The 72,089-nt window shown below is 42.0% G+C and overlaps 1 protein-coding gene and 1 long non-coding RNA gene across 2 annotated transcripts; both read left to right on the top strand.

Moving 5' to 3' along the window:
• Positions 1–10,618: 10,618 nt before the first annotated feature.
• Positions 10,619–13,449, top strand: LOC109759771 (uncharacterized). The gene is made up of 3 exons (XM_020318608.2): positions 10,619–10,649; positions 11,131–11,301; positions 11,909–13,449. The coding sequence occupies exons 1-3, from the start codon at positions 10,619–10,621 to the stop codon at positions 13,447–13,449; spliced, it is 1,743 nt and encodes a 580-aa protein (XP_020174197.2).
• Positions 13,450–31,287: 17,838 nt separating this feature from the next.
• LOC120964498 (uncharacterized) lies at positions 31,288–36,158 on the top strand. The gene is made up of 2 exons (XR_005756888.3): positions 31,288–31,815; positions 35,931–36,158. It is a non-coding gene; the product is annotated as an uncharacterized lncRNA (long non-coding RNA).
• The last annotated feature ends 35,931 nt before the right edge of the window (positions 36,159–72,089 follow it).

The raw sequence follows: 72,089 nt of genomic DNA, 5'->3' as shown, positions 1-72,089 counted from the left end.
AATAAGGGAGCAGGTATAGTTACTTCATCAAGTTCTACTTGCCTCCCACTCACTTCTTTTGAGAGAAACTCCTTCTCTAGAAAGGATCCATTTTCAGCAACGAATATCTTGCCTTCGCATCTGTGATAGAAGGTGTACCCAACATTTTCTTTTGGGTATCCTATGAAGACGCATTTCTCCGATTTGGGTTTGAGCTTATCAGGTTGAAACTTTTTCACATAAGCATTGCAACCTCAAACTTTAAGAAACGACAGCTTAGGTTTCTTGCAAAACCATAGTTCATACGGTGTCGTCTCAACGGATTTAGATGGTGCCCTATTTAACGTGAATGTAGCTGTCTCTAATGCATAACCCTAAAACGATAGTGGTAGATCGGTAAGATACATCATAGATCACACCATATCTAATAAAGTATGGTTACGACGTTCGGACACACCATTACACTGTGGTGTTCCAGGTGGCGTGAGTACTGAAACTATTTCACATTGTTTTAACTGAAGGCCAAACTCGTAACTCAAATATTTTACCTCTGCGATCATATCGTAGAAACTTTTATTTTTGTTACGATGATTCTCCACTTCACTCTGAAATTCTTTGAACTTTACAAATGTTTCAGGCTTGTGTTTGATCAAGTAGATATACCCATATCTGCTCAAATCATGTGTGAATGTCAGAAAATAATGATACCCGCCGCAAGCCTTAATATTCATCGGACCACATACATCAGTATGTATGATTTCCAACAAATCTGTTGCTTACTCCATTGTTCCGGAGAACGGCGTTTTAGTCATCTTGCCCAAGTGGCATGGTTCGCAAGCATCAAGTGATTCATAATCAAGTGATTCCGAAATCCCATCAGCATGGAGTTTCTTCATGCGCTTTACACCAATATGACCTAAACGGCAGTGCCACAAATAAGTTGCACTATCATTATTAACTTTGCATCTTTTGGCTTCATTATTATGAATATGTGTATCACTAGGATCGAGATCCAACAAACCATTTTATTGGGTGTATGACCATAGAAGGTTTTATTCATGTAAACAGAACAACAATTATTCTCTAATTTAAATGAATAACCGTATTGTAACAAACATGATCAAATCATATTCATGCTCAACGCAAACACCAAATAACACTTATTTAGTTTCAACACTAATACCGAAAGTATAGGGAGTGTGCGATGATGATCATATCAATCTTGGAACTACTTCCATCACACATCGTCACCTCGCCTTTTACTAGTTTCTGTTTATTCTGCAACTCCCGTTTCGAGTTACTACTCTTAGCAACTGAACCAGTATCAAATGCCGAGGGGTTGCTATAAACACTAGTAAAGTACACATCAATAACATGTATATCCAATATACCTTTGTTCACTTTGCCATCCTTCTTATCCACTAAATACTTGGGGTAGTTCCGCTTCCAGTGACCAGTCCCTATGCAGTAGAAGCACTTAGTCTCAGGCTTAGGACAAGACTTGGGCTTCTTCACTTGAGCAGCAACTTTCTTGCCGTTCTTCTTGAAGTTCCCCTTCTTCCCTTTGCCCTTTTCTTGAAACTAGTGGTCTCGTCAACCATCAACACTTGATGTTTTTCTTGATTTCTACCTTCGTCGATTTCAGCATCACGAAGAGCTTGGGAATTGTTTCTGTTATCCCTTGCATATTATAGGTCATCACAAAGTTCTACTAACTTGGTGATTGTGACTAGAGAATTCTGTCAATCACTATCTTATCTGGAAGATTAACTCCCACTTTATTCAAGCGATTCTAGTACCCGGACAATCTGAGCACATGGTCACTGCTTGAGCTATTCTCCTCCATCTTTTAGCTGTAGAACTTGTTGGAGACTTCATATCTCTCAACTCGGGTATTTGCTTGAAATATTAACTTCAACTCCTGGAACATCTCATATGGTTCATGACGTTCAAAACGTCTTTGAAGTCCCGATTCTAAGCCGTTAAGCATGGTGCACTAAACTATCAAGTAGTCATCATATTGAGCTAGCCAAACGTTCATAACGTCTTCATCTGCTCCTGCAATAGGTCTGTCACCTAGCGGTGCATCAAGGACATAATTCTTCTGTGCAGCAATGAGAATAAACCTCAGATCACGGACCCAGTCCGCATCATTGCTACTATCATCTTTCAACTTAGTTTTCTCTAGGAACATATATAAAACATAGGGAAGCAACAACGCGAGCTATTGATCTACAACATAGATATGCTAATACTACCAGGACTAAGTTCATGATAAATTAAAGTTCAATTAATCATATTACTTAAGAACTCCCACTTAGATAGACATCCCTCTAATCTTCTAAGTGATCACGTGATCCATATCAACTAAACCATGTCCGATCATCACGTGAGATGGAGTAGTTTCAATGGTGAACATCACTATGTTGATCATATCTACTATATGATTCACGCTCGACCTTTCGGTCTCAGTGTTCCGAGGCCATATCTGTTATATGCTAGGCTCGTCAAGCTTAACCTCAGTATTCCGCGTGTGCAACTGTTTTGCACCCGCTGTATTTGAACGTAGAGCCTATGACACCCGATCATCACGTGGTGTCTCAGCACGAAGAACTTTCGCAACGGTGCATACTCAGGGAGAACACTTACACTTTGATAATTTAGTGAGGGATCATCTTATAATGCTACCGTCAATCAAAGCAAGATAAGATGCATAAAAGATAAACATCACATGCAATCAATATAAGTGATATGATATGGCCATCATCATCTTGTGCTTGTGATCTCCATCTCCAAAGCACCGTCATGATCAGCATCGTCACCGGCGCGACACCTTGATCTTCATCGTAGCATCATTGTCGTCTCGCCAATCTTATGCTTCTACGACTATCGCTACCGCTTAGTGATAAAGTAAAGCATTACAGGGCGATTGCATTGCATACAATAAAGCGACAACCATATGGCTCCTGCCAGTTGCTGATAACTCGGTTAGAAAACATGATCATCTCATACAATAAAATTTAGCATCATGTCTTTGACCATATCACATCACAACATGCCCTACAAAAACAAGTTAGACGTCCTCTACTTTGTTGTTGGAAATTTTACGTGGCTGCTACAGGCTTAGCAAGAACCGTTCTTACCTACGCATCAAAACCACAACGATAGTTTGTCAAGTTGGTGTTGTTTTAACCTTCGCAAGGACCAGGCGTAGCCACACTCGGTTCAACTAAAGTTGGACAAACTGACACCCGCCAGCCACCTTTGTGCAAAGCACGTCGGTAGAACCAGTCTCGCGTAAGCGTAGGCGTAATGTCGGTCCGGGCCGCTTCATCCAACAATACCGCGAACCAAAGTATGACATGCTGGTAAGCAGTATGAGTTATATCGCCCACAACTCACTTGTGTTCTACTCGTGCATATAACATCAACGCATAAAACCAGGCTCGGATGCCACTGTTAGGGAACGTAGTAATTTCAAAACTTTCCTACGCACATGCAAGATCATGGTGATGCATAGCAACGAGAGGGGAGAGTGTTGTCCACGTACCCTCGTAGACCAAAAGCAGAAGCATTAGCACAACGCGGTTGATGTAGTCGTACGTCTTCACGATCCGACCAATCAAGTACCGAACGCACGGCACCTCCGAGTTCAGCACACGTTCAGCCCGATGACGTCCCTCGAACTCCGATCCAGCCGAGTGTTGAGGGAGAGTTTCGTCAGCACGACGGCGTGGTGATGATGATAATGTTCTACCGACGCAGGGCTTCGCCTAAGCACCGCTACAGTATTATCGAGGTGGACTATGGTGGAGGGGGGTACCGCACACGGCTAAAAAATCAAGCGATCAATTGTTGTCTCTATGGGGTGCCCCCCTGCCCCCGTATATAAAGGAGCAAGGGAGAGGCCGGCCGTAGAGGGGGCGCGCCAAGTGTGGGGAGTCCTACAAGGACTCCCAAGTCCTAGTAGGACTCCCCTTTCCTTTCCGGAGTAGGAGAGAAGGAAGAGGAGGAGAGGGAGAAGGAAAAGGGGGCTGCACCCCTTGTCCAATTTGGACCAGAGGGGGGCGCGCGCCTCCTTCCTTTTGGCCTCTCTCCTCTATTCCCGTATGGCCCAATAAGGCCCAATACTTCTCCCGGTGAATTCCCGTAACTCGCCGGTACTCCGAAAATACCCGAATCACTCGGAACCTTTCCGATGTCCGAATATAGGTCCAATATATCGATCTTTACGTCTCGACCATTTCGAGACTCCTCGTCAAGTCCCCGATCTCATCCGGGACTCCGAACTACCTTCGGTACATCAAAACATATAAACTCGTAATATAACAGTCATCGAAACGTTAAGCGTGCAGACCCTACGGGTTCGAGAACTATGTAGACATGACCGAGACACGTCTCCGGTCAATAACCAATAGCGGAACCTGGATGCTCATATTGGCTCCCACATATTCTACGAAGATCTTTATCGGTCAGACCGCAGAACAACATACGTTGTTCCCTTTGTCATCGGTATGTTACTTGCCCGAGATTCGATCGTCGGTATCTCAATACCTAGTTCAATCTCGTTACCAGCAAGTCTCTTTACTCGTTCCGTAATACATCATCCCGCAACTAACTCATTAGTTGCAATGCTTGCAAGGCTTAAGTGATGTGCATTACCGAGTGGGCCCAGAGATACCTCTCCGACAATCGGAGTGACAAATCCTAATATCGAAATACGCCAACCCAACAAGTACCTTCGGAGACACCTGTAGACCACCTTTATAATCACCCAGTTACGTTGTGACGTTTGGTAGCACACAAAGTGTTCCTCCGGTAAACGGGAGTTGCATAATCTCATAGTCATAGGAACATGTATAAGTCAAGAAGAAAGCAGTAGCAGAATACTAAACGATCAAGTGCTAAGCTAATGGAATGGGTCAAGTCAATCACATCATTCTCCTAATGATGTGATCCCGTTAATCACATGACAACTCATGTCTATGGCTAGGAAACATAACCATCTTTGATCAACGAGCTAGTCAAGTAGAGGCATACTAGTGACACTCTGTTTGTCTATGTATTCACACATGTATCATGTTTCCGGTTAATACAATTCTAGCATGAATAATAAAAATTTATCATCATATAAGGAAATAAATAATAACTTTATTATTGCCTCTAGGGCATATTTCCTTCAGCGCGCACGTAGCATGTACACGTACGTACATCGGCCAGGGTGCAAGAAAGAAAATACGGCCACGTACGTACATACGGGCAGGGTCTCAAATGCCTACTCGCGCATACATACGGCGAGGGCTCGTGTACATGGCTGGGTCGGAACGGAGAAACAGCGTCATTGTCGTGTTCATGGGGAGGCAACGGAATGCATCGTGTTCATGGGGAGGCAACGGAATGCGTCGTGTTCATGGGGAGGGGTGTGGCGTACCGCAAAACGGAGGAAACGGACCTCCTACGGTCGAACGGGGGTCCTGTTGATCGGGAGGAGTGTGGCATACCGCAAAATGGAGGAAACGTACCTCCTACGGACGAAACGGGGGTCCTGTTGATCGGGAGGGGTGTGGCGTACCGCAAAAAGGAGGAAACGGACCTCCTACGTTCGGAACGGGGGTCCTGTTGATCGGGAGGGGTGTGGCGTACCGCAAAACGGACGAAACGGACCTCCTACGGTCGAAACAGGGGTCCTGTTGATCGGGAGGGGTGTGGCATACCGCAAAATAGACAAAACGGACCTCCTACGGTCGAAACGGGGGTCCTGTTCATCGGGAGGGGTGTGGCGTACCGCAAAACGGGACTCTACGGGATACTGTTCATCTCCATCGTCGACCTCCTCCAGCCTCCACGGGCTCCTGTTCATCCAGCCTCCACCGCGCGCTACTCCACTGGCTACTGTTCAACCACCCCTCCACGGGCACCCCTCCACCGTCTACTGTTCATCCAGGCCTCCACACCACGGGGTCCTGTTCAACCACCCCTCCACGGGCACCCCTCCACCGTCTAGTGTTCATCCAGCCCTCCACCACACCACGGGGTCCTGTTCATCCAGAGGCAACGCCGCCACTCACTGTTCATCCAACCCCCCCCCCCCCCGCAACGCTCACTGTTCATCCAATCGATCGGCTTCTGTTAGCAGAAGTAGCGAAGGAATCACTGGATCGGGTTCAGTTAACAGCCATCGATCGATCGCTCGGGTTCAGTAACGCGTAGCCTGCAGTGCAATCGCTCGGGTTCAGTTAGAGCCCAACGCCTCGCTCGGGTTCAGTTAGAGCCAACGCCTCGCACACACGCGCGTACGTGTACGAGAGAAACGCGCATCGCTCGGCCCCCGACCTCCCACCGTAACCGGGAACTCCCTGAAATTTTCCTCCCCCTCGCTTCTACCATGGGTTTTTCCGTCATGGACGGCCCAAAGAATGTCATGCAGCTGCGTCTCCGGCCCGCCCAGGACGAAAAGCCCATTTTCTGTCATGATTTTTTGTCATAGAAGTAGGAGCCCACCACATCTATGATGATACCGGGTTTTGTCACAATTATCGTCATAGAAGTGTCATATGTATGACAGAAAAAAAAATCGTTCAGCCCAAAATGTCACGGATGTGTCCTTTTTTTGTAGTGTTAGCCGCATTAATGTGAGACTTTCTCCTTTTTTGTCTTCTCCACATAACCCCCATCATTATATTCTATTCCACCCATAGTGCTATATCCATGGCTCACGCTCATGTATTGCGTGAAGGTTGAAAGAGTTTGAGATAACTAAATTATGAAACAATTGCTTGGCTTGTCATCGGGGTTGTGCATGATGAGAGCATTCTTGTGTGACGAAAAGGGAGCATGACTAAATTATATGATTTTGTAGGGATGAACTTCCTTTGGCCATGTTATTTTGAGAGGACATAATTGCTTAGTTAGTATGCTTGAAGTATTATTACTTTTATGTCAATATAAACTTTTATCTTGAATCTTTCAGATCTGAATATTCATACCACAATTAAGAAGAATTACATTGAAATTATGCCAAGTAGCATTCCACCTCAAAATTTTTGTTTTTATCATTTACCTGATGCTTGATACGTCTCCAACGTATCTATAATTGTTGATTGTTCCATGCTATACTATATTCTGTTTTGGACATTAATGGGCTTTATTATACACTTTTATATTATTTTTGGGACTAACCTATTAACCGGAGGCCGAGCCCAGAATTGCTGTTTTTTGCCTATTTCAGAGTTTCGCAGAAAAAGAATATCAAACGGATTCCAAACGGAATGAAACCTTCGAGAACGTGATTTTCAGAACGAACGTGATCCAGAGGACTTGGACCCTACGTCAAGACATCAACCAGGAAGGCACGAGGTAGGGGGCGCGCATACCCCCCTAGGGCACGCCCTCCACCCTCGTGGGCCCCATGTTGCTCCACCGACGTACTTCTTCCTCCTATATATACCTACGTACCCCCAAACTACCAAATACGGAGCAAAAAACCTAATTCCACCACCGCAACCTTCTGTACCCGTGAGATCCCATCTTGGGGCCTTTTCCGGAGCTCCGCCGGAGGGGGCATCGATCACGGAGGGCTTCTACATCAACACCATAGCCTCTCTGATGATGTGTGAGTAGTTTACCTCAGACCTTCGGGTCCATAGTTATCAGCTAGATGGCTTCTTCTCTCTTTTTGGATCTCAATACAATGTTCTCCCCCTCTCTTGTGGAGATCTATTCGATATAATCTTCTTTTGTGGTGTGTTTGTTGAGACCGATGAATTTTGGGTTTATGATCAAGTTTATCTTGAACAATATTTGAATCTTCTGTGAATTCTTTTATGTATGATTGGTTATCTTTGCAAGTCTCTTCGAATTATCAGTTTGGTTTGGCGTACTAGATTGATCTTTCTTGCAATGAGAGAAGTGCTTAGCTTTGGGTTCAATCTTGCAGTGTCCTTTCCTAGTGACAGTAGGGGCAGCAAGGCATGTATTGTATTGTTGCCATCGAGGATAACAAGATGGGGTTTATATCATATTGCATGAGTTTATCCCTCTACATCATGTCATCTTGCTTAAAGCGTTACTCTGTTCTTATGAACTTAATACTCTAGATGCATGCTGGATAGGGGTCGATGTGTGGAGTAATAGTAGTAGATGCAGGCAGGAGTTGGTCTACTTGTCTCGGACGTGATGCCTATATACATGATCATACCTAGATATTCTCATAACTATGCTCAATTCTGTCAATTGCTCAACAGTAATTTGTTCACCCACCGTAATACTTATGCTCATGAGAGAAGCCACTAGTGAAACCTATGGCCCCCGGGTCTATCTTCCATCATATTAATCTTCCAACACTTAGCTATTTTTATTGCCTTTTATTTTACTTTGCATCCTTATCATAAAAATACCAAAAATATTATCTTATCATATCTATCAGATCTCACTCCCGTAAGTGACCGTGAAGGGATTGACAACCCCTTTATTGTGTTGGTTGCGAGGAATTATTTGTTTGTGTAGGTGCGAGGGACTTGTGCGTGGCGTCCTACTGGATTGATACCTTGGTTCTCAAAAACTGAGGGAAATACTTACGCTACTTTGCTGCATCACCCTTTCCTCTTCAAGGGAAAACCAACGCAGTGCTCAAGAGGTAGCAATCGACGCCACCACCGGGAGACCGTCGGGAGCCCCATCCACCACCGCCACACCCGCAGCGAGGACGACCATGACAGCAGCCCGCAGGCTCATGTTGCCCAGATCTGGCACGCTAGCCCTAGCCGACACCGCCTCCTCCCCACAGCATGCCTGGGCATCCACACCGCCGCCGAGCCCCGCCCGCCACCGTTCCCCGCCGCCAGGCCTCGCGCCGCCACGCCCCAACGAGGAGGGGAAGAGAAGGTGGAGGTTCCCAAGGAGATGCCCCGACGCCGCCCTCACTGCTGCACGCCCGGGCTTTGCTGGCGGCGGCAAGACGGGAAGGGGGAGGGAGGAGACCCGGCAGCGGCGCTCGAGAGATCGCCCCCCGTGTCGCCAGAGGAGGGTGACGCGGGGGCACGGGAGAATTCTGATCTTTCACTGAACAGAATGCCGGCAGCCGGCTAGCCTAGGTAAGAGCATCTCCATCCGTTGCCCCCCAGGAGGCACTAAAAATCGCCTCCTGGGGGCGTACCGGCGCTAAACCGAGTGCCAGCGACATGATGCTCCCAAGTCGTCGCGCCCACTTTTTTTGAAAAACAAAATCCGGCCCCACCTTCGCACAAACAAGGCGCAAATTCAACCAAACTTCGGCGAGTTCATAACATAAGACAAATATTTTACAAAAGAAGAAAAAACACTACTAGACCCGTCGTCGCCCTCGCCGTTCCTCGCCGCCCGCCGCCCTTGAAGGTCTACATGCCGAGGAGCATGTAGAACTGCGTGTAGTCGCCGCCGTCGTCGTCGTCGTCGCCGTTGCCTCCTCCGCGGTCGCCGTCCCTACTGCACCCTCCCCAGGTTAGCACGGCGGGTTGGACGGTCTGGGGGCGTCCTCGTCCTCGTGGCTGTCGAGGATCACCACGCCGTTCTCGTCCTCGCGCCCACGCTGGCGGGCGGCTATCTCCTGCAGGGCACGGCACTGCCGGACCATCTCGTCACGGAGGTAGTCGTCCCGCACCCACTTTAGGGCGGCCTCGTCGGAGAAGCCGCGCCGGACTATGGCCTCGTACTCCATTGGGAGGCCGGGCTCCACCTTCGTTCTGACGAGCCGGGAAGAGGTGGGGGAGGACTCATCGATGCGGACGCCGGAGCTGCGGGCGCGCTGGCTGATCGGCGCGTCCTGGGGCTCCGGCTTGATGGGGAGGAGGGAGGGAGAGCCGGACGAGCGGCCGGACGAGGAGGAGGACGCCGGGTCCATGCGTCTCGGCGTCCACGAGCTCCCACGCCGGCAGGAGAATGAGGGGGGAGTGGGGTACTCCAGCCTAGGCGTGTTGCCGCCCTCGATGTACTAGAGGACGGCCTCCAGGGTGCGGCCGGGCACGCCCCGCCATCGGCGGCGCCCGTCGGACTTGAGCCTTCCGGACGGCACGACGCCATTGGTGGCCTCGAGCTGCTCGGCGTGGCAGCGACAGAAGTATTGCTCCCACAACGGGCTGTCGGGGATGTACCTCGGCCCTTCCCTCGCCGCCTGCGGCAGAGAGGACCAGATACGGGCGATCTCTGCACGACGCGCCGCCCCGGTGGGTAGCCGTGGCACCGGGACCCCGCCGACGCTGATCCTCCACGCCCCGGGCACCCACATGTCCGGCGGGACCGGGTACTCGGTCTCATAGAAAAGCCGAGCTTCGTCCTCGTGAAGGTGGCGGCGGCCGAAGCCGTTCGCCGCCGTCGCCTAGAAAGCGCTCGGCCATTGAGTGAACTGGAAACGGCGAGAAGAGATGATGGAACGGGGGTGTCGAGGAACGGGGCGTCGACAGTGGAGAGTCTGTGCGTCATCGGTGCGGGAGGGGTCGGCTTATATAGGCGGCGCTCGCGTGGCCGCCGTGTGTACGCGTGGCCGGCGAGGGACGCGCGTCGTCCCGTCTTCACTGCGCCGCCCGTGAGGCATCAATGGAGGAGGCTGACCGGCACGACAGCGCGCGGCAGCTCTGGCATTGATTCCGCCGCGGGAACCGAGGCGATGAGGACGATGAAGCGACGAGAAGAGACGAGTCACTGCCAAGGAGGGCCCGCCGATTTTCGCGCCAAAAACGATTCAGCCGGCGCCCCAAGCACCCCCTGCACGCCGGGTTCGGCCTGGGTCTGCCGGCGCCAATTTTGGCCCTCGCCGGCGAAAAAAGGGCCTTCGGAGGCGCGGCTGGAGATGCTCTAAGCATCGGCGCATCAGGCCGTGGCCCAGCCAGAATTTTTGGGAAGATAATAATTACTATATCAATACTAGGTCAACCTTGTCTCAAAAAAAAATCAATACTAGGTCAACCAAGACTATTTTTTTTTCTACTCGAGGATGGATCTCTCGTACTATGGCCACGTAACCACCGATGTGCTAATTTTTGTGCTAAATCCTAATACGCCTAAGATATCGGGAATGAGGGTGTACAAATCTGTTTCCAGAGTTAGCCCACTCGATATATACTTTCTCCTACACGAGGGACGAGTGCCTCAGATCACGATCCCGAACTTGGCCTCCAGGCTCCAGCGGTCGTTGGCGCCGCCCGCACGCCCGCACCGCGCCGGCCCCTCGCAGCCTCACCTCCTCCACCTCCAAACCCCCCGGCCTGCCTCCCCTCGCCGGCAGGTTGCCCGTCGCAGCTTGGTCCCGCGGCCGCGCCACCAGAGACAGCAAGCAGCCTAAAGGAGTTGGTAAGCCCGCTTCCGCATCTTCATATTATCGACTGCCTGATGCCCTGCTGTATTGCTGTGAACGGCTGCCCACCACCATTAACTCTAAATCCCCAATGCCGAAGCCCAAGTGTTACGTTACTTGTTTTAATTATTGTTATTGTGTGTTGCAGATATTTTCGGAATCCCAAACTTATTTCTGATATTTTTTCTTGTGTTTGTTGTAGTTGTAGAATCACGCAGATTCGAAACTTACGATTGAACTACAATGTTGTGAATCAATTGTCTGTTCATATGTGCGATATTTTTCTTTTTGACAAGTACGTCCACCATTCGATTTCTTTCTGGTATGCCAATGCATCGAGCAGTTTTATCACCTCCACTCTTCTGTTTTGTGTCAATTCACTAGTTTCTTATGCTAGTTTGGTGTTATTTATGTTGTACAATTGTCAAAAATAAAGAGACTATTTTGTTTACCTAAGACAGTTGTTTCTTCCCAACTACTTGTATTTGCTAACTCTAAACATATTATTTGGTGAGCTATAATATTTATTGTAAAACCTATTTATGTTCTTCTTTTCGGTAAGACTGTACTATGTTTGATGCTGATTTTTTTTATATGGCACAGGAACTCTGAAATTTTCTGCTCTGCCATTGCCACCGAAAGCCATGCCGATGTTGCATCGAGTGCGGCCTCGCACGTCTCGCGGCGAGGACCGCCTTAGCATGCTCCATGACGATCTGATCCTCCTCATAGTAAGCAGGCTGGACACCCGAACAGTGCTCTCCATGGCCGTCCTCGCCAGGCGATGGGTTCGCATCCCCCGCGAGCTGTCGGTGCTCGACTTCAGGGTGAGCGACATACTCCCGCCGGAGTATGAACGGACCGTCGCCCTTCGCCGGCGCAACTTGACGCGTGACGCCACTTTGGCCGGGACACTCGACGGTCTCAAGGCGCGATGCGAGATCGACACAATCAGGTCATTCACCAACGGAATCACGAGCTTCTTGGAAGCAGAAGGTGGCCATGACCGGCGCGTGAAGACCCTCCGTCTTGAGTTTTTCCGGACATACAATAGCATTTGTGTGGACCGCCTGATCAATGTTGCGGTCGGCGCATGGGGGGTGGAAGATCTGGAGGTTGTCGTCAGGCAATCGTCCGGCTATGATCAGACGCGGACATACAGCTTCCCCCACAACTGCCTCAACCTCCGGTCTTGCCTGCGCAGCTTGACGTTGGGCAAGTATTGTGCACTGCCACCGCTGCATAGCTACAACACGCTCACCAAGCTCATCCTGCGTGACATGTCAGCTTCCACGCCCGTTGCCATGTATGAGAGGGTGTTCAAAGACTGCACCGGGCTGCAAGTGCTTCACCTCATGTTCTGCTGCTGTGCACATACCACTCTAGTGGTGGACGCGTCGTGTTCACATATCAGGGAACTCGTCCTTGAAGAGTGCTCGTTCTTTGTGATCGAGCTGCGCGACCTCCCAATGCTTGTCCGCCTGGCGTGCTGCCTAACCGACACTTCAAAGATTCTATTTGGCTCAGTTCCAAGCCTCATGGACACTAACCTCTCATTCTCTCTAGAGGATGATAGTAAAGTGGCGGCACGGTGGATAGATGAGTTCGACTCGTTCCTCGGTATGTCCCCCACCATGACGAACCTTGTCATCCGATTTATTGGGCGGAGAACATGGATTCGGCCCAGTCATCTGGAGAGGAAGTTGCCGCACCTGAAAAAGCTCCTTGTCGCTGACATGCCTTCAAATTGGGATATCTCATGGACACGTGGCCTCCTCATGGCCTCGACATTTCTCGAGGTCTTGCACATCCACGTGCCCCACTCAGAAACGGAGCCAGATTGCCTGCGCGGGATGAATTGGTCGAAATCCCGCAATGAGCTTCGGCACCATCACCTCAAGGAGCTGGTCGTGATTGGATTCACGCAGCGTAACATATGGCTTTTGAAGTATGTTGTGAGGGTGTGCACATCGTTGCAACGCATTGTTTTGCTGAAGGATGGCCATGTTCGGTACATCGGACTCTGGGATTGGCGGATGGTCGGGCAGCAAACATGTCCATGGAGCGATGATGAGAAAATAGTGGTGAGAAGAATGATGAAAAAATTTGGGCTCAGGCCTCTTCCTGAACTGATCTTGGGTTAATCTCTTTATTTGCTCTTATGTACACATTGTTATTGAACCTAGAGGGATCTTGTGATCGATGGGAAAAATATGTTTATCCTCAGTTTAGTTTCACTCGATCGATGTCCATTTCCCAATTCTCAAACTAACTAGTAGTATAGTTTGCGGGAGTAGCACCAAGAGTATGCCAACATCCTTGGACGCCTGCAATCTCAAGCTTGAATGGTACGTGCAGGGCCAAGTAACTCCACAGCCACGTACTACAACATGCCTCATCACAGGCACTCAGGGACTGCAGGCACCAGTTCGTATCATCCTGGTGCTGTGTATGCTTAATCTGATGGCAACATTCATGATCATCAACTGGGAGTGGTGGAGCCAATATCTGAATAATGGGTGTACATACACCAGTAAAATACTTTCACTCAAGTTTATTTATGTATAGTACACCCAAGTCCTCAACTAGTTCCGCCCATATCAATCGGTCCATCTGATATCAGTCCAACCTGAACAAGACTCCGAGATAAGTATGTTCACAGTACTAGGATGTACCTTGTCAACATTTTCGATCTGTCGTCATATGTTAGTGCAGCATGCATTTTCACGCAATAATAACTTTGTAATCTCATTCGTTTGAGAACCACAAATCATATGTTCCATTTCAAGTTTACTTTGCGGTTTTACAATATTAGTTAACTAAGATGTATGCTTTGGTCACCTAAGCTGGCACGCTAGTACAGCACTAGCTACTACAGGTTCTGCAACACTAGATAAAGATGGTCATCAATTTTGCAAGTTCCTTTTTTTTAATTATATGCAAAATCGTGTGCATTGTGTTCTTGCATCGTTCATGATTACTGATGTACTCATCGTGTGCATTTCTTTCGTCCCACCCTTCCCTCTTTTTCCCGCCATCTCGCTGCCTCCCCACTCTCTGGTCTATTAGTACGAGTGTCACGGCCGGCTGCCGTGTGCTACAAGTCCATAAAGTCCCTCACGAGATGGCAAGTTCCGAATCCATTCCATCACGGACGGGGGAGCAGTCCACCCAACGGCATGGTCCGTCACAGGCCAGTGTGATCCCTGACATTGTACCGCCGGCTAAAGCCGCGCGCGACTCCTCCATCATTGTTGACCCGCCCCGGCTCGTCGTCCGTTTCAGACAATGACACTGATTCAGACACATCTGGTTCGTCGTCGACGCTGTGTCTTGGTGATTATGAGATGCACTCTTTGGTTTAGAAGTCTGCGGAGACTCCTCCAAGGATGGAGGAGGAGCGTCGTCGCAATGTGGAGCACAAGGGTGACGCTGCCCCACCCTCCAATAGTTAGAGCAACTCCAAGAACTCCCCTAAAAACTTCCCGTAAAATAACTTTTACACGATGACCTTAAAATTTAAGGGAAGTTTTTCAATGACAACTTTTCTCAGTTCCCCTAAACATCTTCCTCCATTTTTTTCATTTTTTTTATTAAAGCAGCCTAGAAAATGGCCCATGCCCACAAATCAGTGACCGGGCGTGGTGGCTCCCGCGATGGCGTGGTGGTGGCAGCCCGAGAATGGCGGCGCCCGGCCGTGATGTGGTGGCTGCGCGGCAAGGCGACTACGGCGGCAGTGCTCCGCATGGCGCCGACGGGCGGTGTTGTGGCGGTGCGCCCGTGAAGTTTCAGGCGATTATTCATCCGCCAAAATTATATGGGAAAGCCATCTTCCGAACTTGGAGGACGGAGGGGGTGTTTTTATGGGATCCCGTCTATTTATTTTGAGTTTACGGGGCTGTTGGATGCTTTTTTTTGTCCCAACTTTCCTAAACGATAGTTTTTTTAGGATTACGAGAGCTATTGAAGTTGCTCTTAGCAAGCTAAAAACATTGTAACGAAGACGTAACCAAGAAGTTCAGTTATCACCGGTTGTCGGCCTCAATGGTGTATGCACCTGTTGTCGGCCTCAACGGTGTAATAAGCACCGGTTGTCCACACATGCTTCACTTCCAAATATGGTTACACAAACATTGTTCACACAAGAAAATAAATATGCAGAACTATTGCTTTACTATGTGAGTCCACACATGTTTGACCAAATTATTTTGAAGTTGAACCTGAGTTACTCGATCACGGATTTATAATGAACTTAGAGGAACTCTTAAGATGTTGTCGGTCCACTCTCCGGGTCAATCAGCTAGCCCTGATAGTCTCACCCTTGATCATAGATATTGTCATCGCACTCATTCTTTACAATCATATTGTGCATAATCACATAAACAATCATCACCTCCGACATTGTCTGGACGCTCCATGTTCTAGCAGGGTGGTGAACACTAGCCCAGCGAGTTTGGAGCACATCAAAAGCCCTCTCGACATCCTTCCTATCACTCTCTTGTTATTTAGCAAACCTAGACCCACTGGTAGAAAAAAGCCCTTTAGTCCCGGTTCGCAACAGCCTTTAGTCCCGGCTGTGCAACCGGGACTAAATATGCGCGACTAAAGACCCCCCTTTAGTCGCGCCTCTTACGGACCGCGACTAAAGGCTTTAGTCCCGGTTCTTGTGGCTGACCGGGACTAAAGGCCCGTCCACGTGGGCGCCCGTGGTCCGTCGGGGCGGAGGACCTTTAGTCCCGGTTCTCGTGGCCAACCGGGACTAAAGGGCTCCTCCGCAGGTTTAGGGTTTTAGCCCCCCTAAACCTGGTTTCTTTTTAGTTTGGAGTGTTTTTATTTCTTTTATATTATATTTTGTGTTTTATTTTAATTTTGATAAAGTTTCAGTACACATATTTTACGCTACTATATACATGCATATGAAATTTCAAACAAGAAGAATTCAAGAGGAATATATAATATATATTCAATCTCGGGTGACCATATACAACTTCGAACAAGTTTCCATACACAATTAGGATGGATGACCATATACAACTTCGTACAAGTTTCAATCTCGGGTATGCATATAAATTTCTTCGTCCTCAGTATAGTGTTCTCCTTTAGGATTGATGACTTCCCTCATGAAAAATCCTGCTAATTCTTCTTGAATTGGTCGGAAGCGAGCTTCTGGACTAAGCCTCCTCCGCAAGTTATCCGTCGCGTTCCGCACGCTATCCGATGCCTTCCGCTCAGTGGTGTGTCTCCGGATGTTCTCACAAACATAGTATCCACATAGATTGGTCCCCGGTGGCTGCTTATCCACATTAACTAACCTTCTGAAATCTAGCTCATGTTTGAATTCACCGACAATTTCTTCTGAGAACCGTCTCCAAACCCTACAGGGCAAAGAAAATTAAATGAATAAGGAAGTTATTAGTTACTTGATATTAGGAAATGAACGAAAGAGACCGATCGATATAGAGCTCAAATGATTGAAAATAATTACTTTTGCAGCATTTTTCTCATGTCGGCCCAACGCTTTGGATCCGAATCCATAGAGTCCATGATTAGAACTCTGGAGGTGTGAAGTTCAATATTTAGCAGAATCCAGTGGAACCTGCGGACACGTTACATGCACAGTCATGCATAACTCATCGATTAGACATACCATGCATGGAGTAAACAAAAGAGAATGGGCACAAGAGAGAAACACTCACCCAAAATGGTAAGGAAATAGAATATGACTTTTGAGTTGATGCTTTCTAAGAAACTTGTACAGGTCTTTCTCCACGTCTTCGGGGTGATGTTGTAACACATGTCCATTAACGATATGTGGGTCAATGAACCCAACATCATGGATGTTTCTTATTTTGCATTCCCAAATCTTCAATCTGCATAATAGCGTACGCAACAATATAGTTAGGACAATATATATATATAGTGCAGGCAATGAAGAACGAGATGAGGTAGAAATAAATCACTTACAGAACGTAGCAACTCAGCATAGATTTGTCGAGGTCGCGCAGATTGAACAGCTGGAACAATTCACTCATATGAATTTCTACAGAGTACCGTTTGGTGTGATGCTCATCTGTAACATCCGCATAAACATATTCTTTGTCGGCCCATGTTATGAATTGCTTGTACCAACGTAGCAGATTTCGCATTTGTGGTGGTAGACTCTTTTCCCGCGCAGGCTCGACGAGAGGCCCATTCCGCACATATTGTAATGCTATCTCACACACTGGCGCATCCTCAAGGCCTAAGAAGGCACGAAGAGTCAAACCCATCTCGGACGCTTGTTTCATGGCACCCGCTACAGTCAATCCAAGTGCTGCCGCAGCTGCTATGATCTCGGGGTCCTCTTCCGGACCGGCTTTCACTATGAGCGGGGGGATCGATTGTTTCTTCTGCATCCCGAGCTGGTCAACTTGTTTCCCGCTTTTTTTACTTTCTGCTTTCTCCTCCTTCAATATTTTTGCTTGCCTATGAAGTTCATGTCCATAGTCGTCAGGCATATTCAGCTCGGCTTGGGACGGTGTCGTCAAAATATCCTTAGCCCACTTCTTTTGCTTCTCAGTGAATACTTGCTTGGGCTCAGGCTCTTTTTTCGCCTTCATATCCGCCTTCCATTTCTCATAATCAGCAGACGCGGCCAATTTGGTTTCAGCTTCACTAAGTTCCCCAGGCCTTGGGAGGAGAGGCTTCAGTGATGGCTCTGGTACCCTTGTGGGCTTAGGTACATAAGGGTCCGGGTTAATAGTCCAGGAGCGGGTTTCCTTGTTGTCCGCCTGCTTCTGCTTCTTTGCCGGAGGTGGATTGGGGGGCGTCGTACCCGCCGGAGGAGGATTGGGGGGCGTCGTACCCGCCGGAGGTTGTGGATCGGGGGACGGCGTCGAATGGCGTGAAGGAGGTGTAGGTGAACCACCACGACCACCACCACCGCCACCACCACCACCACCACCATCGGAGGGGGGTGGACTTGCTAGCCTTGGCGCCTCGCCTGGAAACACTATGTACTTCTTTTTCCATAGAATGAACTGGCGCTTGACATCTCCAAGTCTTCTCTCCCCTTCGGGTGTAGGTTTGTCAATCTCCAGGTCCTCAAACCCTTGGACTATGTCTTCCACCGTGACACGAGCATAGCCATATGCAATGGGGTTGTTGTGGTGGAGTGCTCCAGGTGTACAGGGTAAAGCACTGCCACCAGCTACCTTCGTGGAAACGTTCCCCACGGGATAATGCAGATCACATTCTTTCATCTCCTTTACATCATCCACGGGGTAGTGAGGCTCCGGTGCACGAATCTCGATCATCGGTGCACTAGCACCAGGCGGGGCATCCGTGGAAGCCACGCTGCTTCTCCGCTGCTGGCTTCCGCGATCCGCTTCATGATCTTCATGCGGCCCTGCAGCCGATTTTTCTTTCACTAGTTCATGCATGGTCTGCTTCAACTCATGAAGTTCCGATGCAAACTTCGTCATAAGATCTGCATCCCGGTCCGTCTTTCTCTTACGGCTTTTGTAACAGTACGGGTCATTCTCCTGGGAAAACCCTACTTTCCATGGAACTTTTCCTTTGCCTCGTACACGTCCTCCGTGTTCATCATTCCCGAGGGCTGTTGTCAGTGCGTCTTTCTCTCTGTTGAACTTGATCAAGCCCTCTTGAGCTTGGGTCATTGCGTCAATAAGGGCTTGGGTGGGAGCAAACTGTCTCTGCCGGTGAACACACACCCCTGTCTCCGGGTCTAGCGATCCCCCATGCCCGTACCACCAGCTTTTGGCCCTTGGGTCCCATCCCTCTGTACCTAGAGGGATTCCTCGCACCCTCAGGTCCTCCTCCATCTTCTGCCACCTAGGCTCCGAAAGGCGGTATCCTCCTGGCCCCATAATATGATGGAACTTTTTCTTACTCGCATTATACTTATTTTTTTTTCATATTTCCTTGAAATGCTCCGATTGCTTTTGCCTCACAAATTCTGGCCAATCATCTTTCAGTTTCTCATGTTGTCCATTGAAATCCGGAGTCTTGCCCTTGTTGACATAGTCACGGGTTAAATTTTTCTTGAAGTTCCGGAATGCTTCGCCCATCTTCTGAAGAGCGAACTCTTTAACTAGCCTCCTCCTCTGACGTCCACCCGGAACCTCGTTACCGAATTCATCGACTTTGTTGTATTCCGGAGGTAGAATGAAATGTTCCATAAGCTTTCTCCAGCAATCCTTTTTCGTTCTCTTGTCGACAAAACTGAAACCAAGACGTGCCTTCTTTGGCTCCTTCCGTTCCTGGACGGTGATCGGGACGTTGTCTCTAACAACGACTCCGCATTGGTTGATAAACTTTGAGGTCTGTTGTAGGGGCTTGCCGGTTTCACCGACAAACTCAATGGCATGTGTTTCTCCTGTTTTCATCGCCTTGGATTTGCCACGCTTTGTCGTACTCGATCCGGAGGGCTAAAAAAAGAAAGAGAGTCGCGCGCGTTAATACATATGTATTCACATTTCAGTAAGTTTGTATCACGAGAGGCTCAATGTATATATATACCTCGCCGGAGGTGGTTGCTACTTGCAATTCGAGATCGTCGGTTGTTGACGGTTGACCTCCGTCGACAATGTCCGTTCCTTCACCTTCTTGATCATCGACAATCTCTGTTCCACCGTCAAGGTTCAGATAAGAAGAGACTACATCCTCTTGTTGCTCATATTCTGAGCCCGGCACATAGATTCTTTAAGATTAAGGGGACACAGAGGAGGAGGAATTAAAAAATAAGATTCTTTAAGTAAAAATTCTTTTTTTCTTCTTCTTCCTTTCTTCTTCCTCTTTCTTCTTTCTTTCTTCTTCTTCCTTTCTTCTTCCTCTTTCTTCTTCTTCCTTTCTTCTTCTTCCTTTTTCCTTTCTTCTTCTTTCTTTCTTCTTCTTCCCTTCTTCTTCTTCCTTTCTTCTTCTTCCTTTCTTCTTTCTTTCTTCTTCTTCCTTTTTCTTTTTTCTTTCTTTCTTCTTCTTCCTTTCTTCTTCCTTTCTTCTTCTTTTTTTCTTCTTCCTTTTTCTTTCTTCTTTCTTTTGGTTTTCATTTGGTTTTCATTTTTTTCTTCTTCCTTTTTCTTCTTCCTTTTTCTTCTCTTTCTTCTTTCTTTTTTTCTTCTTCCTTTTTTTTCTTCTTTCTTTTTTTCTTCTTCCTTTGTTTTTCTTCTTCCTTTTTTTTTCTTCCTCCTTTGTTTTTCTTCTTTCTTTTTTTCTTCTTCCTTTTTTGTTTTCTTTTGTTTTTTTTCTTCTGTTTGTTTTTTTCCTTCTTTCTTTTTTTCTTCTTCCTTTGTTTTTTTCTGTTGTTTTGTTCCTTTTTCTTTTTTTCTTCCTTTTTCCTTTTTTCTTCCTTTTTCTTGTTTTTCTTCTGTTTTTCTTTTGTTTTCTTCTTCTTCCTTTTTCCTTTTTCTTTCTTCTTCTTCTTCCTTTTTCTTCTTCCTAGATTCTTCTTCTTCTGCCGGCGCGCGGAGGACGGCAGGCAGGGCCAGCGGGCGGCGGGCGGCGGGCGGCAGGGTGTCGAGCGGCAGGCGGCGGGCGGCGGGCAAGGGCACAGGGCACGGGCGGCGGGCAAGGGCAGGGCACGGGCGGAGGCGGCGCTCACTAGGGACGGGGGCGGCGGCGCGCAGGGCTTCGGCGTTGGCGTCGGTGTCGGGGCAGGGCGTCGGCGTCGGCGTCGGCGTCGGGGCAGGGCTTCGGCGTCGATCGGCGTCGGGGCAGCGCTTCGGCGTCGAGAGGGAGGAGAATGGGAAGTGGCGAAACTGCTAAGTGCAGTATTTATAGACGCACCTTTAGTCGCGGTTGGGGAGGCGGACCGCGACTAAAGGTACCCTTTAGTCGCGGCTGGCCACACCAACCGTGACTAAAGGGTACCCTTTAGTCGCGGTCCGCCTCCCCAACCGGGACTAAAGGGTTTTGGCGCCACTTTAGTTGCCGCGCAGAAAGACCCTTTAGTCGCGGTTGGGGACAACAACCGCGACTAAAGGGTACCCTTTAGTCGCGGTCCTCCTCCCCAACCGGGACTAAAGGGTCTGTGCTGGAACTGGCGCGGTGCGGTGGGATGTTTAGTCCCACCTCGCTAGCCGAGAGGCTTCGATAGTGGTTTATAAGCGCGGCTGCGCTCACCACTTCGAGCTCCTCTCAAATGCAGGCTTACGGGCCTATTCTGTCACTATGTGCCTGTGGGCCTACTGGGCCTTCTGCGGGCATGAATCCTGGCCCATTAATGGGTTTCTAGTCGTATTCAGGCCGTGGTGGCCCAGTAGGTGGCATATTTTTTATTTTTTGCCTGTTTTTTGTTTTCTTTTTTGCTTTATTTATTTTGTTTTGTTTTTCTTCTTTTTTTTTCTTCCTTTTTTCCTTTTTCCTTTTTTCTTCTGTTTTTTCTTCTATTTTTTTCTTCTGTTTGTTTTTTCTTCTTTTTTTTCTTATGTTTTTCTTCTGTTTGTTTTTTTCTTCCTTTTTCCTTCTTTCTTCTTCTTCCTTTTTTCCTTTTAAAATCAGAAAAATAAAACTAATTCATTTTAAAATCTTAAAAATACAATTATATATCAAAAAAATCAGAAAAATAAAACTAATTCATTTTAAAATCCCTTGAAGGTTTGACAAAAGGTTTGATACATCATTCAGTTCATCGACCAAATACAAAGTTTGGTACAATAAATTATTACACATCAATTCTTCCCTTGTGTCCCTGCTTGCTTACGATTGTGCCGTATCCATGGAGCATCCTCATCATTTAACTTAATGCTTGGGTCAGTGTTCACTTTGAAGGGCGGAATTTCACCAAACATATTATAATCTTCTGACATGTCTGTCTTGTCCTCCACTCCCACGATGTTTCTTTTCCCTGAAAGAACAATGTGGCGCTTTGGATCATTGCATGATGTACTGATCGTTTTCTTATCTTTCCGTTTCCTCGGTTTGCTACTCATGTCCTTCAAATAAAAAACCTGAGCGACATCTTTGGCAAGGACGAATGGTTCGTCAAGGTAACCAAGATTGTTGAAATCCACCATTGTCATTCCGTATTGCTCGTCCACCTTTACCCCACCTCCTGTTAGCTTGAACCATTTGCACCGGAACAAAGGGACCTTAAAGGAGGGTCCATAGTCAAGTTCCCATATCTCCTCTATGTAACCATAATATGTGACCTTTTGCCCATTCTCGGTTGCTGCATCAAAGCGGACACTACTGTTTTGGTTGGTGCTCTTTTTATCTTGGGCGATGGTGTAAAATGTATTCCCATTTATCTCGTACCCTTGGAAAGTCGTTATAGTCGAAGATGGTTTCTTGGCCAACATGTACAGCTGATCTCCAACATCATTGTCATTCATTAAATGTTTTCGCAACCAACTACCGAAAGTCTCCATGTGGGCCTTTCTAATCCAGGATTCAGGCTTCCCCGGGTTGTCCGAGCGTAAAATATTCTTGTGTTGCTAGAAGTACGGAGCCACCAAGCTGGAATTTTGCAGAACTGTGTGGTGTGCTTCAGTCATAGAATGACCGTCCATACATATCGTGGATTCCCTTCCGATCTTGCCTTTTCCACTTAGTCTCCCCTCGTGCCGCGATTGAGGAATACCAATCGGCTTAAGGTCAGGAACATAGTCAATACAGAACTCAATTACCTCCTCATTTCCATAGCCCTTGACGATGCTTCCTTCTGGCCTAGCACGGTTACGAACATATTTCTTTAATACTCCCATGAACCTCTCAAAGGGGAACATATTGTGCAGAAATACAGGACCGAGAATGGAAATCTCTTCGACTAGGTGGACCAGGAGGTGCGTCATAATACCGAAGAAGGATGGTGGGAACACCAACTCGAAACTGACAAGGCATTGGACCACATCGTTCTGTAACCGTGGTAGATCTTCTGGATTGATTACCTTCTGAGAGATTGCATTGAGGAATGCACATAGCTTCACAATGGCTACTCGAACATTTTCCGGTAGGAGCCCCCTCAAAGCAATCGGAAGCAATTGCGTCATAATCACGTGGCAGTCGTGAGACTTCAGGTTTTGGAACTTTTTCTCCGCCATGTTTATTATTCCCTTTATATTCGACGAGAAGCCAGACGGGACCTTCATACTGCTCAGGCATTCAAAAAAAAATGACCTTCTCTTCTTTGGTAAGAGCGTAGCTGGCACGACCTTGAAACCATTCCGGATGCCGGTCATCTGGGTCCTTCAAAAGTTGCTGCTCCTGCCGTGCTTCCTTTGTATCATTTGTCTTCCCATACACGCCCAAGAAGCTTAGCAGGTTCACGCAAATATTCTTCGTAACATGCATCACGTCGATTGCAGAGCGGACATCTAGGACTTTCCAATATTCTAGCTCCCAAAATATAGATTTCTTCTTCCACATGGGTGCGTGCCCGTCAACTCCCCGCGGAACTGATTGTCCGCCAGGACCCTTTCCAAAGATGACTTTCAAATCCTTGAGCATATCAAATATCTCAGCACCAGTACGTTCCGCAGGCTTCGGCCGGTGATCTGCCTTCCCGTTGAAATGCTTGCCTTTCTTTCTTACGTTATGATTTCGGGGAAGAAATCGATGATGACCCAGGTACACGTTCTTCTTACAATTAACCAAACGTACACTTTCAGTCTCATGTAAGCAGTGCGTGCATGCATTGTATCCCTTATTTGTCTGTCCCGAAAGGTTACTGAGAGCAGGCCAATCGTTGATGGTTACGAAAAGCAACGCTCGTAGGTCAAATTCCTCTCCTTTGTGCTCATCCCAGACACGTACACCAGGTCTGGCCCACAACTGTAAAAGTTCTTCAACTAATGGCCTTAGGTACACATCGATGTCGTTGCCGGGTTGCTTAGGGCCTTGGATGAGAATTGGCATCATAATGAACTTCCGCTTCATGCACAACCAAGGAGGAAGGTTGTAGATGCATAGAGTCACGGGCCAGGTGCTATGGCTGGAGCTCTGCTCGCCAAAAGGATTCATGCCATCAGTACTTAGACCAAATCTTATGTTCCCTGCGTCAGCTGCAAAATCTTTGAACACTCTGTCGATCATTCTCCATTGCGTTCCATCAGCGGTGTGTCTCAACTCCCCGTCGGACTTACGGTCCTCTTTGTGCCATCGCAACGACTTGGCATGCTTTTTGTTCATGAACAGACATTTCAACCGTGGTATTATAGGAGCATACCACATCACCTTGGCGGGAACCCTCTTCCTGGGTTTCTCGCCCTCAACATCGTCACCAGGGTCATCGCCTCTGATCTTATAACGCAATGCAGTGCATACAGGGCATTCATTCAAATTCTCGTATTCACCGCGGTAGAGGATGCAGTTGTTAATGCATGCATGTATCTTCAGAACCTCTAAACCTAGAGGGCAGACAACCTTCTTTGCTTCGTACGTACTGGCGGGCAACTCGTTATTCTTCGGAAACATATTCTTCAACATTTTCAGCAAATTTTCAAATGATGAGTCACCTACACCTTCCTGTGCCTTCCATTTTAGCAAATCCAGTGTGCAGCCCAACTTTTTCAGACTATTACCGCATCCTGGATACAACGACTTTTTGTGATCCTCTAACATGTGATCCAAATTCTCCCTATCCTTGTCAGTTTCGCAGCGTCTCCGTGCATCAGCAATGGTCCAACCAAGATCATCAGCGGGCTCATCATGTGCCTCTTCTTCACCTTCACCTAACCCTTCCCCACCTTCAGCATCATCCTCCATGAAAGTATCACTGAAATGATCATGATAGTTGTCATCGATATCATCCCCTTCTTCATCTTCTTCCATTCTAACCCCTCTTTCTCCATGCTTGGTCCAACAATTATAGCTTGGCATGAAACCGTGCCGAAGCAGGTGCATGTGAACGTCTCTTGAGGAGGAGTAACCCTTCTGATTCTTACAGACAGCACATGGACAGATAATAAAACCTTGCTGCTTGTTCGCATTTGCCACTACGAGGAAATCTTTCAAACCCGTAGTGAACTCGCCGGAGAGTCGGGGACCGTACATCCATTGCCGATTCATCTGCATTATTATGATATAAAGTATATAATTAACCATCATGCATTTGTTAAACTAACTAGCTAGAAATAATACAAATTAAACAATGAACTACACACATGCATATTTTATCAGTGACACATGAAAGGTTCAAGTTGCTAACCGCGATCGCGGAGGAAAAATAAATGAGAAAGCTCAAGTGTGGCTCGGACACTTCATATCATGTTTGTTTCAGGCTCTCGGGCATTTCATCGAACACCTTGTGTGCATAGGAGGAACCAAAAGCAAACCCACCACCCCCTTCTGAAAATTGTGAAGTGAGTTGAGTGAAGTGAAGTGAGCTGAGTCCTATATATAGGGATGGGCCTTTAGTCCCGGTTGGCCTGGCCAACCGCGACTAAAGGCCTTCGGGGACCTTTAGTCCCGGTTGGCCAGGCCAACCGGGACTAAAGCCCCTCCCGTCCGCCAGCTGGATGGGCCTTTAGTCCCGGTTGGCCTGGCCAACCGCGACTAAAGGCCTTCGGGGACCTTTAGCCCCGGTTGGCCAGGCCAACCGGGACTAAAGCCCCTCCCGTCCGCCAGCTGTCGACCGAGCGCGCTGGGCCCAGATAGTTGGTCGCGGGTCTCCTCCCGAACCGCGACTAAAGACCCCTTTGGTCGCGGTTCGATTGTTTTGGGGACTAATGGGGGCGTATGGAAGCCTCTTTTTCTACCAGTGCCCCTCTTCTCTCCTTGGGGATTGGAGATTGTCTTCACAAATATAGACCATGGAACACTTCTAGGGAAAAGCCTAGCAGTACCGCGGGTCTTAGGGGTATCAGTAGCGCGGGGACCTGCGCTACTGATACGGCGCTATAGCTAACTTGTAGGAGTAACGCGTGTTGAACCGCGCTACTGCTATACATGGGTAGCAGTATAGCGAGCTTTACCGGAACGCGCGGCCGCTAATAGCTGTAGCGCTTTACAGTAAGCCGCGCTACTGCTAAGTGCACGCTGCTGCTAACTTTATTACCCTCGCTACTGCTAGTTTTATTAGTTTCTGATTTTTTCTGCATATTTGTTTTGTATTTGTACAGGCTTTATACAATAAACTCTAGCATATCATACACATACAAATATAATCATAGAATACACATATAAATAGTCTCATCAAATCATGTCATCATCATAATCATCATCCAACACAAAGTGGTCTCTCATCATCATCTCGAAAATAGTGATACAAGTCTCGAATACTTGCAACTACATCATCATCCATCTAAACAATGATATACACGAGAAGAGCTATCACTATGAGTGAGAGCAGAACTATGCGGTACATGAGGCGGCGGTTATGAGTCCTCTTTCACGCTAGCATGAACCTCAAGTAACTAGCTTCTGCTTCTCGTCTACTTTTGAAGACTTTATGGCTGGCGTCTGAGACCCGCTCCACTTGCGCCTGACACTCGGGCCACTCGTCGTACACTCCCGGAACCTTCCCTTTGTACACGACATAGCATTACTTCTTCGCCATCAAGAATCTAGGTACCTGTTAGAGATGCATTTTCATCAAGAGAATGTACAATCATATGCAAAAAAATATACTTGAGCAACATGAAAAAGAAAGGGTTAGCAACTAGATGCAACATATAGTAAACATAAATAATCAACGCAGTTTCATCGTACGCAAACTAATTAACCAGAGGTATGCATCTCATCGTACCCAAACTAACAAAGTAGCATTACACAAGTTCGGCAGGGACCGTGGACATCACAAAGTTTCATCGCTACAGAAAGTATACAAGTTCAACCGACACATATCATCATCATCGGCATCGTAAATCACTAGAACTTCCATCCTTCCGTATCATCGAGGATGCACCCTAGCTTCTTGAATGGCGTGAGGTCCTGACGTTGCATGCCTATGCGAGTTCGGACGCCAGCTCGCGATATAGGGCCGTGGTGGAACAGCCCCTTCTCTTCGACGACTTCCTTCATGATCATCATCGCAATGTCCCTCTGGATGCGAAAGAAGTCATCTCTAAGTTTATAATCCGCTTCCTTGAGATTCTACCCACTTGTGGATATGATCATTGTTTCTGGTTGTCATCGAAGCTTTTGGTGATCCCTTTTGAACTCCATCATGAGATGGAGGAGGTAGAATCCATCGTTCCTGCTTGGTTTTGGGACATGGATGCAGTAGAAGTTAGTTTTATGTGAGAAACCCGTCTTGCGGTTCCTTGGTTTCCTGATCTGCAGGTTGCCACCCCTGTAGCTGAAGCCTTGAATGGCATCATCTAGAATATTCATTACGTGGGTGTAGTCCTTCTTCTCGTAGTTTCTGGTAGGGTCGAAATACATGCTATGTCCATTTTGCATCATGCTTTTATATTGATATTTATTGCATTATGGGTTGTTATTACACATTATAGCACAATACTTATGCCTTTTCTCTCTTATTTTACAAGGTTTACATGAAGAGGGAGAATTCCGGCAGCTGGAATTCTGGACTGGAAAAGGAGCAAATATTAAAGTCCTGAAACTTCACGGAGAATCATTTTGGAATTAATAATAAATATGGGGCGAAGAAAGCATCAGAGGGGGGCCACCAGCCACCCACAAGGGTGGAGGGCGCGCCGTACCCCCCTAGGCGCGCCCCCTGCCTTGTGGGCCACCTGGCACGCCCCTGGTACGTCTTGAGCTTGCGTTGGTTTTCCTTGAAGAGGAAAGGGTGATGCAGCAATAGTAGCGTAAGTATTTCCCTCAGTTTTTGAGAACCAAGGTATCAATCCAGTAGGAGGCTCTTCAAAAGTCCCACGCACCTACACAAACAAACAAAGAACTCATAACCAACGCAATAAAGGGGTTGTCAATCCCTTCACGGCCACTTGCGAAAGTGAGATCTGATAGAGATAGTATGATAAGATAAATATATTTTTGGTATTTTATGATATAGATAAAAAAAGTAAAGATGAAAATAGAAGTAGATTGAAAGCTTATATGATAAGAGATAGACCCGGGGGCCATAGGTTTCACTAGTGGCTTCTCTCAAGATAGCATAAGTATTACGGTGGGTGAACAAATTACTATCAAGCAATTGATAGAAAAGCGAATAATTATGAGATTATCTAGGCATGATCATGTATATAGGCATCACGTCCGTGACAAGTAGACCGACTCCTGCCTGCATCTACTACTATTACTCCACACATCGACCGCTATCCAGCATGCATCTAGAGTATTAAGTTCATAAGAACAGAGTAACGCATTAAGAAAGATGACATGATGTAGAGGGATAAACTCATGCAATATGATATAAAACCCATCTTTTTATCCTTGATGGCAACAATACAATACGTGCCTTGCTGCCCCTGCTGTCACTGGGAAAGGACACCGCAAGATTGAACCCAAAGCTAAGCACTTCTCCTATTGCAAGAAAGATCAATCTAGTAGGCCAAACCAAACTGATAATTCGAAGAGACTTGCAAAGATAACCAATCACACATAAAAGAATTCAGAGAAGATTCAATTATTTCTCATAGATAAACTTGATCATAAACCCACAATTCATTGGATCTCGACAAACACACCGCAAAAAGAGTTACATCGAATAGATCTCCAAGAAGATCGAGGAGAACATGGTATTGAGATCCAAAAAGAGAGAAGAAGCCATCTAGCTAATAACTATGGACCCGAAGGTCTGTGGTAAACTACTCACAACTGATCGGAAGGGCTATGGTGTTGATGTAGAAGCCCTCCGTGGTCGATTCCCCCTCCGGCGGAGCGCCGGCGAAGGCTCCAAGATGGGATCTCGTGGATACAGAAGGTTACGGTGGTGGAAATAGTTTTTCGTGGTCGCCTTTGATGTTCTCGGGGTACGTGGATATATATAGGAGGAAGAAGTAGGTCGGTGGACGCTCGAGGAGCCCACGAGATAGGGTGGCGCGCCCAGTAGGGGGGGCGCCCTCCACCCTCGTGGCCGCCTCGACTGCTTCTTGACTTGCACTCCAAGTCCTCTGGATCACGTTCGTTCCAAAAATCATGCTCCCAAAGGTTTCATTCCGTTTGGAGTCCGCTTGATATTCCTTTTCTTCGAAACACTGAAATAGGCAAAAAAACAACAATACGGGCTGGGCCTCCGGTTATTAGGTTAGTCCCAAAAATGATATAAATGTGTAAAGTAAAGCCCATAAACACCCAAAACGGGTAATATAATAGCATGGAACAATCAAAAATTATAGATACGTTGGAGACGTATCAAGCATCCCCAAGCTTAATTCCTGCTCGTCCTCGAGTAGGTAAATGATAAAAACAGAATTTTTGATGTGGAATGCTACCTAGCATATTTCTCAATGTAATTTCTTTATTGTGGCATGAATGTTCAGATCCAAATGATTCAAAATAAAAGTTCATATTGACATAAGAAATAGTAATACTTCAAGCATAGTAATCAAAGCAATCATGCCTTCTCAAAATAACATGGCTAAAGAAAGTTCATCCCTACAAATTCATATAGTTAGGTCATGCTTCATTTTCGTCACACAAAAATGCTCCCATCTTGTACACCCCCGATGACAAGCCAAGCAATTGTTTCGTACTTAAATAATTTCAAACTTTTTCAACTTTCACGCAATACATGAGCGTGAGCCATGGATATAGCACTATGGGTGGTATAGAATATGATGATGGGGATTGTGTGGAGAAGATAAAAAAGGAGAAAGTCTCATATTGACGAGGATAATCAACGGGCTATGGAGATGCCCATCAATTGATGTCAATATGAGGAGTAGGGATTGCCATGCAACGGATGAATGTATGAAAGCTCAACAAAAGAAACTAAGTGGGTGTGCATCCAACTTGCTTGCTCACGAAGACCTAGGGCATTTTGAGGAAGCCCATCGTAGGAATATACAAGCCAAGTTCTATAATGAAAATTCCCACTAGTATATGAAAGTGACAACATATGAGACTCTATATGAAGAAAATGGTGCTACTTTGAAGCACAAGTGTGGAAAAAAGATAGTAACATTGCCCCCTTTTTATTTATTTATTTTTCTTTTCCTTTTTTCTTTTTCTTTTTTTTCTTTTGGGCCTTTCTTTTTTTTTTTCCTTGTTTCTTTGGGGACAATGCTCTAATAATGATGATCATCACACCTCTATTTATTTACAACTCATGAATTACAACTCAAAACTAGAACAAGATATAACTCTATATGAATGCCTCCGGCAGTGTACCGGGGGGCAATGAATCAAGAGTGACATGTATGAAAAATTACGCATGGTGGCTTTGCCACAAATACGATGTCAACTGCATGATCATGCAAGGCAATATGAAATGATGAACGGAACGGTGGAAAGTTGCATGGCAATATATCTCGGAATGGCTATGGAAACGCCATAATAGGTAGGTATGGTGACTGTTTTGAGGAAGATATAAGGAGGTTTATGTGTGATAGAGCGTATCGTACCACGGGGTTTGGATGCACCGGCGAAGTTTGCACCAACTCTCAAGATGAGAAAGGGCAATGCACGGTACCGAAGAGGCTAGCAATGATGGTAGGGTAAGAGTGCGTATAATCCATGGACTCAACATTAGTCAAAAGAACTCATATACTTATTGCAAAAATCTACAAGTCATTAAAAACCAAGCACTACACGCATGCTCCTAGGGGGATAGATTGGTAGGAAAAGACCATCGCTCGTCCTCGACCGCCACTCATAAGGATGCACAATCTAAGAACACCTCATGTTTCAAATTTGTTACACAACTTTCACCATACGTGCATGCTACGGGACTTGCTAACTTCAACACAAGCATTCTTTAAATTCATAATCACCTAACTAGCATGACTCTAATATCACTACCTCCATATCTCAAAACAATTATCAAGTATCAAATTGATCATAGCATCCAATTCACTTTCTATGATACTCCCTCCATCCCGAAAAACATGTCGCAGCGGTTATTTTGCAATTTACTCCTCAGCCTTTTCTCGACCAAACCCGAGGTCCCTATCTTCCTCCTTCCTCTCTGACCGACACTCTGCTCTCTTCCTCCTTCCTCTCCGACCGGCCGGCGCCGGCGGCGCCGCTTCCCTCCGCGCAGCTCCACGCCGCCTGTGCCTCCTCTCCCTCCCCCGCGGTTCCTTCCCTCCCCAGCGCCGGCGCCCTCTCCCTTGGGCGCGTCACCGGCGCTCTCTTCCTCTTGCATGTCCGGTGAAAATTCGATTTTCCCCCTCCGGCACTCCGGTCTGCAGCGGCCGTGCTCAATCAGCGGCGGGGACTACCAAGATGGCTCGACGGAGCTGCTTCTGCCGGTCGCCTGCACGGGGCTGCTGCTGCCGGTCGTCAGGTGAGGAGCGCATCTCCTGCAGCAGCGGCTACCTGGCCACGCAGCAGCGGCGGCGGGATGGTGGCGGCAAGGGGGCGGCGAGCTCCTCCGTCCGCTCTAGGACTCCGCCGCCAAGGGGGCGAGCTCCTCCGTTCGCTCTAGGACTCCACAGCGAAGGGGGAACGCCCTTGCATCTGGGAGGTGCTCGAGCTCGTCAAAGGTGCCCCTCCCCTTCCCCCTCTGGATCCGATTTGATGGTGAATTGCAGGTCCAAGTCATTGTCTTTGATCAAGATTACAGATTTCTGATAATTATACTGAATCTTGAAGTGTAATGTCAACTGAATGTATTGGCAGAGTTCATATTTAGACTGAATGTTTACTACTCCTGTCAATAGCATACTGAATATTTAGACAGTTTAATCTTGAAGTATAGACTGAATGTTTAGACAGAGTTCTTATTCATGTCTAATTGTATTGACAGAGTTCAATGTACTCCTGTCAATAGAATCAAAACGGATTTATTACCTTTCCATATGAACTTTACTGAAAAAATCAATTAAATTCAGTCACGATTCTAGATTTTGACAGTACTCTACAAACTGCTTCAAAATTAGTCCACACAAACAAGTGCATTTTTCTAGACCTGCTTGTAAATTATTCCAGTTTGAAACTGAGATCTGCCTGTACTGTCATAATTTCCAGTTTGTATAATTAGAGTATTGAAGATGTGTATTTTCCATTTAGATAGGGGTAGGTTTGCTCAACAACAATCAGTAAGATCTCAATAATACTCATGCAACAACAATCAGTAAGATTGAGATCTTCTTGCAATCTTTGTTTACAGCAGCACAAAGAGATTACTAGTGAACTTTTACACACAAGCATGAATTTGTGTACTGTGACTATCTACCTAGCTACTGTTCTGAATCTCCTATGTACTGCTTCTTCCTTCTCCAAGATTATGACATGACAAGTGCTTAACAGTTCAATTTATCAATAGCTCCATCTTAGAAATCTAATTAGTGTAAAATGGCAAAGATTATGACATGACAAATGCCTAACATGTTCAGTAAACTACAGTGAACATCTTTCTCCAAGTAATTCAACTACAGATAGATTAGAGATGGATTATTGATGGAATATAACTCAACTACAAATAGTCTTGTACTCCAGATGTACTATTGGGTAGAGTACATGTAAGGAGACAGAACTTCCAGATGTACAGGTTAGCAAGTTTTTTTAGAAGTGTCACAGGGGCTAGAGCTCTCAAGAAATACTCCTGTAATCATTTGGACTAGGTTAGATCATTTGCAAGAAGAGGAGTACACTACAGTAGCTCTCCTATTCTTGCAAGTCCTACACTAAACTACTGAAACTGCTGCAAGCAACCAAATTGACAGAAAATCTGACAGTGACAAGAAAGCACATGAAAATCTAAACCAAATATTTTAAATTAATTCAAATAACTAAAATTAATCCAAATCAATTCCAATAATTCAAATTCCAAATAACCCAAGTTCCAATAAATTCCAAGAAGGAGTTTATATACAAGGATTAGACAAGGCATACACAAGGGCATGACATAAGGGCATCTTTGTCCCCTCTTGACACAAGATTACACAAGACATACACAAGGAGCACCTGACTACATGACATAAGGGCCTCTTTGTCCCCTCTTGACTACATTCTTTTCCTTTCTCTGGCCACTTCTTCCCTTCCCTTCCCTTTACTTTTCTTTATTTTCCCTTCTGTTGCTACTTCTTCCCTTCCCTTTACTTTTCTTTCTTTTCCCTTCTCTAGCTAATTCTTTGCTTTCATTTTCTTTTCCTATTGCAATTTCCATTTCTTCTATAATGGCCCTAGTATCAACAACTACCTGACTGTCGCAATATACACCGGTTATTTCCAGTCCAACATTCTGAAAGCGATCCTTGTGCAAGTGGGGCAACTTATATTGATTTCCTCCTTTGTCTTTCATAACTTCAAACATAACTGCTTCTAATGTGATAAAGCTTCTGTGCAACTTGTCGGGATCGTAGTTCTTGAATTCCTCTTCCACACCCTGTACCAGTTCCTGGATGTTTGTAGGTGACCTGCAGTCGGTTAGAGACTGGAGAGAGTTATGGAAGCAGAGGTCCAAACAATTTAACTCAGGGCTATTTGGGGGCTGTTGTAGCAATCGAATGTCAAGATCCGTTTGTTCCACAGCTTCTCGAAAAGCTACATCATTGGGAAGGACGTGAGGCTTTGCATTATCCTGTTGGATGAATATTGTTGCTCCCTCATCATCGTCAGGCCACTTATCCTGAATTGCCGGGATAACCTTATTGATTAGATAATCTCTGCACATAGGCCTAGTTACTTTCACTGATGTCAACACTTTTGTTCCCTTTGTTCTGTTTTGACTTGTCCGCTTCGCCTCAGTCTCTTCGACGAATGCCCAAATGCCTATCTTCCCATCGAATGTTAGCTCTCCCTCATTGTTATATCGAGGCCTGACAACAGCTGTTAGGAACATTACCTTCCCAATGCTGTGAGTGTTTGACACGGCGCGCTTCAGTTCAGGTTCTCCTGGAAGTACATAGTAACTATTCTTCACTCTCGTCATGTCAAACCACTTTTCATCGATGTGAACCATATTTGTCATTGGTTTCAACATAGCCCGAGAAGTTGAGATCGAATTGTCATCGACCATGGACATACAAAATTTCAATCTCGCAAGCTTGTTCTCTAACTTGAGGTGAGGCTCCACGGTGCTTGTGATGCGGTTGAGCTCATTCAACTGGAACCTCTTATGTAGGGTCGATCGGGCCACACCTAGAGACCGTGCCAGAGATCGAATTGTCCTTCTTTTATTTAGTGGGATTGTTGAGGTCCTCTCTAGATCTAGCTCCTTTCTCTTTAGGCCAGATCTTCCTGGCTTCCTGCTTGAGACATCCACTTCTTTGCCATCGGCAATTTGCTTTTTGGCTTCTTCCCAGATTCTTTCAACATATCGTACACTTATGTCCAACAGGTTTGAGACTAGCAGCTTGTTGTCTGGTTGAACAGACCCATCTCTGAGCTCGATTACCAGCAAAGCGAAGTAAACACCATGCCTCTCCTTATCTGACAATTCTCTTCTCTTCTCTTAAAGTATCCAATTCATAACTTCAACCTCTTCCTCTTGAGATTCATCCTCTTTCCCTTCATCTTATGGAGGCATCCAATTCATAGCTTCATCATCTTCCTCTTGAGGCATCAAGTTCAAATCCATAGTTCCATTCTCTGCCACTTGAGGTTCCTCCTGTTCAGGGATCCAATTCAAATTAATACCTTCATCGTCTTCCTCTTGAGGCATCAAGTTCAAATCAATAGTTTCATGTTCTTCCTTTTGAGGCATCAAGTTCAAATCCATAGTTATGTTTCCTGCCATCAATGACAAAAGATGAGTACACCATGGTACCATAACAAGAATATACACACACAAAATGAGTATGCAAGTCAAACAAGAAATGCATTTGCATTAGTCAAACAAGAATACACACACAAAGTTATTACTGGAGCCACCATACAAACCATACACATGTCCAGATTAAACAAAAAGTATCATGTTCAAGCCAAATTTTGAAGATTGCAAATGACCATGACCATGATTAGCAGCAATTCTGAAAGCAAAATTCAGTAAACAAAATTCTGTCAGTCCTGTCATTTAAATTCCAATAATTTTAATAAATCTAAATAAATCAAATAATTTTGAGTTGAATATACAGTGCATCTAATGTACTGTATGTGTGTGTGCTGTCTAGATGCCAGCCAAAATGACAAGATGTTAAAAAGTCCTCATGACATTAACCAAATATAGGTAGCACTCAGCAAAAATGTTCACTCATTTTAAAACTGTTCATGGTTTTGAAATGTTCCTAATATGTAAACAATTCTTGGCCGTGCCTCTGGAGGATCTGAATTTTGACTGAGCCTGGCATACAGCTTGTGATACAGCAGTCTGAGATAATTTTGTGTCCACTATGTTTGTAAGTTAATGAGCTTTATCTCTTGCTCACTGCCTGATGCTTCTTTTTTCCTGCATTTCGATAGCTCAAAAATCCCTCTGCAATGGAGGTGAATATTGCTAAAAAATCTCAATATAGCTAAAAAATCCATTGGATGGATGGAGCCTCTGTTTTCATCTGAAAGATACCCCACATTTCTGAAGATAGATACACCTACAGTTTCAGCAGTGAAGTAGTACCACACTCTGATCTGATCTGTTTCCAATTGTAATAAAAGTTGGTTATTTACTTATCAGCTGAGTACAAGTAGTGGAGATTGACTGGTTGTTTCCTTGTGCAAGGTTCACAGCAAAAAACTGGTTTTGAATTCGCCGCCGGCTCCGAGACCTCGACCGGACGGATGGAAGGCGGATTGAAATCGTTGCTGTGGCGCCGTATATTATATGCAGTCCCACGTTTTCCTCTTCCTTTATTTAGGTGAGCATCATCACAAAACATGCATCGTCAGACAGGTGTTGGTTGACTGAATATTGGGCAGGTGATATTGATCTGAGCAGGATTTGTTTTTATCTCTGAACTTGTATGATATGTGAACCCCAAAACATGCATCGTCAAACAGGTGTAGGTTGATGCCCCTCCATTTTTCACATCACAGACTAGACTAGGTGATCATTATCTTTTTAAATGCTAGGAAAAGGGGAGGTGTTCACCATACTATAGAGAGCAGAAAGATTGATGGCTAGGGAAACTCATGGAGAAAAGAAGACAAAGTTCTTCAGTTAACATTGACTGACTGAATATCTACAGATTTTTTCAGTTACCTCATGGAGCAAATCCTTATAGTACCTTCTTCCTGATGAATGTAACTCTGGCGGCGGCACGGGCAGACGAGCAGCAGCAGTACGGGTAGACGAGCAGCAACAGTACAGGTAGGAGCTCCATCGGCGGCAGGGGACAAGCAGCCGCACGGGCGCGCGGGCAAGGGAGAAGGACCAGCACGGGCTTGCGCGGGAGATTGAGGAAGACGCGCGGGAGATCGAGGATCACACGCGCGAGCTTCCGGTCCACCGGATCATGGAGGCAGGCTCCGGCGACGCCGGTAGGGGATCGCGGCGGCGCACGCGTGGGAGCTCCAGCAGGATGCGCGGGAGCACGATGGAGGACGCACGCGAGCTTGAGGAGGATGCGGGGGGGTTCTAGGAGGGACGCGCGCCGCAGGAGATTCCGGCGAAGCCCACAGGCAGGGGGAAGGGACCGCGGTGGCGCAGGTCTGGGCTGCTGCGGCGGAGGAGGTAATTGGCGACGACGGCGAGAGCAGGTACTTGGCGAAGGTGAGAGCAGGTACTTGGCTACGGCGGAGGAGCTCAGCTGGGCTCGCCGGCCCCTAGCGAATCACGCAGCTGGGCGGCGCCGGTCCCTGGCGACGCGCAGGCGACGGGCGGAGGAAGAAGACGGGGCGGCGGGACTTGTTTGAAACGCTTTTGAAACCACGAGGGGTTTTTTGCAAAATTACCAGTGAACTACGCCCGCGACATGTTTTTCGGGACGGAGGGAGTAGTTTTTATTATACCCAACTTGGATGCCCATCATTCTAGGACCAATTTTATAACCATAGAAAATACCATGTTGTTCTAAGAGGCTCTCAAAATAATATAAGTGAAGCATGAGAGACTAACAATTTCTACAAAATTAAGCCACCGCCGTGCTCTAAAAAATATAAGTGAAGCACTAGAGCAAAACTATCTAGCTCAAAAGATATAAGTGAAGCTCATAGAGTATTCTAATAAATTCCAATCATGTGGGTTTCTCCCAAAAGGTGTGTACAACAAGGATGATTGTGGTAAACTAAAAAGCAAAGACTAATATCATACAAGACACTCCAAGCAAAACACATATCATGTGGCGAATAAAAATATAGCTCCAAGTAAAGTTACCGATAAACGAAGACGAAAGAGGGTATCCCCAAGCTTAGGCTTTTGGCTATTCTTGAATATCTTGGGATTCCATGGGCATCCCAAGCTTAGGCTCTTGCCACTCCTTATTCCATAGTCCATCAAATCTTTCCCAAAACTTGAAAACTTCACAACACAAAACTCAACAGAAATTCTCGTAAGCTCCGTTAGCGAAAAAAAATAAAACACCACTTCAAGTTACTGTAATGAACTCATTCTTTACTTATATTGGTGTTAAACCTACTGTATTCTAACTTCTCTATGAATTATAAACTATTTTACTAGCCATAGATGCATCAAAATAAGCAAACAACACACGAAAAACAGAATCAGTCAAAAACAGAACAGTCTGTAGTAATCTGTAACTAACGTAAACTTCTGGAACTCCAAAAATTCTACCAAAATAGGAAGTCCTAGGCAATTTCTCTATTGATCTACAGCAAAAATAATCAACGCAAAAGCACTTTTCTGTGATTTACTAAATATTTTCTCGTGCGCGCAAAGTTTCTGTTTTTCAGCAAAATCAAATTAACTATCATCATAGGTTATCCTATAGATTCTACTTGGCACAAACACTAATTAAAACATGAAAACACATCTAAACAGAAAGTAGATTCAAAATTTATTAAATAACAACAAGGAAAAATATTGGGTTGTCTCCCAACAAGCGCTTTTCTTTAAAGCCTTTTTAGCTAGGCATTGAGATTTCAATGATGCTCACATGAAAGACAAGAATTGAAGCACAAAGAGAACATCATAAAACATGTGACAAACACACTTAAGTCTAACATACTTCCTATGCATAGGCATCTTGTAAGCAAACAAATTATCAAGGCAAGCAAAAACTAGCATATGCAAGGAAGAACAAATAGATGATAGCAATCTCAACATGAAGAGAGGTAATTTAGTAACATGAAAATTTCTACAACCATATTTTCCTCTCTCATAATAATTACATGTAGGATCATAAGCAAATTCAACAAAATAGCTATCACATAAAATATTTTCAACACGATCCACATGCATGCGAAGTTGACACTCTTCCAAAATAGTGGGATTAACATTCACTAAAGTCATGACCTCTCCAAGCCCACTTTTAACTAAAATATCATAAGATTGATCAAAATCCAAATATGTGGGATCTAAAGTTGACACTCTTCCAAACCCACTTTCAATAATATTCCAAACACTATTATCAATCTCATATTGATCATGGGGGTTAAATAAATTTTCAAGATCAAAAGAAGAATCACCCCAATCACGATCATTGCAACAAGTAGTAGACATAGCAAAACTAGCATCCCCAAGCTTAGGGTTTTGCATATTATTAGCACAACTGACATCAAGAGAATTTATAGTAACATCATTGCAATCATGCTTTTTATTCAAAGAGTTATCGTGAATCTCTTCATAAATTTCTTCATCATAATTTTCAGATTCACAAATTTCAAGCAAAGCTTCATAAAGATAATCTAGTGCACAAAACTCACTAGCAATTGGTTCATCATAATTGGATCTCTTAAAAAGATTAGCAAGCGGATGAGGATCCATAGATCTTAGCTTCTCTGTTTAGCAATAAATAATCAACTATTCCAACCAAACAAGCAAACGAGCCAAGTAAGACATCAAAGCAAACGAAAAGACAAAGAGAAGAAGGTCGAATAAAACAGCAAGGGTGAAGTGGGGGAGAGGAAAATGAGAGGCAAATGGCAAATAATGTAATGCGAAGGAGATGAGTTTGTGATGGGTACTTGGTATGTCTTGACTTGAGCGAAGACCTCCCCGGCAACAGCGCCAGAAATCCTTCTTGCTACGTCTTGAGCTTGCGTTGGTTTTCCTTGAAGAGGAAAGGGTGATGCAGCAATAGTAGCATAAGTATTTCCCTCAGTTATTGAGAACCAAGGTATCAATCCAGTAGGAGGCTCCTCAAAAGTCCCACGCACCGACACAAACAAACAAAGAACTCGCAACCAACGCAATAAAGGGGTTGTCAATCCCTTCATGGCCACTTGCGAAAGTGAGATCTGATAGAGATAGTATGATAAGATAAATATATTTTTGGTATTTTATGATATAGATAAAAAAGTAAAGATGTAAATAAAAGTAGATTGAAAGCTTATATGATAAGAGATAGACCCGGGGGCCATAGGTTTCACTAGTGGCTTCTCTCAAGATAGCATAAGTATTACGGTGGGTGAACAAATTACTGTCGAGCAATTGATAGAAAAGCGAATAATTATGAGATTATCTAGGCATGATCATGTATATAGGCATCACGTCCGTGACAAGTAGACCAACTCCTGCCTGCATCTACTACTATTACTCCACACATCGACCGCTATCCAGCATGCATCTAGAGTATTAAGTTCATAAGAACAGAGTAACGCATTAAGAAAGACGACATGATGTAGAGGGATAAACTCATGCAATATGATATAAACCCCATCTTTTTATCCTCGATGGCAACAATACAATACGTGCCCTTCTGCCCCTGCTTTCACTGGGAAAGGACACCGCAAGATTGAACCCAAAGCTAAGCACTTCTCCTATTGCAAGAAAGATCAATCTAGTAGGCCAAACCAAACTGATATTTCGAAGAGACTTGCAAAGATAACCAATCACACATAAAAGAATTCAGAGAAGATTCAATTATTTCTCATAGATAAACTTGATCATAAACCCACAATTCATCGGATCTCGACAAACACACCGCAAAAAGAGTTACATCGAATAGATCTCCAAGAAGATCGAGGAGAACATGGTATCGAGATCAAAAAAGAGAGAAGAAGCCATCTAGCTAATAACTATGGACCCGAAGGTCTGTGGTAAACTACTTACAACTCATCGGAAGGGCTATGGTGTTGATGTAGAAGCCCTCCGTGGTCGATTCCCCCTCCAGCGGAGCGCCGGCGAAGGCTCCAAGATGGGATCTCGCGGATACAGAAGGTTACGGTGGTGGAAATAGTTTTTCGTGGTCGCCTTTGATGTTCTCGGGGTACGTGGATATATATAGGTGGAAGAAGTAGGTCGGTGGACACCCGAGGGGCCCACGAGATAGGGGCGCGCCTAGGAGGGGGGGCGCCCTCCACCCTTGTGGCCGCCTCGAATGCTTCATGACTTGCACTCCAAGTCCTCTGGATCACGTTCGTTCCCAAAATCACGCTCCCGAAGGTTTCGTTCCGTTTGGACTCCGTTTGGTCTTCCTTTCTTCGAAACACTGAAATAGGCAAAAAAACAGCAATACGGGCTGGGCCTCCGGTTAGTAGGTTAGTCCCAAAAATTATATAAATATGTAAATTAAAGCCCAGGAACATCCAAAACGGGTAATATAATAGCATGGAACAATAAAAAATTATAGATACGTTGAAGACGTATCAGCCCCCGATGCCCATCTTCTGCTATATGTTGTGTGTTGACCTGGAAAAAATCAAAAGGAAGCTTTCGGGATGAAGCGCCGCCGTCTCGAGGCGGAACTTGGGCAGAACCAATTTATGGCTCCGGCGGAGCTGTTCTACCTGGGAAACTTCCCTCCGGGAGGGGGAAATCGAAGCCACCGTCATCACCAACGATCCTCTCATCGAGAGGGGGTCAATCTCCATCAACATCTTCAGTACACTAGTAGAAAAAAGGCCTATTGTCCCGGTTCGTGAGGGCCTTCTGTCCCGGTTTTTGAACCGGGACTAAAAGGTCGTTACTAGTGCCCTTGGCCTTTACTCCCGGTTCTTCCATGAACCGGGACAGATGGTCCTCCATGTGGACGCTGCGGCCAGCCCAGGCAGGGGGGCCTTTGGTCCCGGTTGGTGACACCAACCGGGACCAATAGGCATCCATGTGTCAGCATTTCAGTGGCTGGGTTTTTTGTTTTTTTTGAAGGGAGGGGGGGGGGGTTTGGGGGTTTTGGGGGGTTAATTTAGGTGTTTGTGTTAGCTAGCCAATTAATAGAGGAAGTGTCCTCTCTTATCTCCGTGCTTGGTCGACGCTACGTACTATACGTATCGAGAGGACTAGCTAGACATGCTAGCTAGCTAGTAAGCAAATGAAGGAAACAGAAGATCGTCATGAACATATGCATACAGAGAGAAGTGATATCGACCACCTCTCCTTCTCTGAGAGATTGGTCGAACAACAAGTTCTCGTATATCTATCCGACGCTACTGGCTACATATTTAGAATATAAGTATCTCTTACAATATAATCTCCTAATTAAAAACGATCTGATCAGGGTCCACATGGTATTCTCCGTCTTTAGCGATCACGTGGTCAAGAAAGAATGCCGCCAATTCCTCTTGAATTGCTCGCATACGATCTGGTGGTAGGAGTTCATCCCGCATCCAAAATATCTAATTTGAAGAAGGGGGTCAATACATATATATGAATAAATGAAACTGAACACAAATGATGGTAATAAAATAAAATTGTGAATATTATTATTTACGCACTTTATATTGTTTGTCAGAGTAGCCCCACTCACAGGTCGTGTGGCGGATGGACTCGCAAATGTAGTATCCACAGTAATCATTCCCTTGTTCCTACCACAACAACTTTACAAGGAATAGAGGTCAATCAAACTGAACTAATAATTAGCAAGCATGCTAAATGGTATTGATGAAACTAGCGCTTGAATCAAACTGAACATGCTACTATAGTACTTACTTTCGGGTATTTAAATTGCAGCTTCTTCGGCAGTCCCGGAGTTTTTGAGGTGAATTTTTTCCAAACCCTGCCAGACAAAGAGAACAATTACTTATATCACGAAATGAACAAAGTTGCCGATATGGTGCGATAATGATCGGTTTAACTTACTTCTCTAGAATTTCAGTCAAGTCCGCATACTCCGTGGGATCTTTTCGTCTCGAGTCTAAGACAGTTACTTGTCCCTGCTCAAGCTTAATCTCTAGGAGAATATAGTGGTACCTGCGCAAGCATGCATAACTCATCAATTACATTACTATAACCTCGACTAATAAGGGATGCACAAGACAGTAACACTCACTTGACTTCGTAAGGGAAGAGTATTATAGCTTTGTTTTGATTTAATACAAACGATTGTAGCAGCTTGGCCTCGGTATCTTTGGCATGAGATTCAACCATATATGCATCTATGAGATTTGTGTTAATGAACCCAATATCACCGACTTGTCTTTTCTTCAATTCGGCGATCTTCAATCTGCATAATATAGTGAGGAATTAAAAATACATGCAATGAAAGAGCTGACCTATATATAGAGACTTAATTAATGACAGAAGTAGTACTACTTACATGCAGTAGCAAGTGACCATTAATTTATCGAGGGCCTTTTGATTGAAAAACTCGAAGAACTCCTCAAATGGAACATTCAACAGTTCAATTCCAACGAGGTCATGCTCCTCTCTAACACTCAGCGTCAAAATATTTCTCTCCTCAGACTCTCTGCAGGTTTTCATGTACCAATCATGGAATCTTCGCATCATCGTTGGTAGAGATTTTTCATCTTTGACGAGAGGCTTCCCGTACACGTATCTGTGTTCGTCCACCTCCAAGAAATCATAATGTACATCGTCGGGCAGGTAATCTCCAGGATTTTTATAAGAGGGTGGCCTCGAGAGAGTTTGTCGTGTAGGGGCGCGGCCGGAGGGGGTACAAGACCGACATCATTTTTTTCTAGGGCCGGGGGGGGGGGGGGTGCTCCCGTGGTATGAGTTATCACGGTCGAGAGGGGGTATATATATCGACCGCCCCTCATGTCGAAGTTATCCGGGAGGGGGTTATATCTACAATGACAACATACATACATGAGAAAATAATGTTATCGGGGAGGGGGTATATCGAACCCCCCTCGTGTTGAAGTTATCGGGAGGGGGTATATGTCGAACACGACATACCCGATAAAAAATAAGAAGACAAAAGAAGAAATAAAAAGAGGAGAAGAAGAAAGGAATAGAAGAGAAGCGATCGAAGAAAAAAAAGAAGAAAAAAAAGGAGAAGAAGAAAGGAATAGAGAAGAAGAAGAAAAAAATAGAATTTTCTATTTTCTTCTTCTTCTTCTCCTCTTCTTTTGCTTCTTTTTTCCTCTTCTTATTTATTTCTCCTCTTCTTCCTCTCCTCTTCTTCTTTCTTCCTCTTCTTATTTTCTTTTTTCCTATCCCGTGGTCTAAAATCGGTCTATGCACGATAGAAAATTCTGAAAAAAATTACATCTATGATCCCTCGACGTCCCCGTCTCTCTCATGAACAAAAAAAACTATGAATAAAAGAACATCATGTTCTATGAACAAAAAAATATCATATATTTCATCCACATCCATGCATACATCATATATATATGTGATCATCTATGAAAAAAACATCATATTCTATAAAAAAATCATCATATATATATGAACAAAAACAATTATGATAACAAGCATATATATCATCATATATATGAAAAAACAAGCATATACATATGAAAAAAATAAGCATATATATATATATATGAAAAAAAATGCTGCGCTGGCCGGACCAAGTGAGGAGGACGGCGACGGCGACGACGGGGGCGGGGTAGGGGGCGACGGCGACGGAGACGACGGGGGCGGGCCGGGGCGGCGCGCGTCGGGGCAGGGTAGCGGGCAGCGGCGAGGGCGCGGGCGACGGCGACGGCGGGGGCGGCGGGTGGCGTCGGGGCAGCCTGGCGGCGTTGATGTCGTCGGCGTCGTCGGGGGCGGCAACTGTGTGAACTTATATAGCGAGGCCTTTAGTCCCGGTTGGTGAAACGAACCGGGACTAAAGGGTGCATTAGTCCCGGTTGGTGGCACAAACCGGGACCAGAGGCCTCTTTTCAGCAGCCCAAAGGGCGGGAAGCAGAGGCCTTTGGTCCCGATTGGTGGCACCAACCGGGACTAAAGGGGGGGGCATTGGTACCGGTTGGGGCCACGAACCGGTACCATTTCACCCCTTTAGTCCCGGTTGGTGCCATCAACCGGGACCAAAGGCCCCTCTGCTGCCCGCGTCGCGGCCAAAGTTTAGTCCCACCTCGCTAGTTGAGAGGGCTCGAGAGTGGTTTATAAGCGCTGCTGCGCCCACCCTCTCGAGCTCCTCTCAACTGCAGGCTTTCGGGCCTAATCTGTCACTATGTGCCTGTGGGCCTACTGGGCCTTCTGCGGGCCTGAATCCTGGCCCATGGATGGGTTTCTAGTCGTATTCAGGCCGTTGTGGCCCAGTAGGTGGCAAATTTTTTATTTTTTCCCAATTTCTTTGTTTTCTTTTTTGCTTTATTTATTTTACTTTATTCTGTTTTGTTTATAATTACTTATTTTTTTATTTTATGATAAATCTTTTTGCTATTAAACTTTCTAACAAAAAAGTTCTTTATGAAAATTCTTTTTGCTTTTAGTGATTTTGAACAGAAAATACTTTGATAATTTTAGTTTCATAAATTTATTTATGTTATTGAAGTTTATTGTATTTTATTTTATTTTGTTTCCGCTTATATTTTATTATATTTTATATTATTTTGTTTCAAATTACTTATTTATTTTATTTTATGATAATTCTTTTTACTATTAAAGTTTCTAACAAAAAAAGTTCTTTATGAAAATTATTTTTGCTTTTAATGATTTTGAACAGAAAATACTTTGATAATGTTAGTTTCATAAATTTATTTATGTTATTAAAGTTTGTTTTATTTTATTTGTTATTTTTCATGCATTTACTGATTATTTTGAGCCACATAGCCTGGGCAAGAAAGTAGAGACGGTTATGGCAAAAACTGGATGCACTTCATGTACAAAACGGACAATCTCTTTCGAAGTATCAGGGTTTCATACGGAAACTCGTCTGTTACAAAGGGCTTTCATTTTTTTTGAACTTATTTGAACTCCATAGTTTTTCTGTGTTAAAAATGCACCATTCAAAGTCACATCATCAATTTACAACCCTTTCTGACTTCATTTGTTATTTTTCATGCATTTACTGATTATTTTGAGCCATAAGACCATGAAATTGAAAAGCATTTGAAATGAACTCTGAAAAGCTTCCAAGTTGGCATGGCATAATCATTTCACCCACATACCATGGGCAAGAATGTAGAGAGGGTTACGGCAAAAACTGGACGCACTTCGTGTACAAAACGGAGAATCTCTTTCGAAGTATCAGGGTTTCATACGGAAACTCGTCTGTTACAAAGGGATTTCATTTTTTTTGAACTTATTTGAACTCCATAGTTTTTCTGTGTTCAAAATCCACCCTTCAAAGAAACATCATCAATTTGCAACCCTTTCTGACTTCATTTGTTATTTTTCATGCATTTACAGATTAGTTTGAGCCATAAGACCATGAAATTGAAAAGCATTTGAAATGAACTCTGAAAAGGTTCCAAGTTGGCATGGTATCATCATTTCACCCACATAGCATGGGCAAGAAAGTAGAGAGGGTTACGGCAAAAACTGGATGCACTTCGTGTACAAAACGGACAATCTCTTTCGAAGTATCAGGGTTTCATACGGAAACTCGTCTGTTACAAAGGGATTTCATTTTTTTAACTTATTTGAACTCCATAGTTTTTCTGTGTTCAAAATGCACCATTCAAAGACATATCATCAATTTACAACCCTTTCTGACTTGATTTGTTATTTTTCATGCATTTACTGATTATTTTGGCCATAAGACATGAAATTGAAAAGCATTTGAAATGAACTCTGAAAAGGTTCCAAGTTGGCATGGTATCATCATTTCACCCACATAGCATTGGCAAGAAAGTAGAGAGGGTTACGGCAAAAACTGGATGCACTTCGTGTACAAAACGGAGAATCTCTTTCGAAGTATCAGGGTTTCATACGGAAACTCGTCTGTTACAAAGGGATTTCATTTTTTTTGAACTTATTTGAACTCCATACTTTTTCTGTGTTCAAAATGCTCCATTCAAAGACACATCATCAATTTACAACCCTTTCTGACTTCATTTGTTATTTTTCGTGCACTTACTGATTATTTTGAGCCATAAGACCATGAAATTGAAAAGCATTTGAAATGAACTCTGAAAAGGTTCCAAGTTGGCATGGTATCATCATTTCACCCACATAGCATGGACAAGAAAGTAGAGAGGGTTACGGCAAAAACTGGATGCACTTCGTGTACAAAACGGACAATCTCTTTCGAAGTATCAGGGTTTCATACGGAAACTCGTCTGTTACAAAGGGATTTCATTTTTTTTAACTTATTTGAACTCCATAGTTTTTCTGTGTTCAAAATGCACCATTCAAAGAAACATCATCAATTTACAACCCTTTCTGACTTCATTTGTTATTTTTCATGCATTTACTGATTATTTTGAGCCATAAGACCATGAAATTGAAAAGCATTTGAAATGAACTCTGAAAAGATTCCAAGTTGGCATGGTATCATCATTTCACCCACATAGCATGGGCAAGAAAGTAGAGGGGGTTACGGCAAAAACTGGATGCACTTCGTGTACAAAACGGAGAATCCCTTTCGAAGTATCAGGGTTTCATACGGAAACTCGTCTGTTACAAAGGGATTTCATTTTTTTGAACTTGTTTGAACTCCGTAGTTTTTCTGTGTTCAAAATGCATCATGCAAAGACACATCATCAATTTACAACCCTTTCTGACTTCATTTGTTATTTTTCACACATTTACTGATTATTTTGAGCCATAAGACCATGAAATTAAAAAGCATTTGAAATGAACTCTGAAAAGGTTCCAAGTTGGCATGGCATCATCATTTCACCCACATAGCATGGGCAAGAAAGTAGAGAGGGTTACGGCAAAAACTGGATGCACTTCGTGTACAAAACGGAGAATCTCTTTCGAAGTATCAGGGTTTCATACGGAAACTCGTCTGTTACAAAGGGATTTCATTTTTTTTTGAACTTATTTGAACTCCATAGTTTTTCTGTGTTCAAAATGCACCATTCAAAGACACATCATCAATTTACAACCCTTTCTGACTTCATTTGTTATTTTTCATGCACTTACTGATTATTTTGAGCCATAAGACCATGAAATTGAAAAGCATTTGAAATGAACTCTGAAAAGGTTCCAAGTTGGGATGGTATCATCATTTCACCCACATAGCATGGACAAGAAAGTAGAGAGGGTTACGGCAAAAACTGGATGCACTTCGTGTACAAAACGGACAATCTCTTTCGAAGTATCAGGGTTTCATACGGAAACTCGTCTGTTACAAAGGGATTTCATTTTCTTAAACTTGTTTGAACTCCATAGTTTTTCTGTGTTCAAAATGCACCCTTCAAAGACACATCATCAATTTACAACCCTTTCTGACTTCATTTGTTATTTTTCACGCATTTACTGATTATTTTGAGCCATAAGACCATGAAATTGAAAAGCATTTGAAATGAACTCTCCGAAGGTTCCAAGTTGGCATGGTATCATCATTTCACCCACATAGCATGGGCAAGAAAGTAGAGAGGGTTACGGCAAAAACTGGATGCACTTCGTGTACAAAACGGACAATCTCTTTCGAAGTATCAGGGTTTCATACGGAAACTCGTTTGTTACAAAGGGATTTCATTTTTTTAACTTATTTGAACTCCATAGTTTTTCTGTGTTCAAAATGCACCATTCAAAGACATATCATCAATTTACAACCCTTTCTGACTTGATTTGTTATTTTTCATGCATTTACTGATTATTTTGAGCCATAAGACATGAAATTGAAAAGCATTTGAAATGAACTCTGAAAAGGTTCCAAGTTGGCATGGTATCATCATTTCACCCACATAGCATTGGCAAGAAAGTAGAGAGGGTTACGGCAAAAACTGGATGCACTTCGTGTACAAAACGGAGAATCTCTTTCGAAGTATCAGGGTTTCATACGGAAACTCATCTGTTACAAAGAGATTTCATTTTTTTGAATTTATTTGAACTCCATACTTTTTCTGTGTTCAAAATGCACCATTCAAAGACACATCATCAATTTACAACCCTTTCTGACTTCATTTGTTATTTTTCGTGCACTTACTGATTATTTTGAGCCATAAGACCATGAAATTGAAAAGCATTTGAAATGAACTCTGAAAAGGTTCCAAGTTGGCATGGTATCATCATTTCACCCACATAGCATGGACAAGAAAGTAGAGAGGGTTACGGCAAAAACTGGATGCACTTCGTGTACAAAACGGAACATCTCTTTCGAAGTATCAGGGTTTCATACGGAAACTCGTCTGTTACAAAGGGATTTCATTTTTTTAACTTATTTGAACTCCATAGTTTTTCTGTGTTCAAAATGCACCATTCAAAGACACATCATCAATTTACAACCCTTTCTGACTTCGTTTGTTATTTTTCATGCATTTACTGATTATTTTGAGCCATAAGACCATGAAATTGAAAAGCATTTGAAATGAACTCTGAAAAGATTCCAAGTTGGCATGGTATCATCATTTCACCCACATAGCATGGGCAAGAAAGTAGAGGGGGTTACGGCAAAAACTGGATGCACTTCGTGTACAAAACGGAGAATCCCTTTCGAAGTATCAGGGTTTCATACGGAAACTCGTCTGTTACAAAGGGATTTCATTTTTTTGAACTTATTTGAACTCCGTAGTTTTTCTGTGTTCAAAATGCATCATGCAAAGACACATCATCAATTTACAACCCTTTCTGACTTCATTTGTTATTTTTCACACATTTACTGATTATTTTGAGCCATAAGACCATGAAATTAAAAAGCATTTGAAATGAACTCTGAAAAGGTTCCAAGTTGGCATGGCATCATCATTTCACCCACATAGCATGGGCAAGAAAGTAGAGAGGGTTACGGCAAAAACTGGATGCACTTCGTGTACAAAACGGAGAATCTCTTTCGAAGTATCAGGGTTTCATACGGAAACTCGTCTGTTACATAGGGATTTCATTTTTTTTTGAACTTATTTGAACTCCATAGTTTTTCTGTGTTCAAAATGCACCATTCAAAGACACATCATCAATTTACAACCCTTTCTGACTTCATTTGTTATTTTTCATGCAATTACTGATTATTTTGAGCCATAAGACCATGAAATTGAAAAGCATTTGAAATGAACTCTGAAAAGGTTCCAAGTTGGGATGGTATCATCATTTCACCCACATAGCATGGACAAGAAAGTAGAGAGGGTTAGGGCAAAAACTGGATGCACTTCGTGTACAAAATCGACAATCTCTTTCGAAGTATCAGGGTTTCATACGGAAACTCGTCTGTTACAAAGGGATTTCATTTTCTTAAACTTGTTTGAACTCCATAGTTTTTCTGTGTTCAAAATTTACCCTTCAAAGACACATCATCAATTTACAACCCTTTCTGACTTCATTTGTTATTTTTCATGCATTTACTGATTATTTTGAGCCATAAGACCATGAAATTGAAAAGCATTTGAAATGAACTCTCAAAAGGTTCCAAGTTGGCATGGTATCATCATTTCACCCACATAGCATGGGCAAGAAAGTAGAGAGGGTTACGGCAAAAACTGGATGCACTTCGTGTACAAAACGGACAATCTCTTTCGAAGTATCAGGGTTTCATACGGAAACTCGTCTGTTACAAAGGGATTTCATTTTTTTTAACTTATTTGAACTCCATAGTTTTTCTGTGTTCAAAATGCACCATTCAAAGACATATCATCAATTTACAACCCTTTCTGACTTGATTTGTTATTTTTCATGCATTTACTGATTATTTTGAGCCATAAGACATGAAATTGAAAAGCATTTGAAATGAACTCTGAAAAGGTTCCAAGTTGGCATGGTATCATCATTTCACCCACATAGCATTGGCAAGAAAGTAGAGAGGGTTACAGCAAAAACTGGATGCACTTCGTGTACAAAACGGAGAATCTCTTTCGAAGTATCAGGGTTTCATACGGAAACTCGTCTGTTACAAAGAGATTTCATTTTTTTGAACTTATTTGAACTCCATAGTTTTTCTGTGTTCAAAATGCACCATTCAAAGACACATCATCGATTTACAACCCTTTCTGACTTCATTTGTTATTTTTCGTGCACTTACTGATTATTTTGAGCCATAAGACCATGAAATTGAAAAGCATTTGAAATGAACTCTGAAAAGGTTCCAAGTTGGCATGGTATCATCATTTCACCCACATAGCATGGACAAGAAAGTAGAGAGGGTTACGGCAAAAACTGGATGCACTTCGTGTACAAAACGGACAATCTCTTTCGAAGTATTAGGGTTTCATACGGAAACTCGTCTGTTACAAAGGGATTTCATTTTTTTTAACTTATTTGAACTCCATAGTTTTTCTGTGTTCAAAATGCACCATTCAAAGACACATCATCAATTTACAACCCTTTCTGACTTCATTTGTTATTTTTCATGCATTTACTGATTATTTTGAGCCATAAGACCATGAAATTGAAAAGCATTTGAAATGAACTCTGAAAAGATTCCAAGTTGGCATGGTATCATCATTTCACCCACATAGCATGGGCAAGAAAGTAGAGGGGGTTACGGCAAAAACTGGATGCACTTCGTGTACAAAACGGAGAATCCCTTTCGAAGTATCAGGGTTTCATACGTAAACTCGTCTGTTACAAAGGGATTTCATTTTTTTGAACTTATTTGAACTCCGTAGTTTTTCTGTGTTCAAAATGCATCATGCAAAGACACATCATCAATTTACAACCCTTTCTGACTTCATTTGTTATTTTTCACACATTTACTGATTATTTTGAGCCATAAGACCATGAAATTAGAAAGCATTTGAAATGAACTCTGAAAAGGTTCCAAGTTGGCATGGCATCATCATTTCACCCACATAGCATGGGCAAGAAAGTAGAGAGGGTTACGGCAAAAACTGGATGCACTTCGTGTACAAAACGGAGAATCTCTTTCGAAGTATCAGGGTTTCATACGGAAACTCGTCTGTTACAAAGGGATTTCATTTTTTTTGAACTTATTTGAACTCCATAGTTTTTCTGTGTTCAAAATGCACCATTCAAAGACACATCATCAATTTACAACCCTTTCTGACTTCATTTGTTATTTTTCATGCACTTACTGATTATTTTGAGCCATAAGACCATGAAATTGAAAAGCATTTGAAATGAACTCTGAAAAGGTTCCAAGTTGGGATGGTATCATCATTTCACCCACATAGCATGGACAAGAAAGTAGAGAGGGTTACGGCAAAAACTGGATGCACTTCGTGTACAAAATCGACAATCTCTTTCGAAGTATCAGGGTTTCATACGGAAACTCGTCTGTTACAAAGGGATTTCATTTTCTTAAACTTGTTTGAACTCCATAGTTTTTCTGTGTTCAAAATGCACCCTTCAAAGACACATCATCAATTTACAACCATTTCTGACTTCATTTGTTATTTTTCATGCATTTACTGATTATTTTGAGCCATAAGACCATGAAATTGAAAAGCATTTGAAATGAACTCTCAAAAGGTTCCAAGTTGGCATGGTATCATCATTTCACCCACATAGCATGGGCAAGAAAGTAGAGAGGGTTACGGCAAAAACTGGATGCACTTCGTGTACAAAACGGACAATCTCTTTCGAAGTATCAGGGTTTCATACGGAAACTCGTCTGTTACAAAGGGATTTCATTTTTTTTAACTTATTTGAACTCCATAGTTTTTCTGTGTTCAAAATGCACCATTCAAAGACATATCATCAATTTACAACCCTTTCTGACTTCATTTGTTATTTTTCATGCATTTACTGATTATTTTGAGCCATAAGACATGAAATTGAAAAGCATTTGAAATGAACTCTGAAAAGGTTCCAAGTTGTCATGGTATCATCATTTCACCCACATAGCATTGGCAAGAAAGTAGAGAGGGTTACGGCAAAAACTGGATGCACTTCGTGTACAAAACGGAGAATCTCTTTCGAAGTATCAGGGTTTCATACGGAAACTCGTCTGTTACAAAGAGATTTCATTTTTTTGAACTTATTTGAACTCCATAGTTTTTCTGTGTTCAAAAAATGCACCATTCAAAGACACATCATCAATTTACAACCCTTTCTGACTTCATTTGTTATTTTTCGTGCACTTACTGATTATTTTGAGCCATAAGACCATGAAATTGAAAAGCATTTGAAATGAACTCTGAAAAGGTTCCAAGTTGGCATGGTATCATCATTTCACCCACATAGCATGGACAAGAAAGTAGAGAGGGTTACGGCAAAAACTGGATGCACTTCGTGTACAAAACGGACAATCTCTTTCGAAGTATCAGGGTTTCATAGGGAAACTCGTCTGTTACAAAGGGATTTCATTTTTTTAAACTTATTTGAACTCCATAGTTTTTCTGTGTTCAAAATGCACCATTCAAAGACACATCATCAATTTACAACCCTTTCTGACTTCATTTGTTATTTTTCATGCATTTACTGATTATTTTGAGCCATAAGACCATGAAATTGAAAAGCATTTGAAATGAACTCTAAAAAGATTCCAAGTTGGCATGCTATCATCATTTCACCCACAGAGCATGGGCAAGAAAGTAGAGGGGGTTACGGCAAAAACTGGATGCACTTCGTGTACAAAACGGAGAATCCCTTTCGAAGTATCAGGGTTTCATACGGAAACTCGTCTGTTACAAAGGGATTTCATTTTTTTGAACTTATTTGAACTCCATAGTTTTTCTGTGTTCAAAATGCATCATGCAAAGACACATCATCAATTTACAACCCTTTCTGACTTCATTTGTTATTTTTCACACATTTACTGATTATTTTGAGCCATAAGACCATGAAATTAAAAAGCATTTGAAATGAACTCTGAAAAGGATCCAAGTTGGCATCGCATCATCATCTCACCCACATAGCATGGGCAAGAAAGTAGAGAGGGTTACGGCAAAAACTGGATGCACTTCGTGTACAAAACGGAGAATCTCTTTCGAAGTATCATGGTTTCATACGGAAACTCGTCTGTTACAAAGGGATTTCATTTTTTTTGAACTTATTTGAACTCCATAGTTTTTCTGTGTTTAAAATGCACCATTCAAAGACACATCATCAATTTACAACCCTTTCTGACTTCATTTGTTATTTTTCATGCACTTACTGATTATTTTGAGCCATAAGACCATGAAATTGAAAAGCATTTGAAATGAACTCTGAAAAGGTTCCAAGTTGGGATGGTATCATCATTTCACCCACATAGCATGGACAAGAAAGTAGAGAGGGTTACGGCAAAAACTGGATGCACTTCGTGTACAAAACGGACAATCTCTTTCGAAGTATCAGGGTTTCATACGGAAACTCGTCTGTTACAAAGGGATTTCATTTTCTTAAACTTGTTTGAACTCCATAGTTTTTCTGTGTTCAAAATGCACCCTTCAAAGACACATCATCAATTTACAACCCTTTCTGACTTCATTTGTTATTTTTCATGCATTTACTGATTATTTTGAGCCATAAGACCATGAAATTGAAAAGCATTTGAAATGAACTCTCAAAAGGTTCCAAGTTGGCATGGTATCATCATTTCACCCACATAGCATGGGCAAGAAAGTAGAGAGGGTTACGGCAAAAACTGGATGCACTTCGTTTACAAAACGGACAATCTCTTTCGAAGTATCAGGGTTTCATACGGAAACTCGTCTGTTACAAAGGGATTTCATTTTTTTTAACTTATTTGAACTCCATAGTTTTTCTGTGTTCAAAATGCAGCATTCAAAGACATATCATCAATTTACAACCCTTTCTGACTTCATTTCTTATTTTTCATGCATTTACTGATTATTTTGAGCCATAAGACATGAAATTGAAAAGCATTTGAAATGAACTCTGAAAAGGTTCCAAGTTGGCATGGTATCATCATTTCACCCACATAGCATTGGCAAGAAAGTAGAGAGGGTTACGGCAAAAACTGGATGCACTTCGTGTACAAAACAGAGAATCTCTTTCGAAGTATCAGGGTTTCATACGGAAACTCGTCTGTTACAAAGGGATTTCATTTTTTTGAACTTAGTTGAACTCCATAGTTTTTCTGTGTTCAAAATGCACCATTCAAAGACACATCATCAATTTACAACCCTTTCTGACTTCATTTGTTATTTTTCGTGCACTTACTGATTATTTTGAGCCATAAGACCATGAAATTGAAAAGCATTTGAAATGAACTCTGAAAAGGTTCCAAGTTGGCATGGAATCATCATTTCACCCACATAGCATGGACAAGAAAGTAGAGAGGTTTACGGCAAAAACTGGATGCACTTCGTGTACAAAACGGACAATCTCCTTCGAAGTATCAGGGTTTCATACGGAAACTCGTCTGTTACAAAGGGATTTCATTTTTTTAACTTATTTGAACTCCATAGTTTTTCTGTGTTCAAAATGCACCATTCAAAGACACATCATCAATTTACAACCCTTTCTGACTTCATTTGTTATTTTTCATGCATTTACTGATTATTTTGAGCCATAAGACCATGAAATTGAAAAGCATTTGAAATGAACTCTAAAAAGGTTCCAAGTTGGCATGGTATCATCATTTCACCCACATAGCATGGGCAAGAAAGTAGAGGGGGTTACGGCAAAAACTGGATGCACTTCGTGTACAAAACGGAGAATCCCTTTCGAAGTATCAGGGTTTCATACGGAAACTCGTCTGTTACAAAGGGATTTCATTTTTTTGAACTTATTTGAACTCCATAGTTTTTCTGTGTTCAAAATGCATCATGCAAAGACACATCATCAATTTACAACCCTTTCTGACTTCATTTGTTATTTTTCACACATTTACTGATTATTTTGAGCCATAAGACCATGAAATTAAAAAGCATTTGAAATGAACTCTGAAAAGGTTCCAAGTTGGCATGGCATGATCATTTCACCCACATAGCATGGGCAAGAAAGTAGAGAGGTTTACGGCAAAAACTGGATGCACTTCGTGTACAAAACGGAGAATCTCTTTCGAAGTATCAGGGTTTCATACGGAAACTCGTCTGTTACAAAGGGATTTCATTTTTTTTGAACTTATTTGAACTCCATAGTTTTTCTGTGTTCAAAATGCACCATTCAAAGACACATCATCAATTTACAACCCTTTCTGACTTCATTTGTTATTTTTCATGCACTTACTGATTATTTTGAGCCATAAGACCATGAAATTGAAAAGCATTTGAAATGAACTCTGAAAAGGTTCCAAGTTGGCATGGTATCATCATTTCACCCACATAGCATGGACAAGAAAGTAGAGAGGGTTACGGCAAAAACTGGATGCACTTCGTGTACAAAACGGACAATCTCTTTCGAAGTATCAGGGTTTCATACAGAAACTCGTCTGTTACAAAGGGATTTCATTTTCTTAAACTTGTTTGAACTCCATAGTTTTTCTGTGTTCAAAATGCACCATTCAAAGACACATCATCAATTTACAACCCTTTCTGACTTCATTTGTTATTTTTCATGCATTTACTGATTATTTTGAGCCATAAGACCATGAAATTGAAAAGCATTTGAAATGAACTCTCAAAAGGTTCCAAGTTGGCATGGTATCATCATTTCACCCAGATAGCACGGACAAGAAAGTAGAGAGGGTTACGGCAAAAACTGGATGCACTTCGTGTACAAAACGGACAATCTCTTTCGAAGTATTAGGGTTTCATACGGAAACTCGTCTGTTACAAAGGGATTTCATTTTTTTTAACTTATTTGAACTCCATAGTTTTTCTGTGTTCAAAATGCACCATTCAAAGACATATCATCAATTTACAACCCTTTCTGACTTCATTTGTTATTTTTCATGCATTTACTGATTATTTTGAGCCATAAGACATGAAATTGAAAAGCATTTGAAATGAACTCTGAAAAGGTTCCAAGTTGGCATGGTATCATCATTTCACCCACATAGCATGGGCATGAAAGTAGAGAGGGTTACGGCAAAAACTGGATGCACTTCGTGTACAAAACGGACAATCTCTTTCGAAGTATCAGGGTTTCATACGGAAACTCGTCTGTTACAAAGGGATTTCATTTTTTTTAACTTATTTGAACTCCATAGTTTTTCTGTGTTCAAAATGCACCATTCAAAGACATATCATCAATTTACAACCCTTTCTGACTTCATTTCTTATTTTTCATGCATTTACTGATTATTTTGAGCCATAAGACATGAAATTGAAAAGCATTTGAAATGAACTCTGAAAAGGTTCCAAGTTGGCATGGTATCATCATTTCACCCACATAGCATTGGCAAGAAAGTAGAGAGGGTTACGGCAAAAACTGGATGCACTTCGTGTACAAAACAGAGAATCTCTTTCGAAGTATCAGGGTTTCATACGGAAACTCGTCTGTTACAAAGGGATTTCATTTTTTTTTGAACTTATTTGAACTCCATAGTTTTTCTGTGTTCAAAATGCACCATTCAAAGACACATCATCAATTTACAACCCTTTCTGACTTCATTTGTTATTTTTCGTGCACTTACTGATTATTTTGAGCCATAAGACCATGAAATTGAAAAGCATTTGAAATGAACTCTGAAAAGGTTCCAAGTTGGCATGGAATCATCATTTCACCCACATAGCATGGACAAGAAAGTAGAGAGGGTTACGGCAAAAACTGGATGCACTTCGTGTACAAAACGGACAATCTCCTTCGAAGTATCAGGGTTTCATACGGAAACTCGTCTGTTACAAAGGGATTTCATTTTTTTTAACTTATTTGAACTCCATAGTTTTTCTGTGTTCAAAATGCACCATTCAAAGACACATCATCAATTTACAACCCTTTCTGACTTCATTTGTTATTTTTCATGCATTTACTGATTATTTTGAGCCATAAGACCATGAAATTGAAAAGCATTTGAAATGAACTCTAAAAAGGTTCCAAGTTGGCATGGTATCATCATTTCACCCACATAGCATGGGCAAGAAAGTAGAGGGGGTTACGGCAAAAACTGGATGCACTTCGTGTACAAAACGGAGAATCCCTTTCGAAGTATCAGGGTTTCATACGGAAACTCGTCTGTTACAAAGGGATTTCATTTTTTTGAACTTATTTGAACTCCATAGTTTTTCTGTGTTCAAAATGCATCATGCAAAGACACATCATCAATTTACAACCCTTTCTGACTTCATTTGTTATTTTTCACACATTTACTGATTATTTTGAGCCATAAGACCATGAAATTAAAAAGCATTTGAAATGAACTCTGAAAAGGTTCCAAGTTGGCATGGCATCATCATTTCACCCACATAGCATGGGCAAGAAAGTAGAGAGGGTTACGGCAAAAACTGGATGCACTTCGTGTACAAAACGGAGAATCTCTTTCGAAGTATCAGGGTTTCATACGGAAACTCGTCTGTTACAAAGGGATTTCATTTTTTTTTAACTTATTTGAACTCCATAGTTTTTCTGTGTTCAAAATGCACCATTCAAAGACACATCATCAATTTACAACCCTTTCTGACTTCATTTGTTATTTTTCATGCACTTACTGATTATTTTGAGCCATAAGACCATGAAATTGAAAAGCATTTGAAATGAACTCTGAAAAGGTTCCAAGTTGGCATGGTATCATCATTTCACCCAGATAGCACGGACAAGAAAGTAGAGAGGGTTACGGCAAAAACTGGATGCACTTCGTGTACAAAACGGACAATCTCTTTCGAAGTATCAGGGTTTCATACGGAAACTCGTCTGTTACAAAGGGATTTCATTTTTTTTAACTTGTTTGAACTCCATAGTTTTTCTGTGTTCAAAATGCACCATTCAAAGACACATCATCAATTTACAACCCTTTCTGACTTCATTTGTTATTTTTCATGCATTTACTGATTATTTTGAGCCATAAGACCATGAAATTGAAAAGCATTTGAAATGAACTCTCAAAAGGTTCCAAGTTGGCATGGTATCATCATTTCACCCAGATAGCACGGACAAGAAAGTAGAGAGGGTTACGGCAAAAACTGGATGCACTTCGTGTACAAAACGGACAATCTCTTTCGAAGTATCAGGGTTTCATACGGAAACTCGTCTGTTACAAAGGGATTTCATTTTTTTTAACTTATTTGAACTCCATAGTTTTTCTGTGTTCAAAATGCACCATTCAAAGACATATCATCAATTTACAACCCTTTCTGACATCATTTGTTATTTTTCGTGCAATTACTGATTATTTTGAGCCATAAGACCATGAAATCGAAAAGCATTTGAAATGAACTCTGAAAAGGTTCCAAGTTGGCATGGTATCATCATTTCACCCACATAGCATGGACAAGAAAGTAGAGAGGGTTACGGCAAAAACTGGATGCACTTCGTGTACAAAACGGACAATCTCTTTCGAAGTATCAGGGTTTCATACGGAAACTCGTCTGTTACAAAGGGATTTCATTTTTTAACTTATTTGAACTCCATAGTTTTTCTGTGTTCAAAATGCACCATTCAAAGACACATCATCAATTTACAACCCTTTCTGACTTCATTTGTTATTTTTCATGCATTTACTGATTATTTTGAGCCATAAGACCATGAAATTGAAAAGCATGTGAAATGAACTCTGAAAAGGTTCAAAGTTGGTATGGTATCATCATTTCACCCACATAGCATGGGCAAGAAAGTAGAGGGGGTTACGGCAAAAACTGGATGCACTTCGTGTACAAAACGGAGAATCCCTTTCGAAGTATCAGGGTTTCATACGGATACTCGTCTGTTACAAAGGAATTTCATTTATTTGAACTTATTTGAACTCCGTAGTTTTTCTGTGTTCAAAATGCATCATGCAAAGACACATCATCAATTTACAACCCTTTCTGACTTCATTTGTTATTTTTCACACATTTACTGATTATTTTGAGCCATAAGACCATGAAATTAAAAAGCATTTGAAATGAACTCTGAAAAGGTTCCAAGTTGGCATGGCATCATCATTTCACCCACATTGCGTGGGCAAGAAAGTAGAGAGGGTTACGGCAAAAACTGGATGCACTTCGTGTACAAAACGGAGAATCTCTTTCGAAGTATCAGGGTTTCATACGCAAACTCGTCTGTTACAAAGGGATTTCATTTTTTTTGAACTTATTTGAACTCCATAGTTTTTCTGTGTTCAAAATGCACCATTCAAAGACACATCATCAATTTACAACCCTTTCTGACTTCATTTGTTATTTTTCATGCACTTACTGATTATTTTGAGCCATAAGACCATGAAATTGAAAAGCATTTGAAATGAACTCTGAAAAGGTTCCAAGTTTGCATGGCATCATCATTTCACCCACATAGCATGGGCAAGAAATTAGAGAGGGTTACGACAAAAACTGGATGCACTTCGTGTACAAAACGGACAATCTCTTTCGAAGTATCAGGGTTTCATACGGAAACTCGTCTGTTACAAAGGGATTTCATTTTTTTTAACTTATTTGAACTCCATAGTTTTTCTGTGTTCAAAATGCACCATTCAAAGACATATCATCAATTTACAACCCTTTCTGACTTCATTTGTTATTTTTCATGCATTTACTGATTATTTTGAGCCATAAGACATGAAATTGAAAAGCATTTGAAATGAACTCTGAAAAGGTTCCAAGTTGGCATGGTATCATCATTTCACCCACATAGCATTGGCAAGAAAGTAGAGAGGGTTACGGCAAAAACTGGATGCACTTCGTGTACAAAACAGAGAATCTCTTTCGAAGTATCAGGGTTTCATACGGAAACTCGTCTGTTACAAAGGGATTTCATTTTTTTGAACTTAGTTGAACTCCATAGTTTTTCTGTGTTCAAAATGCACCATTCAAAGACACATCATCAATTTACAACCCTTTCTGACTTCATTTGTTATTTTTCGTGCACTTACTGATTATTTTGAGCCATAAGACCATGAAATTGAAAAGCATTTGAAATGAACTCTGAAAAGGTTCCAAGTTGGCATGGAATCATCATTTCACCCACATAGCATGGACAAGAAAGTAGAGAGGGTTACGGCAAAAACTGGATGCACTTCGTGTACAAAACGGACAATCTCCTTCGAAGTATCAGGGTTTCATACGGAAACTCGTCTGTTACAAAGGGATTTCATTTTTTTTAACTTATTTGAACTCCATAGTTTTTCTGTGTTCAAAATGCACCATTCAAAGACACATCATCAATTTACAACCCTTTCTGACTTCATTTGTTATTTTTCATGCATTTACTGATTATTTTGAGCCATAAGACCATGAAATTGAAAAGCATTTGAAATGAACTCTAAAAAGGTTCCAAGTTGGCATGGTATCATCATTTCACCCACATAGCATGGGCAAGAAAGTAGAGGGGGTTACGGCAAAAACTGGATGCACTTCGTGTACAAAACGGAGAATCCCTTTCGAAGTATCAGGGTTTCATACGGAAACTCGTCTGTTACAAAGGGATTTCATTTTTTTGAACTTATTTGAACTCCATAGTTTTTCTGTGTTCAAAATGCATCATGCAAAGACACATCATCAATTTACAACCCTTTCTGACTTCATTTGTTATTTTTCACACATTTACTGATTATTTTGAGCCATAAGACCATGAAATTAAAAAGCATTTGAAATGAACTCTGAAAAGGTTCCAAGTTGGCATGGCATCATCATTTCACCCACATAGCATGGGCAAGAAAGTAGAGAGGGTTACGGCAAAAACTGGATGCACTTCGTGTACAAAACGGAGAATCTCTTTCGAAGTATCAGGGTTTCATACGGAAACTCGTCTGTTACAAAGGGATTTCATTTTTTTTTCACTTATTTGAACTCCATAGTTTTTCTGTGTTCAAAATGCACCATTCAAAGACACATCATCAATTTACAACCCTTTCTGACTTCATTTGTTATTTTTCATGCACTTACTGATTATTTTGAGCCATAAGACCATGAAATTGAAAAGCATTTGAAATGAACTCTGAAAAGGTTCCAAGTTGGCATGGTATCATCATTTCACCCAGATAGCACGGACAAGAAAGTAGAGAGGGTTACGGCAAAAACTGGATGCACTTCGTGTACAAAACGGACAATCTCCTTCGAAGTATCAGGGTTTCATACGGAAACTCGTCTGTTACAAAGGGATTTCATTTTTTTTAACTTGTTTGAACTCCATAGTTTTTCTGTGTTCAAAATGCACCATTCAAAGACACATCATCAATTTACAACCCTTTCTGACTTCATTTGTTATTTTTCATGCATTTACTGATTATTTTGAGCCATAAGACCATGAAATTGAAAAGCATTTGAAATGAACTCTCAAAAGGTTCCAAGTTGGCATGGTATCATCATTTCACCCAGATAGCACGGACAAGAAAGTAGAGAGGGTTACGGCAAAAACTGGATGCACTTCGTGTACAAAACGGACAATCTCTTTCGAAGTATCAGGGTTTCATACGGAAACTCGTCTGTTACAAAGGGATTTCATTTTTTTTAACTTATTTGAACTCCATAGTTTTTCTGTGTTCAAAATGCACCATTCAAAGACATATCATCAATTTACAACCCTTTCTGACATCATTTGTTATTTTTCGTGCAATTACTGATTATTTTGAGCCATAAGACCATGAAATCGAAAAGCATTTGAAATGAACTCTGAAAAGGTTCCAAGTTGGCATGGTATCATCATTTCACCCACATAGCATGGACAAGAAAGTAGAGAGGGTTACGGCAAAAACTGGATGCACTTCGTGTACAAAACGGACAATCTCTTTCGAAGTATCAGGGTTTCATACGGAAACTCGTCTGTTACAAAGGGATTTCATTTTTTTAACTTATTTGAACTCCATAGTTTTTCTGTGTTCAAAATGCACCATTCAAAGACACATCATCAATTTACAACCCTTTCTGACTTCATTTGTTATTTTTCATGCATTTACTGATTATTTTGAGCCATAAGACCATGAAATTGAAAAGCATGTGAAATGAACTCTGAAAAGGTTCGAAGTTGGTATGGTATCATCATTTCACCCACATAGCATGGGCAAGAAAGTAGAGGGGGTTACGGCAAAAACTGGATGCACTTCGTGTACAAAACGGAGAATCCCTTTCGAAGTATCAGGGTTTCATACGGATACTCGTCTGTTACAAAGGGATTTCATTTATTTGAACTTATTTGAACTCCGTAGTTTTTCTGTGTTCAAAATGCATCATGCAAAGACACATCATCAATTTACAACCCTTTCTGACTTCATTTGTTATTTTTCACACATTTACTGATTATTTTGAGCCATAAGACCATGAAATTAAAAAGCATTTGAAATGAACTCTGAAAAGGTTCCAAGTTGGCATGGCATCATCATTTCACCCACATTGCGTGGGCAAGAAAGTAGAGAGGGTTACGGCAAAAACTGGATGCACTTCGTGTACAAAACGGAGAATCTCTTTCGAAGTATCAGGGTTTCATACGCAAACTCGTCTGTTACAAAGGGATTTCATTTTTTTTGAACTTATTTGAACTCCATAGTTTTTCTGTGTTCAAAATGCACCATTCAAAGACACATCATCAATTTACAACCCTTTCTGACTTCATTTGTTATTTTTCATGCACTTACTGATTATTTTGAGCCATAAGACCATGAAATTGAAAAGCATTTGAAATGAACTCTGAAAAGGTTCCAAGTTTGCATGGCATCATCATTTCACCCACATAGCATGGGCAAGAAAGTAGAGAGGGTTACGACAAAAACTGGATGCACTTCGTGTACAAAACGGACAATCTCTTTCGAAGTATCAGGGTTTCATACGGAAACTTGTCTGTTACAAAGGGATTTCATTTTTTTTAACTTATTTGAACTCCATAGTTTTTCTGTGTTCAAAATGCACCATTCAAAGACATATCATCAATTTACAACCCTTTCTGACTTCATTTGTTATTTTTCGTGCATTTACTGATTATTTTGAGCCATAAGACATGAAATTGAAAAGCATTTGAAATGAACTCTGAAAAGGTTCCAAGTTGGCATGGTATCATCATTTCACCCACATAGCATTGGCAAGAAAGTAGAGAGGGTTACGGCAAAAACTGGATGCACTTCGTGTACAAAACGGAGAATCTCTTTCGAAGTATCAGGGTTTCATACGGAAACTCGTCTGTTACAAAGGGATTTCATTTTTTTGAACTTATTTGAACTCCATAGTTTTTCTGTGTTCAAAATGCACCATTCAAAGACACATCATCAATTTACAACCCTTTCTGACTTCATTTGTTATTTTTCGTGCACTTACTGATTATTTTGAGCCATAAGACCATGAAATTGAAAAGCATTTGAAATGAACTCTGAAAAGGTTCCAAGTTGGCATGGTATCATCATTTCACCCACATAGCATGGACAAGAAAGTAGAGAGGGTTACGGCAAAAACTGGATGCACTTCGTGTACAAAACGGACAATCTCTTTCGAAGTATCAGGGTTTCATACGGAAACTCGTCTGTTACAAAGGGATTTCATTTTTTTTAACTTATTTGAACTCCATAGTTTTTCTGTGTTCAAAATGCACCATTCAAAGACATATCATCAATTTACAACCCTTTCTGACTTCATTTCTTATTTTTCATGCATTTACTGATTATTTTGAGCCATAAGACATGAAATTGAAAAGCATTTGAAATGAACTCTGAAAAGGTTCCAAGTTGGCATGGTATCATCATTTCACCCACATAGCATTGGCAAGAAAGTAGAGAGGGTTACGGCAAAAACTGGATGCACTTCGTGTACAAAACAGAGAATCTCTTTCGAAGTATCAGGGTTTCATACGGAAACTCGTCTGTTACAAAGGGATTTCATTTTTTTGAACTTAGTTGAACTCCATAGTTTTTCTGTGTTCAAAATGCACCATTCAAAGACACATCATCAATTTACAACCCTTTCTGACTTCATTTGTTATTTTTCGTGCACTTACTGATTATTTTGAGCCATAAGACCATGAAATTGAAAAGCATTTGAAATGAACTCTGAAAAGGTTCCAAGTTGGCATGGAATCATCATTTCACCCACATAGCATGGACAAGAAAGTAGAGAGGGTTACGGCAAAAACTGGATGCACTTCGTGTACAAAACGGACAATCTCCTTCGAAGTATCAGGGTTTCATACGGAAACTCGTCTGTTACAAAGGGATTTCATTTTTTTTAACTTATTTGAACTCCATAGTTTTTCTGTGTTCAAAATGCACCATTCAAAGACACATCATCAATTTACAACCCTTTCTGACTTCATTTGTTATTTTTCATGCATTTACTGATTATTTTGAGCCATAAGACCATGAAATTGAAAAGCATTTGAAATGAACTCTAAAAAGGTTCCAAGTTGGCATGGTATCATCATTTCACCCACATAGCATGGGCAAGAAAGTAGAGGGGGTTACGGCAAAAACTGGATGCACTTCGTGTACAAAACGGAGAATCTCTTTCGAAGTATCAGGGTTTCATACGGAAACTCGTCTGTTACAAAGGGATTTCATTTTTTTTAACTTATTTGAACTCCATAGTTTTTCTGTGTTCAAAATGCACCATTCAAAGACACATCATCAATTTACAACCCTTTCTGACTTCATTTGTTATTTTTCATGCACTTACTGATTATTTTGAGCCATAAGACCATGAAATTGAAAAGCATTTGAAATGAACTCTGAAAAGGTTCCAAGTTGGCATGGTATCATCATTTCACCCAGATAGCACGGACAAGAAAGTAGAGAGGGTTACGGCAAAAACTGGATGCACTTCGTGTACAAAACGGACAATCTCTTTCGAAGTATCAGGGTTTCATACGGAAACTCGTCTGTTACAAAGGGATTTCATTTTTTTGAACTTATTTGAACTCCATAGTTTTTCTGTGTTCAAAATGCATCATGCAAAGACACATCATCAATTTACAACCCTTTCTGACTTCATTTGTTATTTTTCACACATTTACTGATTATTTTGAGCCATAAGACCATGAAATTAAAAAGCATTTGAAATGAACTCTGAAAAGGTTCCAAGTTGGCATGGCATCATCATTTCACCCACATAGCATGGGCAAGAAAGTAGAGAGGGTTACGGCAAAAACTGGATGCACTTCGTGTACAAAACGGAGAATCTCTTTCGAAGTATCAGGGTTTCATACGGAAACTCGTCTGTTACAAAGGGATTTCATTTTTTTTTTAACTTATTTGAACTCCATAGTTTTTCTGTGTTCAAAATGCACCATTCAAAGACACATCATCAATTTACAACCCTTTCTGACTTCATTTGTTATTTTTCATGCACTTACTGATTATTTTGAGCCATAAGACCATGAAATTGAAAAGCATTTGAAATGAACTCTGAAAAGGTTCCAAGTTGGCATGGTATCATCATTTCACCCAGATAGCACGGACAAGAAAGTAGAGAGGGTTACGGCAAAAACTGGATGCACTTCGTGTACAAAACGGACAATCTCTTTCGAAGTATCAGGGTTTCATACGGAAACTCGTCTGTTACAAAGGGATTTCATTTTTTTTAACTTATTTGAACTCCATAGTTTTTCTGTGTTCAAAATGCACCATTCAAAGACATATCATCAATTTACAACCCTTTCTGACATCATTTGTTATTTTTCGTGCACTTACTGATTATTTTGAGCCATAAGACCATGAAATCGAAAAGCATTTGAAATGAACTCTGAAAAGGTTCCAAGTTGGCATGGTATCATCATTTCACCCACATAGCATGGACAAGAAAGTAGAGAGGGTTACGGCAAAAACTGGATGCACTTCGTGTACAAAACGGACAATCTCTTTCGAAGTATCAGGGTTTCATACGGAAACTCGTCTGTTACAAAGGGATTTCATTTTTTTAACTTATTTGAACTCCATAGTTTTTCTGTGTTCAAAATGCACCATTCAAAGACACATCATCAATTTACAACCCTTTCTGACTTCATTTGTTATTTTTCATGCATTTACTGATTATTTTGAGCCATAAGACCATGAAATTGAAAAGCATGTGAAATGAACTCTGAAAAGGTTCGAAGTTGGTATGGTATCATCATTTCACCCACATAGCATGGGCAAGAAAGTAGAGGGGGTTACGGCAAAAACTGGATGCACTTCGTGTACAAAACGGAGAATCCCTTTCGAAGTATCAGGGTTTCATACGGATACTCGTCTGTTACAAAGGGATTTCATTTATTTGAACTTATTTGAACTCCGTAGTTTTTCTGTGTTCAAAATGCATCATGCAAAGACACATCATCAATTTACAACCCTTTCTGACTTCATTTGTTATTTTTCACACATTTACTGATTATTTTGAGCCATAAGACCATGAAAATAAAAAGCATTTGAAATGAACTCTGAAAAGGTTCCAAGTTGGCATGGCATCATCATTTCACCCACATTGCGTGGGCAAGAAAGTAGAGAGGGTTACGGCAAAAACTGGATGCACTTCGTGTACAAAACGGAGAATCTCTTTCGAAGTATCAGGGTTTCATACGCAAACTCGTCTGTTACAAAGGGATTTCATTTTTTTTGAACTTATTTGAACTCCATAGTTTTTCTGTGTTCAAAATGCACCATTCAAAGACACATCATCAATTTACAACCCTTTCTGACTTCATTTGTTATTTTTCATGCACTTACTGATTATTTTGAGCCATAAGACCATGAAATTGAAAAGCATTTGAAATGAACTCTGAAAAGGTTCCAAGTTTGCATGGCATCATCATTTCACCCACATAGCATGGGCAAGAAAGTAGAGAGGGTTACGACAAAAACTGGATGCACTTCGTGTACAAAACGGACAATCTCTTTCGAAGTATCAGGGTTTCATACGGAAACTCGTCTGTTACAAAGGGATTTCATTTTTTTAACTTATTTGAACTCCATAGTTTTTCTGTGTTCAAAATGCACCATTCAAAGACATATCATCAATTTACAACCCTTTCTGACTTCATTTGTTATTTTTCATGCATTTACTGATTATTTTGAGCCATAAGACATGAAATTGAAAAGCATTTGAAATGAACTCTGAAAAGGTTCCAAGTTGGCATGGTATCATCATTTCACCCACATAGCATTGGCAAGAAAGTAGAGAGGGTTACGGCAAAAACTGGATGCACTTCGTGTACAAAACGGAGAATCTCTTTCGAAGTATCAGGGTTTCATACGGAAACTCGTCTGTTACAAAGGGATTTCATTTTTTTGAACTTATTTGAACTCCATAGTTTTTCTGTGTTCAAAATGCACCATTCAAAGACACATCATCAATTTACAACCCTTTCTGACTTCATTTTTTATTTTTCGTGCACTTACTGATTATTTTGAGCCATAAGACCATGAAATTGAAAAGCATTTGAAATGAACTCTGAAAAGGTTCCAAGTTGGCATGGTATCATCATTTCACCCACATAGCATGGACAAGAAAGTAGAGAGGGTTACGGCAAAAACTGGATGCACTTCGTGTACAAAACGGACAATCTCTTTCGAAGTATCAGGGTTTCATACGGAAACTCGTCTGTTACAAAGGGATTTCATTTTTTTAACTTATTTGAACTCCATAGTTTTTCTGTGTTCAAAATGCACCATTCAAAGACACATCATCAATTTACAACCCTTTCTGACTTCATTTGTTATTTTTCATGCATTTACTGATTATTTTGAGCCATAAGACCATGAAATTGAAAAGCATGTGAAATGAACTCTGAAAAGGTTCGAAGTTGGTATGGTATCATCATTTCACCCACATAGCATGGGCAAGAAAGTAGAGGGGGTTACGGCAAAAACTGGATGCACTTCGTGTACAAAACGGAGAATCCCTTTCGAAGTATCAGGGTTTCATACGGATACTCGTCTGTTACAAAGGGATTTCATTTATTTGAACTTATTTGAACTCCGTAGTTTTTCTGTGTTCAAAATGCATCATGCAAAGACACACCATCAATTTACAACCCTTTCTGACTTCATTTGTTATTTTTCACACATTTACTGATTATTTTGAGCCATAAGACCATGAAATTAAAAAGCATTTGAAATGAACTCTGAAAAGGTTCCAAGTTGGCATGGCATCATCATTTCACCCACATTGCATGGGCAAGAAAGTAGAGAGGGTTACGGCAAAAACTGGATGCACTTCGTGTACACAACGGAGAATCTCTTTCGAAGTATCAGGGTTTCATACGCAAACTCGTCTGTTACAAAGGGATTTCATTTTTTTTGAACTTATTTGAACTCCATAGTTTTTCTGTGTTCAAAATGCACCATTCAAAGACACATCATCAATTTACAACCCTTTCTGACTTCATTTGTTATTTTTCATGCACTTACTGATTATTTTGAGCCATAAGACCATGAAATTGAAAAGCATTTGAAATGAACTCTGAAAAGGTTCCAAGTTGGCATGGTATCATCATTTCACCCACATAGCATGGACAAGAAAGTAGAGAGGGTTACGGCAAAAACTGGATGCACTTCGTGTACAAAACGGACAATCTCTTTCGAAGTATGAGGGTTTCATACGGAAACTCGTCTGTTACAAAGGGATTTCATTTTCTTAAACTTGTTTGAACTCCATAGTTTTTCTGTGTTCAAAATGCACCATTCAAAGACACATCATCAATTTACAACCCTTTCTGACTTCATTTGTTATTTTTCATGCATTTACTGATTATTTTGAGCCATAAGACCATGAAATTGAAAAGCATTTGAAATGAACTCTCAAAACGTTCCAAGTTGGCATGGTATCATCATTTCACCCACATAGCATGGGCAAGAAAGTAGAGAGGGTTACGGCAAAAACTGGACGCACTTCGTGAACAAAACGGAGAATCTCTTTCGAAGTATCAGGATTTCATACGGAAACTCGTCTGTTACAAAGGGATTTCATTTTTTTTGAACTTATTTGAACTCCATAGTTTTCTGTGTTCAAAATGCACCCTTCAAAGACACATCATCAATTTGCAACCCTTTCTGACTTCATTTGTTATTTTTCATGCTCTTACTGATTATTTTGAGCCATAAGACCATGAAATTGAAAAGCATTTGAAATGAACTCTGAAAAGGTTCCAAGTTGGCATGGTATCATCATTTCACCCACATAGCATGGGCAAGAAAGTAGAGGGGGTTACGGCAAAAACTGGATGCACTTCGTGTACAAAACGGAGAATCTCTTTCGAAGTATCAGGGTTTCATACGGAAACTCGTCTGTTACAAAGGGATTTCATTTTTTTTGAACTTATTTGAACTCCATAGTTTTTCTGTGTTCAAAATGCACCATTCAAAGACACATCATCAATTTACAACCCTTTCTGACTTCATTTGTTATTTTTCATGCACTTACTGATTATTTTGAGCCATAAGACCATGAAATTGAAAAGCATTTGAAATGAACTCTGAAAAGGTTCCAAGTTGGCATGGTATCATCATTTCACCCAGATAGCATGGACAAGAAAGTAGAGAGGGTTACGGCAAAAACTGGATGCACTTCGTGTACAAAACGGACAATCTCTTTCGAAGTATCAGGGTTTCATACGGAAACTCGTCTGTTACAAAGGGATTTCATTTTTTTTGAACTTATTTGAACTCCATAGTTTTTCTGTGTTCAAAATGCACCATGCAAAGACACATCATCAATTTACAACCCTTTCTGACTTCATTCGTTATTTTTCACGCATTTACTGATTATTTTGAGCCATAAGACCATGAAATTGAAAAGCATTTGAAATGAACTCTGAAAAGGTTCCAAGTTGGCATGGCATCATCATTTCACCCACATAGCATGGGCAAGAAAGTAGAGAGGGTTACGGCAAAAACTGGATGCACTTCGTGTACAAAACGGAGAATCTCTTTCGAAGTATCAGGGTTTCATACGGAAACTCCTCTGTTACAAAGGGATTTCATTTTTTTGAACTTATTTGAACTCCATAGTTTTTTTGTGTTCAAAATGCACCATTCAAAGACACATCATCAATTTACAACCCTTTCTGACTTCATTTGTTATTTTTCATGCACTTACTGATTATTTTGAGCCATAAGACCATGAAATTGAAAAGCATTTGAAATGAACTCTGAAAAGGTTCCAAGTTGGCATGGTATCATCATTTCACCCAGATAGCACGGACAAGAAAGTAGAGAGGGTTACGGCAAAAACTGGATGCACTTCGTGTACAAAACGGAGAATCTCTTTCGAAGTATCAGGGTTTCATACGGAAACTCGTCTGTTACAAAGGGATTTCATTTTTTTGAACTTATTTGAACTCCATAGTTTTTCTGTGTTCAAAATGCACCATTCAAAGACACATCATCAATTTACAACCCTTTCTGACTTCATTTGTTATTTTTCATGCACTTACTGATTATTTTGAGCCATAAGACCATGAAATTGAAAAGCATTTGAAATGAACTCTGAAAAGGTTCCAAGTTGGCATGGTATCATCATTTCACCCATATAGCATGGACAAGAAAGTAGAGAGGGTTACGGCAAAAACTGGATGCACTTCGTGTACAAAACGGACAATCTCTTTCAAAGTATCAGGGTTTCATACGGAAACTCGTCTGTTACAAAGGGATTTCATTTTTTTTGAACTTATTTGAACTCCATAGTTTTTCTGTGTTCAAAATGCACCATGCAAAGACACATCATCAATTTACAACCCTTTCTGACTTCATTCGTTATTTTTCACGCATTTACTGATTATTTTGAGCCATAAGACCATGAAATTGAAAAGCATTTGAAATGAACTCTGAAAAGGTTCCAAGTTGGCATGGCATCATCATTTCACCCACATAGCATGGGCAAGAAAGTAGAGAGGGTTACGGCAAAAACTGGATGCACTTCGTGTACAAAACGGAGAATCTCTTTCGAAGTATCAGGGTTTCATACGGAAACTCGTCTGTTACAAAGGGATTTCATTTTTTTGAACTTATTTGAACTCCATAGTTTTTCTGTGTTCAAAATGCACCATTCAAAGACACATCATCAATTTACAACCCTTTCTGACTTCATTTGTTATTTTTCATGCACTTACTGATTATTTTGAGCCATAAGACCATGAAATTGAAAAGCATTTGAAATGAACTCTGAAAAGGTTCCAAGTTGGCATGGTATCATCATTTCACCCAGATAGCACGGACAAGAAAGTAGAGAGGGTTACGGCGAAAACTGGATGCACTTCGTGTACAAAACGGACAATCTCTTTCGAAGTATCAGGGTTTCATACGGAAACTCGTGTGTTACAAAGGGATTTCATTATTTTTGAACTTATTTGAACTCCATAGTTTTTCTGTGTTCAAAATGCACCATTCAAAGACACATCATCAATTTACAACCCTTTCTGACTTCATTTGTTATTTTTCATGCATTTACTGATTATTTTGAGCCATAAGACCATGAAATTGAAAAGCATTTGAAATGAACTCTGAAAAGGTTCCAAGTTGGCATGGTATCATCATTTCACCCACATAGCATGGGCAAGAAAGTAGAGAGGGTTACGGCAAAAACTGGACGCACTTCGTGTACAAAACGGAGAATCTCTTTCGAAGTATCAGGATTTCATACGGAAACTCGTCTGTTACAAAGGGATTTCATTTTTTTGAACTTATTTGAACTCCATAGTTTTCTGTGTTCAAAATGCACCCTTCAAAGACACATCATCAATTTGCAACCCTTTCTGACTTCATTTGTTATTTTTCAT

This window comes from Aegilops tauschii, chromosome 1 (genome assembly GCF_002575655.3).
Source record: "Aegilops tauschii subsp. strangulata cultivar AL8/78 chromosome 1, Aet v6.0, whole genome shotgun sequence".
Lineage (NCBI taxonomy): Eukaryota > Viridiplantae > Streptophyta > Magnoliopsida > Poales > Poaceae > Aegilops > Aegilops tauschii.
The sequence above is the reverse complement of the archived record's forward strand: the minus strand, read 5'-3'. Positions and strand labels throughout refer to the sequence as shown.

What these genes read in the sequence shown, in the direction of transcription:
- LOC109759771 (XM_020318608.2), top strand. Translation starts at nt 10,619, where the DNA reads ATGAGGACGATGAAGCGACGAGAAGAGACGA. An exon ending in GAAGCGACGAGAAGAGACGA is followed by an intron (nt 10,650 to 11,130) that starts GTCACTGCCAAG and finishes CTTGGCCTCCAG; the next exon opens with GCTCCAGCGGTCGTTGGCGC. An exon ending in CAAGCAGCCTAAAGGAGTTG is followed by an intron (nt 11,302 to 11,908) that starts GTAAGCCCGCTT and finishes TATATGGCACAG; the next exon opens with GAACTCTGAAATTTTCTGCT.